The 72089-nt window shown below is 43.2% G+C and overlaps 3 protein-coding genes across 3 annotated transcripts in view; all 3 read right to left on the bottom strand.

Moving 5' to 3' along the window:
* The window catches only part of LOC107382109 (C-terminal Src kinase), a 65719-nt gene extending 56870 nt beyond the window's left edge, over positions 1 to 8849 (bottom strand). The window contains exon 1 of the mRNA XM_015954102.3: positions 8662 to 8849. The gene's annotated coding sequence lies outside the window, so the exon portion shown is untranslated. The remainder of the gene's footprint in view (positions 1 to 8661) is intronic.
* A 5159-nt stretch (positions 8850 to 14008) lies between these two features.
* LOC107382110 (enhancer of mRNA-decapping protein 3) lies at positions 14009 to 55791 on the bottom strand. Its single transcript, XM_015954103.3, has 7 exons — positions 55651 to 55791; positions 54926 to 55097; positions 48708 to 48907; positions 34785 to 35114; positions 18418 to 18571; positions 17922 to 18139; positions 14009 to 14823 (listed from the first exon to the last, which is right to left on the bottom strand). The coding sequence occupies exons 2-7, from the start codon at positions 55087 to 55089 to the stop codon at positions 14489 to 14491; spliced, it is 1401 nt and encodes a 466-aa protein (XP_015809589.1). The 5' UTR covers positions 55090 to 55097; positions 55651 to 55791; the 3' UTR covers positions 14009 to 14488.
* A 460-nt stretch (positions 55792 to 56251) lies between these two features.
* On the bottom strand, positions 56252 to 59490 carry cyp1a (cytochrome P450, family 1, subfamily A). The gene is made up of 7 exons (XM_015954104.3): positions 59394 to 59490; positions 58250 to 59121; positions 58041 to 58167; positions 57873 to 57962; positions 57610 to 57733; positions 57442 to 57528; positions 56252 to 57193 (listed from the first exon to the last, which is right to left on the bottom strand). Exons 2-7 carry the CDS (start codon positions 59087 to 59089, stop codon positions 56902 to 56904), a joined length of 1560 nt encoding a protein of 519 aa, XP_015809590.3. The 5' UTR covers positions 59090 to 59121; positions 59394 to 59490; the 3' UTR covers positions 56252 to 56901.
* Positions 59491 to 72089: the final 12599 nt, after the last annotated feature.

Here is a 72089-nt window from a genome sequence, read left to right as displayed (position 1 = left end):
GGAAAAGAAAAATTCGACATTAATGTCTACTATTTCAGAAACTATTTAAGGCTTCTTTGTTAAACCTTACTTGCGTCAGCATTCAGAACCCGTATTAGCATGGGATCAAATAAAAGGATTATGTTTTCGCTTGGTGAGCGGTTGATTAGACACCATACATTCCATAACTTTCATAAATATGACTCTGGTGCAAAAGTGTATTGATGTCAGTAACTCAACATAAATGGTGAAACTAAACTTTTTGAAGACTTTTGCACCCGATTCTCATTTTTCCAGTTTCCCCCATTTTCCAGCCGGATGGAAGAACGTCTGAGACAAGCTGCAGAACCCCAAAACACCTGGGGAGTCTGGGTTTATAAAGGAGGATGAGCAGAGGCACAAAGTCCAGACTGTGATCCACCAGACTGAAGTGAGCGGGAGAGAGAGAGTCTGTGATGGCGGAACAGAAAAAGATTTACTGAACAGGAAGAGAAAGTTGAAATCAAAGAGCAGAAAGTAAATGATTCTCAGAGTTCAGCCGGCTAAACATTTCTAAAACCAGGACGGCACCGGGCCTGCACAACCAGGACAGAGTGCCGGTTCAGAGCCGTGGCTGGCCCGTTTATAGAGAAAACTGCTGCTTTATTAGAACACGGTTAGATACCAAACCCCACGACCTTCCAGCAAAGCTAAAAACGGCCAGAGAAGATAAATAAGTGAATGGGTTCTACCCGAGTTCTCCAAACAGACACGAGAACGGTTTTTCAGCAGCAGAGAACCATCTGCTCCCGACCTCGTCTGCATGACTGCTCAGAGAGGAAGTATCGAGCACTTCTCTTCCTCATTAATTCAAATCAGCTCTTCCAAAACGTGCTGATGTCATCCAGGTGACTCGTCATTCAGGTAACCTCCAGTGAGTCCAGAAAACTTTCTAAAACGCAAAAATGTTAAGATTTCCTTCATATTGGAGGGATTTCCTGCAGGAAGACTCGAAGCTGAGGTACGCGTCTTTAAATCACCATTCAGCAGGTAAAGGGGATGCCCGTCTCGTCTCAACTGCTGCTGGACAGAGACGAGGACATCAGAGACGAGGACATCAGAGACGAGGACATCAGAGACGAGGACATCAGAGACGAGGACATCAGAGACGAGGACATCAGAGACGGTTAGAAAAATAAGGAGCACCAATAACGACTGTAGTCTGGTTTCTCCTCTCTTGATTTTCTTCCACTTTTACCCACAAATAACCAAAAACTCCACAGAAACAACAGAACTTTATTAACCAGGCTAAATAAACAACGGCTTCTGTCGGCACCACTCAGGTAGACTGGTGTTTAAACCAGGCTCAGGTGGAACTAATGACGGTTTCACACCTGGTGCTGGACCCGTTCAGCCCGAAGCAGACCGCCTTGGTGTGTGGGCCCAAAAACCAACCAGTCGAGCACGGAAAAATACAAGGCCACCTAGATGTGAACACTTTAAAAGCTACCCTGTCCGGCCTGTGCTGGCCCAGACGTTAAAGCGCCATAACGGGTCCTGAGTGGGACCAGAACACCCCACGACAACACCCATCCCATGCCTTCATGTTCACCAGATCCTGACCTGCCAGCTGAAATCCAGACTCTCAAGTGTTCAGTCTCTTCTGGTCCAGCTCTGGTGGTCCTGTGTGAATCACACAAACACCTGGTGTGGTCTTCTGCTGATGTCCAGTCTGAACAGTCTCTGTAACCCTAAAGATGGTTGGGGGTTCAAATCCCAGTAGATTAGACCAACCACATCATGATCTTAGGCCCTACACCCTGTCAGCTTAGTTTGAACTTCAGCAAGTCATCTAGATGCCTGCAGGTGCTCACCTGGAGCCATCTGATTGGCTGTTGAACAGGAGGCCCTAATGCAGGGACTGTATATCTACTTTAGTAGATCTGGAGACATCAGTTTGGGAAACAGACCTTCTCATTTAACCTCTAGACCCCAAACAGGAAACCCTGAAACAGAGTCACTCAGAAACCAGCTGAGACAATACCAACAAACCACCAAGTCCACCTCTACAGCCTGATCCACCTACTCGTCTCTAAAAGAGGAAGCAGGGCAGGTGCAGATCTACAGTCTATCTCACTTTCATGTTGCTCGTCCTACACAAGGGGACGGAGGCTGAAAGCATCTGAGCAGAGTGATGCTACAGCTGCGGCATGCATCCTCCATAACCTGGGATGTGGTCCTGCTTCTCTTACTCCCCTTTGGCTAGCTAAACATGCTCATTGTGTGGAGGTCAGTGAGGTCTTGGGTGAGCTCCAGACGTGTAATGAGAAGGTTCAGACAGGGGAGACACTTCTTCCCCGCTGAGTGCATAAGCCAGGCTCAAAGTCGACACAGAAGCACAGCTCAGCGCTCCTCGGGTTTAAGGATCGACCGGAACCTCCAGCTCGCCAAATCAACTCGTCACTAATTATAAAGAGTCCAACGTCCCCTCAAGCCCTCATCAAGCTGCTCCCAGGCTGGACTACTTCAGTCCAGCTGTCGCTTAGATGGGAGAGGGTTCTCAGCCATGAAGAAGCAGGGTTTTAAAAAGGAATTAGATGTTTTTACTGGCATAAACATCACAGCAGCAGCTTAGTGCAGCTCTCCTCCATCGTGAACATTCACAAAACCAAATCTGAATCCAAATCCTATTTATTTATAAAGCACTAATAGAAAATGTGTACAAAAACAAGTATAAACAACATAAATAATACAGTTGGCAGCAACCAAGAGTTGTAGTAAAAACCATCCACCTCAATTTATGTTCATAGGCAGCTCGTTCCACAACCTGGGACCGATCACCAACAAGACTCCTCTGCTCGGCTCTTGCGTGTCGTCAGGGGAACCACGGTCAGCTGACCGAAGAACCAAGGTTCAAGCTTTCTCAAGTTGCGTTTTCAGGGTTTCCTGCACCTTCAAGTGAATATTTACTGAACATAAAAATTTACTAAAAATTAAGGATGGACAATATATCGGCATGAATATCGGTATCGGCCGATGCAAGTCATTTTTTAACATTTCTGTATCGGTTTGATAAATAAAACCGGGCCGATATTAACAAACCGACATTTTTTCCATCTTGTCTCCATTTGTTTGCCTGTTTCTGAGGATGAGGGGGTGATGTGTAATTGTTTAGTCATGTGAAGAGTCATCTCAGAACCATAAATGTGTGTGTTGTGTACATAATATCGTCATTTCCGCTTTAATAATTTTCATTCTATACAAAATCTGCTGATTTTAGAAGCATTCATGTCAGTATATCGGTATCAGCAAATATCGGTTATCGGCCATAACAGTGAGATTAACTCATTCACTGCCACTGACGACTAAGGTCGTCATTTTCATGTTTCCACTGTGTGGGCGTCGGACGAGCCCCCGCACCATGAGAACAAACATTTCAGCTCTAAAGCCGATCTTCATCCACGTACGTCACATGTCACATGATCAGGAAGCAGAACATCCATGTGTTAGATCGTTTTGGGCCGCTGCTGTAAAAAAAGTGAGGCGCGAACCAGAAAAGCTTCTGCCGATCACAATTCAATAACAGATTATGAAAGAACGGATAACGCTCGAAACGCGCAGATTCTTCCTGATGTAAGAGGTAAGTCTCCGCTTTGTTTTGATTGTTTTTGCGTCGGCATCATCCTAGCACGCAACGTTCTGCGACTCTAAAAAAAACAGTAAAAACGCTGGCAGAGAATGGCTTTACCGATCAGGAAACGGCTGGCAAATTAATATCAGATATCGTATCGGCCCAAAAATTTCATATCGGTTCATCACTAGTAAAAATATATATTTTAAGAAATCAATAACTTTATTTTTCAAGCAGCCGTAAAAAAACAAACTTGTTCTTAATAAAACTGTAGAAATAACCATGAAAATCTAAAATCTGGAGCCATTTTCAGACGGCAGCATCTGCTCTCGTCTGCTTGGACCAGCCGTTAGCTACGAAGTTATCCAAGATTATAACATTTAGATAGAAACACTTCAATAAAGGCCTAAATATCCTTTAAATAGAAACAATCCAGTGTATCTGAAATGAGCTTCATCTAAAGAACTGTAGAAGAACCGAACCGAACCAAGAGCTAAACGTAGCCCTCGGCTAACACCTGAAGGTGTCATGGTGGACAGCCCAGCATTTGGACAGCACTTCGGCCATGACAGACACAGCATATGGATTCCTAACACGCTGCAGTGTGGTTCTCCAAATTCCTCTGAGGATAATGAATGCCAAGCCCCCACACCCCCGCCCACTCCAACAAGTCCTGGTCACAGACTCTGATGAAAACCCAAAGCTCTCATCAGCAACGGCAGCGGGACTCGGCTCCCACTTCACCAGCAGAGGGGGTTCCTCTTAAAGCTGCTTTGGTTTTTATTCTAATGATTAAAGATCATCACAAGAGCTGAGTCGAGAGCAGATCCAAGCTAATATTATCTCTGGTGACCAGATTTGTAACCTGTCAACAACCCGGACTAGGCCCAGTTCACGGCAGGACTTTAGTATCAGAAGATTTTCAAATCATGAGAAACAAAACATGGTAATAAAAAAAACCTCTTAGTTCTACAGTCCGTGGTGGCAAAAGCTACACATAAACCCCGTTTATAAACCAACATTCCCCGGTCTGATGAGGAATCTCGCAAAATCTCCCTGAATCAAACGTAACTTCAGAGTAAACGATCATGTGGTGGTGGAGGAGGAGACAGCACAGTTCCATCGCCCTGCTGTCTGGTTGGTTGGTTGAGCTCTGTATCAGACCGAGATGTTTCATAACGCTGGAGCAGTTCCAGACACTCTCAACACTCCACACACGTCAGGAGTGTGAGATAAAGTTATCTTTAGAGCCGTTGTGGTCATCTGGTGCATCCTTAAAGGTCTCCTTCCCACAGAATCCATATAATACTGGTGCATTTTAAATATGATTAGTCAAAATAGTCTTTTACTCTGAACTCATTCGCTGCCAGCCGTTTCCTGATAGATAAAGGGCTTCGCCGCCAGCGTTTCTCACCGTTTTTACTGTTTTTTTAAGAGTCACAAAACGTTGCGCGCTAGGATGATGTCGTTGCCAAAACAACCAAAACAAAGAGGAGACTCACCTCTTACATCAGGACGATTCCGCGCGTTTCGAGCTTTATTCGTTCTTTCATAAATTTGTTGTTGAATTGTGATCGGCAGAAGCTTTTCCGGTTCGCGCCTCACCGTTGTAGCGTCATGAATGTCCTGTTTTTGACCTAAAGGTCATGATCTGCTGCGTCTGCTCAAGCAGAGACATAAAGTCTCTGACAGGCTAATCTACATGAGATAGTGGCCAAGGTCTTTCATGCACTCTGCTCATCTGAACTGCTTCACCTTTGTTACCAAGCAAAGACAGGAACTATTCTGATAAACACATAATCAACAACTTTGTTAATTACCAATAATAATGTGAGCACAATGTTCAATCAGTCTGTGAAATGACAATGTTATTACTTGATATTATAATCCTGTGATCAGTAGTATTTTACAAGTTATTATAATCCTGGACATTTGCACTAGACACTGATGACACGTAATGCTGAAGTCACACGACACATTTCCGTTTGTCTGATCCAATCAGAACCTTCGTTTCTGGCTAGGCGTTGTTATCTGTGGTGTTTGTAGAAACCCTCTTTTGCATGTCGAGTTCTGATTCGCCAGTAAACCAAAATATGACAATTATAAAAACTATCCCACGCCACCTTTTCTTTAGTTCAAAGCGTTCTAGAGAAGTCTTGGACCGGCCATCCGGACTTCCTCTTCAGCTTATAGAACCTCGAAAAGCTGGATAAAATCTGTTGCAAGTTACACCGGACCGCAACGGTTCCTTCAGAATAAAAGCTGAACCTCACGACCCCTTCAGGGGTAAGGAACCCAGAGCCAGAGCCACACGCTTCCTGTCAGACCTGCCATGGCTTGTAAAGGTATGTACATTTCTACTTTTACCTGGAGTGACTGAGAAGTGAAACAACGCAGAAGCTGCTGGAACACAAAGCTTCTGGTCTATGTGAAGAATCATGAACAGCAACAACACATTCTGATGATACTTTTCTTATCAGGATGGTGCAAACACCTGTGCCTGGAACAACAGATATCTGTAGCCGAAATCTGATTTCTAACATCCAGGAGGAATGACGACAGAAAAGATTCATCATCTGTGGGGCGGCGGTAGCACAGGAGTGCTCACCCAATAATCGGCCTGTCAGATGGGAGTTTCTCAGTCTATCTTGGGGAGTACTCTTCCACCATTTTCACTGTTGGTTTTGGGGTTCCTCAAGGGTCTATATTTGGTCCATTTTCATTATACCTGCTTGCACCCCTTTTTCACTGTTTTGCTAACGATGTTCTGTTCAGACTGGTAAATGGTCTGTATTTGATATGGCACCTTATGTCCTAGAACTCCCCAAGGCGCATTACCACACACACACACACACACACACACACACACACACACACACACGAGCTACAATGTTGCCACAGCTGCCCTGGGGCACAAAGAGAGGCGACGCAGCTAAGCACCGTTTCCACCAGTCTCCCCAACCACCACCAGCAGGCAAGGTGGCTTAAGTGTCTTGCTCAAGGTCACAACAGCAGCATTCTCTGCCAGGAGCCTGGACTGATCCTACAACCCTTCGATTACCGGACAACCCACTCCACCTCCCGATGTACTGCTGCACCAAGGTGAACTGCATCAGAGATTACCATGTACTGCCCAGTCCGACCATAAAGAATAGAACAGCCTTTATTGTTGATGTATGGAGTGCCACTCCCTTTGGTGCAAAACGCTACAGAATATAAAAAAATTAATAAAATAATAATATAAATGTAAAATAAACAGTAATATGTACAAATACCTACAAAGCAGCAGCATTTATATTTTAGCAGCATCCGTTGCGTTCTGTGCAGGTCACCATTGTAAGCAGAATTTTAGCATATTGGGTGAACTCAATTAGCACATATAATCGTTATTGCACCTGATCAATATCGATCAGTATATGTGAGGTTCGGGTTACCAGGTTCATCTGTGTTTGTGGTCGTTTACTACAGTGAGAGCTCCGGGAAAGAAGCTATTCCTGAATCTGAATCTTGGTCATATTGGTGGTAATCTTGGGTCTGAGTTTTGATCCTCCCTTAATTGTTGGGATGATTTTCTTACAACTCCCACTCCTAGGTAAAGTTAAGCCCAGAGACAGTAATTCAGGTCTTAATCACATCTCACCTGGATTACTGTAAATCATTAGGTCTCTAGCACCACAGTGACAAGCTCCATCTATCTTCTGTCTTGGGTAGCAGAGATCCAGACGGGAAGCCCAAACATCCCACTCCCAGCTCCCTGTGGGGGATCCTCAGGCCAGAGAGAAGATACAATCCCTCCAGCAAGTTCTGGATCTTCCCAGAAGTCCTATCTCAGTGGGATAGGCATAGGAATCCTCTCGACGGACTCCTTGTGATGTGCAGAAGCAGCAGTTCCTACATCTAGAGCTAAACCTGGACACCCAGCTGCTTGGATCTGGATTCCTTTGTGCTTCTTTTATTCTATGAAATTGTTTTTCTTTTGCAATCTTTTCAAACAGATGGAATTTTATGTGTGCTATAAAAATAAACGTAGCTGATTTTTTAAAATAGCTCATTTCACAACAACGACAACAACGTTTTGCTGAAACTCAAACACTGAGTTTCAACTTGTTTCAGGAATTAATTGTGGATTTTAATTTCCTTTGATTGCTGCAAAAATTTGCATTTTTCCCATTTCACATAAACAATTAGAACAGGGGAGAATGAGTTGGACAAACAACTGGAAAGACGTTGCAGGTATTTCCTCATCACAGGTAAATAATTACAGTTTCCTGGCGTGGGCAGCTGTCAAGTTTCGTCTGAAGTTTTATTGGTTTTCCTGCTTTTGCCTGGGGGAGGTGTGATAAATACAACAGAGCTGGAGCGCTTTAACCTTTAGAATAAGTCATGGTAAATAATAAACAGCGGCCCTAAAAGCCAAAACAAGCACCACTAACAGGTTTTATTGTTTGAATCTCAGCCTGGTTCCTCCCAGTTTTCACCCTGAACGCTTCGGTCTCTTCCGACCGAGCTGCGTGGCTCTTTCTGTCACACAAACCTGATCTTTGCAACCTTTAACCGCATCGTGTCAGCCCAAAAGATGAGAAAAGGAAAACGCACCAGAACCAGATCATACTAATTTGTCCGACTATGGAACCAGAGCAGAGAAAATTGGGTGACGGCAGTGATTTGGGGGTAAAAACGTTAAAAAAGCTCCCACAACGTAAATTACAAACGCCAATCAGACAACAATCTAGCGGCTTTTTTATTTATTTGTGTTTATGCTGTTGTTTCGTTAAACCCAAGCGTACAACAGAGATAATTAAACTAGCTCAGCGATAATGGCTCTTATGACGTTACATTGAACTAGCTGCTAACGCTAACACTCCGCCAGGTTGAACGTTAGCTCGGAACAACGATGCCCGGTTCCGTTACCCTTTACATGTGTTAAAGAACAGAACCCGGAGCCCGAAAAGTGCCATAAACCCCACAAAAGACGTTCTCTGGTCCGGTGTGCTCTCCTGAACCTCCCCCTGGTAAACCACTGCAGCTGCAGCAAGAGACAAAATCATTCACTGCGCTTGTGAACAACTCACCCAAAGATGGGACCGAGTCGAGCAGAGGTGTTGCTGCGGATCAGCGCTGAAGGCCCATCGGGAGGTCTCCGCGGGTTTGGGACATCCAGCCTTGTGGTGGTGATATCGGACAATCCAAAACGTGGCTTTGCTTTGACGCTTGTCTGTTCTCAGGCTGCATATGTGTGTCTGTTTGCGTCTGGAAGGCCTGCTGCTGGAAGGAAATGGTCTCCGCTGAAGCTACGGGAGGCGCATGCGCACAGGAACGGTGGAGTCAATGGGTGTGGCTCGTGAGCGCCCTCTTGTGGCCAAGAGCATATACTGCGATTTGAAAGAGTAGCAAGAGGGTCTGCAAGCTGTGGCTCTGGAGCCACAAGTGGCACTCTCAATACCTTTGGCAAAAAAAAAATTACATTTAAATATAGATGCAGGTTAAAACAGTTTTTCATGGGATAACTGCAGCGAACGACACTAAAAGTACCAGTAATATATTTTTAGATCCATTCATGTCTTGAACAATTTCCTGCCAATAACATTGTCTAGAAAAAAGTATTCAGATTCTTTTTGCAAAAGTTTTATTTGATTTATTTTTAATTTAAAAACCTAACAATAGAAACAAAATGTATTTCCATAAATGACAACAAATCTAGTATCGATTTATGGTGATTTTCCATCACCTGTCCATTAATAATCCAGGGATCCCCAATCACAAGTGTATCATCATGACAACAACTTTCACCAGCACAAATCTGCAGGTCGTGGGAAGGGTCTGTTCTTCATGCAGGTTGGATGTTTTTTGTGTTGATAGACCCTGGTGATTTTTTTTTTCATAGCTCTTTTGTCTAATCAGTTTTAACTTTTTGCTCTACTAACTGGCACAGTAACCAGTAAAATAATAGGGTGCAAGTGCACCTTGTCAGATATCTGGCATAGACAACTAGTTAGGAAGGAGGAGTTTGCCCTCCTCCCTTAAAGTGACAATGTGTAGTTTTTACCATTAACCTCTGAAAATATCCAATGAAATGTTGTAGTAAATTACTTAAAAGATGCCCAGTTGTTGGAAAATATTGGCAGTTTCATAACATATAACCATAAAAATCTGTTCTAAAATACATGGAGCGGGTCCAAGTCTCTGGACAACTCCATATTAGATGCCATGTTTCGTTCTACGGAAGTCTGTGAGGACAAAATGCATTTACTGATTTGTAACAAATGGTTACAAAACTTTAACCATTAATAAACATTGTAGCATTACACTTTTACCTCTTCACTCATTGCCAGTGATGAAAGGGAATCTCTCTTTTTCTTGCTATTTTGCTGGAGGATGCACTCCCAGGATTTTTGACCTTAATGGCCATCCGTTGGTAAGGTCTTATTTGAACACAAAAATAATGTGCGATTGCAGTGATTTAGGTATGTACTGCCCCCTATCGCCAGGGAAAATACACAAGTCACTTCAAGGGAAGAGGTACAAGCTGCCATTTAACATTAGACGCAAACATCCACTTGTCCCTTAAAATCTTCACATCAGTAAGAATTCTGGTTGTAAACGGTAATGGACTGTATTTGATATAGCACCTTCTAGAGTCCTGGAACCCCCAAGGCGCTTTACAACACTATCAGTCATTCACCCATTCATACACTGGTGGGGATGAGCTACGATGTAGCCACAGCTGCCCGGGGCGCACTGATGGAGGCGAGGCTGCTGAGCACAGGCGCCACCGGTCCCTCCGAACACCACTAGCAGACAAGGGGGGTTAAGTGTCTTGCCCAAGGACACAACGACAGCGACAGACTGAGCGGGGCTCGAACCTGCAACTTTCCGATTCCGGGGCGAGCACTTAACTCCTGTGCTTAATCCTTTACCTGTAATCTTTCATACATTTATTTTTAGATTTCTCAGTAGTTTATCTTAGGATGTGTTTATTCCTTTTATATTTTTTTAATAAACGAGGATGTGAGGAGGTAGATGTGTGTGGACTGTGCTTGTGTTCATCCTTCTCTGCTCCTGTGCTCCAGATTTCCTCATGAAGAAGAAATAAAACTACCGGTAAGCAGAAAAAAAAATTCTTGACTCTCAATGTGTAACTAACCCTAAAATGACATCTTCTTTTGCTTGCATTTCATTTGGCACAACTTGCCTTTATTTATAATCAGTTTATCAACTTCCTGTTTGAATTAAATGCTTTTATTTTGAAGGGTCTATTTCCTGTTCTAACAGTTAACGCAAGCTAGTGTCACCTCGAACTTCAGCCAAAAATCGAGCAAGAAATTGCCTCTTTTTGCCCATCAGCCAAGGCCAACATTAGAAACCTAGGAGTTATTTTTGATCCAGCTTTAAGTTTCGACTCACACGTCAAAACCATCTCCTGCTCTTGTTTCTTTCAACTGAGAAACTTTTCAAAAGTCCGTAAACTGGTTTCTACTGCAGATCTGGAAAAAATAATCCATGCCTTTGTGTCATCACGCTTAGACTACTGTAACGCTCTTTTTACTGGTCTCAGCAAAACCTCCCTCTCACGCCTTCAAGCCATCCAAAATGCAGCAGCCAGACTCCTAACCAAATCCAGCAGACGAGCTCACATCACTCCAGTTTTACAGTCACTCCACTGGCTCCCGGTAGAATATAGAATACAGTTTAAAGTTTTAGTCCTGACCTATAGAGCTCTTAACAACCAGGCTCCAAGCTACCTATCTGAGCTTTTATCCCCACACACCACCTCTCTGAACCTTAGATCCACATCTGAAAACCTCCTGGCTGTTCCTCGAACCAGACTGAAAACCAAAGGGGACAGGGCCTTTCAGACTATTGCACCCAGACTTTGGAACAGTCTACCTTCAAATCTCCGTCTCTCTAACACTGTAGAGGTCTTTAAAAATCATCTAAAAACTCACCTTTTCATCCAGGTGTTCCCTCCTTAAATGTTTCAGAATGATGGCTTTGTTCGGGTTCACACCTTCACTTTGTTTATACTCATGATTTTATTTTCTACGTTTATCACTGCTATTGTTTTTCTGATGTTTTTTATTGGTTAGAGGTATTTGCCCTGATCTTTATCATGTTGTACAGCACTTTGTGATTTATATCTGTGAAAGGCGCTATATAAATAAACTTTTACTTATTTTACTTACTTACTTACTCTGTCCGTGTGCCCCGGGGCCGCTGTAGCATGCTGACACCGACCAACGTTCCCCTCTATCCAGGTCTACGGGCCGGGGGTCTCATTCGTAAAACATTGCGTAGAATCTTTACTAAAACCGTACTTAAGCTCAGCAAAAAAAAGTACTTACACCAAGTAGGTTTTTGACCTATCAAACATGGACTATGCACAGCTTCACGCAATCTACGTTTTATAAATACAAACTACCTATGAATGTGCTCAGGTGTTTCTGAATCACATCCCGCCCTCCAAACACCCACTTTCTGCCACAAATGGTCAATGCAAAGTGCCTTGTGGATCTCATGCACATACGTAAGCCGGCTCATTGCAGCAGTCCACCATTAACCATGGTGACCGCAGATCAAGGAAGTGCAATTTAACCGAAGCAGAAATGGAGGTACTTGTGGGTGCGACGGGAAAATGAAAGGAAGTGCTTTTGCAAAAAAATAAGAGAAAATTCACGGAGTGGCACAGCGTTGCTGAAGCCGTCAATGCTGTGAGTTCTTCAGAGAGATGTGTGGCGGATATAGAAAAAATGGTCCGATCTGAAGGTGGAGGCAAAAAAAAAGGATGTTTTGCCACCGCCAGTATGTCTGCCACTGGCGGAGGTCCTGGCACCTCTGATCTCCCACCGCTCGCCGTTAGGATCTCAGCAGTACTCGGACCGGCAAGCGTGCGTGGCATCGTGCCGGAGAAGGAGTGAGACACTGACCATGCAGAGGAGACGGGTAACGTTTAAGCCTTTTATTAATAAAGATCAAATGTGTCCGTCATTAAAATATAAAACAAAACCAAATCTCGTTTCCCTCAGTGACTCTGGACGAAGCGTCCAACGAGGCATCCCGGGCGGCTTGTTCTGTGTGCGCAGGAAGCGGTTCAAGTGATAATGCTGCTGGATTTCATAAGTGTATCCTTCTCAGCAGCAGCACTGCAGGTGCTCTCCATGTCCAACATGTGCGTAAGCCAACTTAACCTTACCCCCAAATTCCACTACCTCCGCTCCGCTGCGCTCCGCTCCGACACGAACGCAGGAGCAAAATCGGTCCCGTTCTAGTCAATCAGAGCAATTCCACTACTGCGGCCGTGCTCCGGCAGTGCGGCGCCGTGCGCCGCCCTCTGTTCCGGCGTCCGGCAAAAATAGAATCAATCCTATTTTCGCCGGACGCTGGAACACCTCTGCAGTCAATGGACAGAAATCACAACTGCCCAACAGGAAAAGGAGCAAGCACAACTTCCGTTTTTCACAATACATCGATAAACAAAAGGCGTTTTTTGTTTCATATGCACAGGTTTAACAACTTTTAACAACTATCAATGGCGGCTGAACTTTAAATGCACAAAAGTAAGCCATAAATACAGTTTCCACTATCAAAGTAGTCACACTTTGTTGATCCAAACACTGCTGATCTCTCAACACAAATGATGGGCAGATTAAACAGTTCATGCCGATGTTTCTCCCACACAACGGGTGTTTGGATCTAACTTCCACGTTTATTGCTCGGACTGTATCGCAAGATCTCGAAAATCCCGCGCATGCTTGTTTGCCCACCTCAGGTCTCCGCACCGGAGCGGAGCCGTTGTAGAGCGGGTACCAGTAAAAATTGAGTTCGGAAGCGAAGGCGGGGGCGGACCGGAACGGAGGTAGTGGAATTTGGGGGTCAGTCAACTTAAAGTTGCGCACATTTTCCCGCCAAGTTTTCTTTCATAAATCCCAAAGTTTGCGTGGAAAGTTGCTTACGCAGTTTTCCGACCCCGTTTTGTGCGTAAGCAAGCTTGATAAATGAGGCCCCTGATCTGTTGAACTTGATTTAAAATTAGGGGTAGACCGACCTGTCAGGCCAATATTTAATATTTTTTACATCAACATAACATAACATCAGGCAGGCGCATCCTCGGGCAGCCCGGTGCTGTTGCAGAATACCATTTAAATGTTTTTTACTTTCACTAATAACATCCACATAATACATACTCAAAATTAACTTTAATTAGGTGTTTGACTTGAACGCTGGGCAGTGCCCAAAGTTCAAAAACTAATTCAGCTTCAGAAATTTTGTGCATCAACTGATGTTTAGCATGAAAATAAGGTAGAAAACGTCTCGATATCGGCCGTCGGCTGACTGTGTCTCCTACATTTCAGCATCGGTATCGGCAATAGAAAAACAATATCGGTCAACCCCCTTTCTAAAACACTCTGGTTACAAATAAAATAATAAAAAAAGCATGTTTATTTAAAGTTTCTCTACATTCTAATAACAGAAGATGAATCTACAGTCTGTGTGCTCCACGTTTCTTAAGAAATGAAAAACAAAGAACATTTTAAGGAAAATCTGACTTGTTTCTATATTCAGCGTTTCAAACAGCACCAGCAGGGAAACTGAGCTACAAACAGGATTTAGATTTATCCACACGCTGTTCCTGAGAGGTCCCAATAAATAAATAAATAGATTTAGTGTGACGCTGCAGCACTTGACAGAAGCCCAGAGGAGCCAAATGCACTCAGATGAAATGACATCAGCAGAAACTGGGAAGGATTACTGGCTGTAACACCAGCTGACGGGTCGGAACTAAAGGAAACAGGAAGGACGTTGAGCTTCGGGAATGAAAGGTTTGAGATGGAGGAAACAAGTCTGGAATGTGTCGAAAGCCTCCGGAGTCCCAGTGTGTTCGTTTAGCCGCTCCGTTATTCCCTACGCTGGGTGCAGCGGAATAACAAATTTACATCCGAAGGGCGAGTGGTAGTTGATCCCGAGTTCTGAGTAAACCAGCCTGGGAATGCCGATGTCACACAGATAGAGTCTGCTCTCGTCCTCCGCCGCAGCGAGAGGGAGACCTAAAGACAGCGTCCACTTGGCCTCCACGGTCTGAGGACGCTCGCGGACCGGAGGGTCGATGCTGAGGACCGGAGCCCGGTTCCCGTTGGCCCAGTCAGCAGCTGACTGGTACCAGTTTTGATCCCTCAGCTGCGGGTTCTCGTGGCTGTCCAGGCAGTTAATGACCAGATCGACCGGACTCTCTGGAAGATCTGGGACACAAGTGGAGGAAAGACAGGAAACATTTTTTAAGGAACTTCAGGAAAGTGACGTCAAACCTGTTTTTGTTTTGTTCATCAGGACAAACAAACCGCTTACCAGCTCCTAAAAGGATTCAAACTCAAAAGATTCCAACAGTTAAGAAAAATAAAAAGTGAGTGCTGATCCAACCAAACCTCCTTCAGCAGCAGAAACTCTCTGCTGGATCTTCTGTGGTTCTGGAGGAGTTCTGGTCCTCTCTGAACCTCGATTCTTTTATAAATAATGATTAATGACCCACACCCGTACAGCGCCTTTCAGAGTCACCCCGGTTTCACACTGCAAGCATCAGCGGAACAGCAGCGGAGCGGCTCACTCGCAAACTTCAAAGCGGTCCTTTTCACACCGGGAGAGTCTTGGCCGCGGCACGGCTTCCTCGCTGCGCCTCGCGAGATTCTAAAATCCCTCGAGACTTCCGACACCTTCCTCATCGAGAGATCACAACCCCCGCGAGGAATCACACCGTTGCACATCTCGAAGGAAACTGGTGGTAAACAAAGCCGTTCGGTCACACGTGCTGACGTAAGTTATACATAACATCGCAACGTTGCATTTTATTTTGAAAATAACTGGGGACTTTACACTGAAACCGTGTGTGGTTTCCTGTCTCGAACTATGTGAACTGCGGAAATTGGCGTGTCCCAGAAGCGGCTCGTGGAAAAATAGAACTCGATCCTATCTTTAGCGGCGTGCCGCGCCACGTCGCGGCTGGTTTGAAACACTCCATAGACTATAACTGGATTCGATGTGAAGCGGTGCCGCTTTGCTGCCGTTCCGTTCCGCTGATGCTTGCCGTGTGAAATCGGGGTCAGAGGACTCCAAAGCACTTTACAGTGTAGAATGATGCTTCCATGCACACACTGGTGGTGATGAGCTACGATGTAGCCACAGCTGCTCTGGGGCGCACTGATAGAGGTGAGGCTGCCGAGCACAGGCGCCACCAATCCCTCCGACCACCACCAGCAGCAAGGCGGGTTAAGTGTCTTGCCCAAGGACACAACAGCAGAGCCAGGATGGAACCTGCAACCCTCTGATTGCTGGACAACTCGCTCTACCTCCCACGCTACTCCTGTTGCTGCTGTGTTTGGGTTGAGGATTGTGCTTTATGACTCGGTTCGGTCCAACCTTCAGCCGTCAGACAGATGGACCCACATTAGCGCCCAAACCATCAGCCCTCCACCGTCGTGCTGAAGGCTGGGATAAGCAGTTTGGTTGTGCTGCAGTGCATTGTGGGTAATCAGGTCTACACATTTTTTTCTTTTCTCCTTTTAAACACATTTTTAATCATTTCTGAAATCTTTTTATACTTTTTTTGTTTTTGTGAAGCGCCTTGTGATTTTTATCTTGAGAGACGCTACATAAGACCCTTCCTTCCTTCCTTCCTTCCTTCCTTCCTTCCTCCCTCCCTCCCTCCCTCCCTCCCTCCCTCCCTCCCTCCCTCCCTCCCTCCCTCCCTCCCTCCCTCCTTCCTTCCTTCCTTCCTTCCTTCCTTCCTTCCTTCCTTCCTTCCTTCCTTCCTTCCTTCCTTCCTTCCTTCCTTCCTTCCTTCCTTCCTTCCTTCCTTCCTTCCTTCCTTCCTTCCTTCCTTCCTTCCTTCCTTCCTTCCTTCCTTCCTTCCTTCCTTCCTTCCTTCCTTCCTTCCTTCCTTCCTTCCTTCCTTCCTTCCTTCCTTCCTTCCTTCCTTCCTTCCTTCCTTCCTTCCTTCCTTCCTTCCTTCCTTCCTTCCTTCCTTCCTTCCTTCCTTCCTTCCTTCCTTCCTTCCTTCCTTCCTTCCTTCCTTCCTTCCTTCCTTCCTTCCTTACTTACTTACTTACTTAACTTATATCAATCTCACAAGTCTTACTTCATTCAGCGCAGACTTTACTGACCTGAGCTGAGCCGCCATCTTGTTTTCAGAGGCGGTTCTTTCTTCCAAAAAGGGCCAAACACCTTCAGGCTGCTCATGTTTGACCTTTAACCTCTGCATGAACCTGGGAGGACTGGCAGCTGTCTCAAATTTTTTCAACTAGTGGATAATCACAATGATGACCCCTGTCCCTCCCCTAACTGAGGTCACTGCTGATGTCTTTATTCTCGTGGTTAACACACGCCCGTATGCTCCAGAGCAGAAATGACAAAGACACTCAGAAGAGTTTAAAACTCATCAGCAGCTCCTGGTTCACACCACTGCATTGCTTGTTTTAATCATTTATTTTTAATTGCTCTTGTGTTACATATTTATGCTGTTTTATTTATATAATCACATTTTATTGGATATTTTACTATCCGTATTAGCTCGTTATTTTACACGTCAGGTATTTTAATCCGTCCAGTGTTTCCTCTGGGGAGCCCTCTGCCTCAGGACCGGTGGTCGGTGGCGGCGGCTGGGGCGCTCCTTGGGTAGTGCCCAGGTAGTGGTGGGGGTTGCCACCCTCCCTCCCAGGGCGCCCTGGACTGGTGTCTTGGCTGCTGCTGTCGAGGCAGATGGCTCCCTTGGTGGCGTGTCTTTCATTAGCTGTCCAATCTGAGCTCAGCCTAGTGTTTACTGTGGTCTTTTAATGTATTATGTGGACGAGTGTGTGTGTGTGTGTGTGTGTGTGTGTGTGCGTGCCTGGGAATGGTTTGTGGATTGGGGGTGAAACTGTCACAGTTGTTTTAAGTCTGGGGAAAGGGAGGGCATGTGGGTTATACGGGTCATTTTAATCTGTTAAGCACTTAATGTTGCATCCTATGCATGAAAAGTGCTGTATCAATAAAGTTTGATTTGATTTAAATCCTCTGGAAGCAGCGAGGTGAACCTGGGTTTTTATTGTTGAATAAATAAATGACATGTTGGAGTTTGTTGTGAACGCATGAGGCTGGATTAGAGTCATTTTAGAACCTGTTACACATCTGATACTTGCGGTTTCATGTTCTGGTTTGTAAGGAGACGTGTAAAATAGTTTGACACCACTAGAGGGCAGCAGCTGCCTACAACAGAACAGGACTTGAACAGAAACTCCTGACTCAGAGTTTAAATTTGTATCAGTGACTGAAACCGGAGCAGAACCACCTAAAACTCGACAAGTCTCACCTCTGACGTCAGCCACCTGCAGACCACTCGTTCTGCCGTAAAGACACACCTCCCTGGTCAACACCTCCTCCATCCTGGCAAAGCTGGGCAGGAGCAAAATGACTTCCACCTCATGGTTGGCCAGGTGTCTGCCACAGCTGATGCCCTGGGCCCCCTGGATGTGCGGCCCACACAGGAGGACCACTGATGGCCTCTGGTGGGCGTTTTTTGGTGTGAGTCTGGATGCATCAGATACACAATAAAGTCACATCAGAGCTCAAAGACATGCTAAACAGGTAAAGCTGTGTGTGTAAGTGTGTGTGTGGTAATGCACACACACACTAAACAGGAGCCAAGTGGCCGGCGTTTCAGTATCCATGGATGATTTCCGGTGGAATGTCTGGGATGTTTGGCTCACTGTTGATGAACATTTTTCCTCTTCTTGTTTTACAAACCACTAACTTCCCGTTCACTCAGGCTTTTGCATAACAACCAAACCAAGATGGCTGCCCCTTACCTGTTGGGTCCACCGAGCAGCGAGAGAGCCATCTGGCTGGAACAAACGCCGATGGTCTCCAGCCGGCGCTCCGGACTCAGACCCCAGCGCTCGGCAGCCTCTAACAGACGCTTGTGCAGCCTGTAGGGAATGCTGGGAACCACCAGGCCTGAATCTGCAGAGAAAAAACAAAATGGAACCAGAACATTTACATTAAAAGAATTTCCCGCTGTTCTACAGTGCCTTTCTGCTTCCTGAACAGTCTTAGTTTGGAGAATGTACTGGACTGATGAGCTGACAGTGAACATGATGCAGAAGCTGAAGCAGAAAAAAACGCAAAACATTTCCCAGTGGCTGGTTTTAAGCCCCGCCCCCTCAATGAAATGTTTCTGGCCAAATAATAAAAAGAAAAAACTAGCTCAGGTTATTTTTCCTGATGTTCTTTTCCACACAGTCCTTACCTTTTATATTCTTGTGAAGTGTTTAGCCATAATTAATAATGAGATGTTTCAAAAACATCACGATGCTCAGGTGAGTGGGCGGGGCTTTCAGCCTCACAGTTCTGACTCTGGTTCCAAAAATACAAGCCGGCAGCACCCATATGTGGGAAACAAATTCCATAAAGAGTGGTCTTAGTGAAAACCTCCCATAATGCACTAATGCTGCTGCTAGCTTCCTGACCGGCACCAGAAAGCGGGAACTTATCACGCCCGTCTACATCTGCACTGGCTTCCAGTTTCTTTCAGAATCACGTTCAAGATACTTGTTTTTGTTTGTAAGTGTCTGCAGGGCTGTGCTCCAAACTATCTGTCTGACTTACTCACTCGATACAACCATCACATGCACTTAGGTCAACATAGCAAGATTTACTAGTCGTTCCCAGTGGCGGCTCCTCCATGGGGGGGCTGCTAAGGCGCTGCCCCACCCGTCTCACAGGAAGAGGAAGAAGTATCGCAAATTATAAAAACACTTTTAACACTACTGCACTGTCTTGTGATGCATTTCCTGTTCCTTTTTGGCTGCAGCGATCTCGACCATAGACCTAAGCCAAATGGCGCATGTGCGCAGTCCCCCCCCAATACAAAGAATAGGAGAGCCTTTGGGTGCAGGGGTACAGCGCCCATGAAGACACGCGCAGGAGACCGGCAGGGCAGAGTCTCAGCTCAGGTCAGGACAGAACCAGATATTCTCCACAGTTCACCGTTCTGTGATGCTGTAGAGCAGCTGAGGACACCTTCTGGAATTCTGTTATTATGAAGAACTGGAAAATATTGGAATGTGGCATCAGAGACTTTTGAACACACTCCATCATTATAAAAATGTGGATTTTTTTACTATAACATAGATTATTTTTACCTTAAACCAGCAAAAGTAAGACGGAGTTAATGCTTTTCACTTCATAAAATTAGCTTTGTTTGATTTTTATGCAGAATTTGCATATTTTGGTTAATATTAAGCACGTTTTTGGAACTATTTAGCTGTATGACGCATAACAATGGTGATTTGGCGTTCCCTGGTGGTGATATGTGGATAATTTTCAGACCTAATTATTAGAATTATGTAGCAGCATGAAGGTTCTCTGATTTGTGCCAAAGGTCACATTTGCCCAGCTGGGTCAAGCTGGGTCAAACAGTACTTTGAATCCACAGATTAAAGCCCAAGGAGCCACGATGTCTGCTCAAGATCATAACACCAGTATCTGCTGTTCCGTCCCAAGAAGGACACTTCAAGCCGCGATGATAATAATTAAATAATAATTAATAAACTTATGATTTTATTACTGTGTAAATAATCATTAATGCATGATCACTTGGTTCAGATATAAAGGTATTTTAATTACATGAAATGGATTATTATGCTTTGGGTATTATAATGATAATTATTATAATGATTAAAGATGTGTTCAGCAAAGAAGCCCTGAAACACTTGCGGCCCCCAGATGACCCCATCTTAGAACCACATGAAGGGTTTGTGCCTGTTCAACTTGGCTTTTGTGTGAATGACTGCTGTCAGCAGGACGTTCCTGAACTTTTCTGACCCAAAAGCCCTTCATCACCCTCCACAGGATTTTGACTTTTGGGCCGAGTGCTCTTTTTCCTGTGATTTCTCCTTCAGGTGTTGACCACCACAGCACGGAAGTGCCTGGGAAAACCAGTACCTCTAAGTTCAGTGATGACCACGAAGCCTCGGTGTTCGCTGCTGCACAACCACTTCTTTCTGTGTTGAGAGACCCACCTGACCCAGGAAAAGCGGGTGCTCGCAGCGATGCTCCGCCCGGAACCCAACCTGTCGCAAGGAGGGTGAGGGGTGGCACTGAGACTTCAGTTACAGCCCAGAACCTGTTTGTGGGAATGTCACCTACGAACAGGGGGGTCAAGGCTGATAACACCACTGACCTTACTACACTACAGCTGGCGCTGATGACCCCTGAACCTCAAGTGGGTGAACCACCTACCAAAGGGGGGGGGTCACATGCCACTCTGTATCTTTGCTGGCTAAACCTGGTATTTCTGATCGCATGTGTGCGTCGACCGGGAATCCTGCGATGGGCACATCTGCTCTGGGTTCTCGTAAGCCTGCACCTGCACCTGTCTTTGACCAAAAGGACTGTTGACTTCACTCTTCAGGACAGACTATGTTCCTCTTGCTAGCTACATGTCTGTGTCTGATTCTAAACAAGGCTGTGTTTTCTTTGAACCCACCCCTAACGCAACCTTTCGTGTCTGGGTCCTTTTCAGAGGTCCCACTTCCAAAACCACCAGATCTTTTGAGGTTCATCGATCACCTGCTGTTCCAGCTGAATCCTGGTGACCATGTGACTTTTCCTAGTGACTGGGCTCTCAAGAGCCTGAACAATGTTCCTGTTTTTTCTGCTTTCTCTGTTCCACAGACATGGCATAAGTTTGAGAAACCAGCAGGGGGCAGTAGGACTCCTCATGACCTGAGAGCCTCTCCTCATGACCTAAAGTTCGCTCCTATTTCTGATCACGCCAAAGTCGCCTCTGGTACGCTGATTAGCAACATTTTGCAGGTAAAATCAGGTCCTGACCCAACAACTAAACCACCCGCCCCGGTCGAGTTTCAAATCAGCATGAGCTCCACAGGTAACACAGCACCCACTTCCCTATAGGTCCGCAACACCAGATTCAAACCGCGCAAAGACCCGATCAATTTAGATACTGTCTCCACCAAAATAGCAATCCACCAGCCCGATTTGTGCCAAAAGGGGGGTGAACTCCTGCCCGCTAACACTGGCGTCTATGATTTTGGATCATGTTTGTTCTGTCGTGAGCGTATGTGTGCATGGACACGTTTGCAAATCTCACGCAGGCTTTGTGAATTCCGGCTGTGGACTGCTGTGGTTTCAATAATCAAGTGTTTTCAGAACATAACATTTAAATGTGGACTTCTCCACTACCGGATTGGTCGATCCAAATTCAATCAATTCTCTATTGGATCATTTTTAATAGTTTTGTTAACTTTTGAGGTTTATTCAGGTTAGCTGCCTTCAGCCAGTTATCCTGTTACTAACTCTCACATTTTAGGGACTACTAACTCTACTGATTTGCATTTCTATCTGTTTCATAGTGCTTTCCATAGGGTGATTACGTTTGAGCTTTAGGGATTAACTTGGTTAATTTCCCGTAAAGGGCTACAAGCCAATTTGCCCTTCATTCTTATAAAGCCTTTAATCGGTGCAGCTGATGATTTTCTCATATCAGTTAGGGTTTGATTTCTTTTATTTGTGTTCTATGCATCACTTTTTACATGACATGTAGACAGGGTGCAGCACATTTCTTCTGTAGATAATTCACAAAATGCTGTCACATAGTACATGAGGTACTCACAGGTAGGGCTGCTCGATTATGGCAAAAATAATAATCACGATTATGGTGACTGAAACTGAGATCACGATTATTTAGGACGATTTTTCAATTTATGTTGATTTTATTTGTTTTTAATTCAGTCATAAAATTGCTCAGGGCACAATCAGGACAAAAATAAGAAACAAGATGATCACTAAAATAACTCCTGATTCCCAGTATAATAAGACCAATATACTTACAGCTCATAGTCTATGACCCAAGGGCTATAGACCTTGGTTTAACTCATTTAAGTCTAACCAGTACAGACCCAAATACCAATATCTTGCAAATACTGACAGCAAGAATTATACAGTGGCATTTATAGCAAATAAATGCAAATAAATTGATGTTCATGTTGCGTAACATTTGAGTCGTGTCAAGGTGCTGTAGGAGAGTGCACTAGCACCGTGTCCTCAGACAGATTAGTTATTATTTATCAGCATGAGGAACTTATTTCTACCTTATTTATAAACTATTTATTTACAAGTCCATCAGTTAACGTAATAATTGTCCCAACCACAGCTGCACCCCCCACCCCCAACCCGGTCTCAGCAATCGGGGCAAGCTGCACGTGTGTTTAGTGCACCGCACACGCACATTTAGCGGCTCAGGAGTCCGCAGGTACGGTGTGTGTGTCACTCACTCAGGTTAATCCAACAAGGAGCCGGCTCTGAGAGCTGTTTCTTTAGCGACTGACACATCACTACATCATTCCCTTTCCTAATGTCCTGAAGAACGGTCCGGAGCGCAGGCGGAGTGTTTAGATAACCTGCAGGAAACGTCAACGACAGTTATCCAGAAAGTAGCTAAGGGCTACCAGAGATGTTTCTGAGGTGTTCGCTAGGTACTTTTAAGTTAAAAAGTCAAGAAGGGGGTCTGAAAAGCTGTTGGAAATAGCATCAAAGTCACTAAGTTGGCAACACTGTGGGAGGAGCGCTTCATTTGCAACTCAGGGCAGCGCAAGCGGGAGGAGCAAATAATCGGCTTGTTTTGTTTTTTATAATCGTTCAAAACTCAGATCGTAATCGTGATTAAAATTAGATTAATTGAGCAGCCCTAGTCTGAGGGACAGGTTTATGATTATTTTCTTTGATTTGCATCAAACGCAATCTTCGTGTGTATGCCTCACTTGCTGCTCTGCTCTTCTCATCATAACGCCAGTATCTGCTGTTCCGTCCCAAGAAGGACACTTCAAGCCACGATGATAATAATTAAATAATAATTAATAAACTTATGATTTTATTACTGTTAGAGCTAAAACCAGAGTGAACGTCGGCCCGGCTTCCACTAGTTTGAGGGAGCTAAAGGAAGCTACAAAATCTCAAGACTGATGGTGACCTGGCTTTGTTGCTACAGGACTTATAAGTAATATTTTTTGCCCAGCAGTGTGGATGTTTTTAATTTGTGGCTTTTGTTAGTAGTTGGCTTGTGCAGGGTATCTGCAGGTTTAAGGGAGCCAAATTTAAGACTTTTTAAGACCTTTTTTAAGGCCACTTTGACCAAATTTAAGCTATTTTTTAAATTAAATTTAAGCTATAATTTCCAGCTATTGCCTGGAACCGGTGTTGACCACGTCGTGAACGTGGGATTAGCCATCCAGTTACCATTAAACTTGCACTTCCCCATGGTGCAAGCTCCCACTAGCGTGCTCATCTAAAAATAGCCCCCTTTCACAACCAACCGAATGTGTACGGTTCCGCTTACGCCAATATCATACACAAAAAATGCTGAACTAACTAGAAATTCACGAAAATTTTATAGAAATAAAAGAATCTTGTTTATTGGGCCTTTGGTCATTTAAGACCTTTGGAAATTATTTAAGGATTATTTGTCATTCTTAAGGATTTTTAAGGCCTTAAATTTGGAAAAGCTAATTTAAGAGTTTTTAAGACTTTTTAAGGACCTGCAGATACCCTGCTTGTGTTAGTGTTAGCTTGTGATAGGTTTATGTAAGACAGCTGCAATTCCACTTTCAGCCAGTAGGAGGGAGAAGTGGGAAAATGTATTTAGTGTTGCTTTAAATGATACCAGAGTGATCCTTGTCTCGGCCGTGGGCCATACTGGATAAGAGTCATGTTGTAGGAGGATGCACAACCATCAGGTGTTATGGGGCAGTTCCTGCACAGCTGATACAAAGAAGGCAAACCGGTGATACGACACTGAATAAACAAAGTTTTTACACGGTTTCTGGCATGGTGAGAAAAATGACAGAAAAATAGCCTTTAAGGAGAATTTAAGAAAGCAACACTGTCTGTTCATATTACAAATGTGGGCAAATGTACTGAAATGCTTCATTATCTGTGTCAATACAAGAAATCAGCATATATGAAAGAAACGGACCCAATTTGGCTCCAAGAAAACAAACTCAACCTAATAGGAATCTGAGTTTTTACCCTCAACATCAAACCTAGACTGAAAACCTCTGACAGGAGGATATGTTGAATGTCTTCAGTGTGTTTTCTCTCTTCGGTGATCCACATTTGTTTGCAGAAACGTTTAAATCAGTCTGTTTCGGCCAGAGCTGCTCTCTTTTGTGTGCTTTCTGAATTACTGTGTTACATAAGAGCAAGTTGGCTTTTATCGCCGCACACACTGAAGTGTGTTCAAACCTTTAAAGAGCCGGTGCTAATCCTCTGCTGTCTGTTGCCTGGGGCACGTCAGGAGGGAAACACAAGCCAAGCTGTGGGAGCTGCAGGGAGGGAGTTTATTCGCCGCCGGTCTCTGACCCGAAGGCTGAGAGTTTGGACTCGTAGCGCAGATTCACACCTCACCCCGCACGAGGCTTACATCAAATCGCGTGTGCTGTCTAGACTCAGACATGAAACCAGAACAGGATCTCACACACACACACACACACACACACACACACACACACACACACACACACACACACACACACACACACATCACCTCACTTCCACCAGATAACAGCACATAAACACAAAGCCTCATGCTGACTAAACCCCCCTGCTTATCTCTGCTCCCCTCCCGTCGCCTTTATTGATACCACACAAAGGCTGCTAGCGTGTTTCGGTGGGCAGCAGAAATGTGGAACACGCCGATCCTCGTGTGAGCGATAAGCACAGGAAAGTCAACTGCTTGTTGTCACGCAAAGCGCTGCGTCGAGTGCCAGGCCCGAAGGAAGTGGGAGCTGCGCTAGTGCACCAGCTGCTTCTTACAACACCCCACCTGATGTTCTTCTGAGGTTGCCGCTACCAAAACTAACCCCATTCCACACACACGCCATCTCCTCCTCCTTCACACACTTTCAGTGATCTCTGCACGCACTCACTTTCGATGTGGTGTGAACCAAAAAAATAAAGCGACTCAGCAGTCAAGTGGCTCGACCGGGTGGCTGTGAGTAAGCAGAGACGCTAAAATAAACTAAGCTTGAAGCGATTCTTCAAGGGTGACAACTGATGGGAGCAGAAACTAATCAGGCTGTCATGATGTGAGCAGAGTTCATATGTAATAATCACACCTCGGAGACGGTTATTTCTCACAGACTCATTAGTAAATAAACATGGATCAAATGGAGAGGCTTTTCTCTCTATTGTTAATAAATTGTTTTCCAGGAAATATCTCGTTAATTTTAAATGACCTTCTAAGTGGCCTAGTGGTGTGCGTGGTCGACCTGGGACTGGGAGATCGGGGTTCGAATCCAGTCGGGTCCAGGGGCGTGTCCAGGGATTGGCCTGGGGTAGCACATGCCACCCTGGAATCTGACTGGCCACCCCAGGTGCCATCACAAATTTACCTCTAAATAGGCTTTTCACTGTCTACAAAAGGCTTGGGGGTAAAACAAAAAATCATAACCATTGGTGCCACCCATGCACAAAGTTGTGCCTCACCTGTGGCCCCCAGACTCTGGACCTCTCTCCCCCTGAGCCTGAGATCAGTGGACTCAGTGGTCTCCTTTAAAAAACAGCTGAAGACTCACTTGTTCAAGCTGGTTTTTGTATGACCTTCTTCACCTCTCTCTCTTTATTCTGCTCTCCCCATCTATTCCACCTTCCTCAGGATCCACTGATTTCCCTCTTTCCTGTTCACTCTCTCTCTCTTTCTTAACATTTTTTAAATCACAATTGTCTATTTTTGCTCATTTTAAATATATTTTTAACCATTTTCTAAATTCTTTTTTATATTTTTACATTTTTTCGTTTTTGTGAAGCGCCTCGTGATTTTTATCTTGAGAGGCGCTATAGAAATGATATTTTCTTCTTCTTCTGGGCCACCCCATTTTAAAAGATCTGGACACGCCACTGGTCGGGTCGTACCAAAGACTTTAAATATGAGACCCAAAGCTGCTCGACGCTCAGCTTTAAGGGCTTGGATTTGGGGGTTAAACCACCAAATAGTTCCCGAGCACAGCCACAGATGCAGCTCCCCGCTCCCCACAGGGATGGGTCACATGGAAAGATGTAATGTCACCAGTGTGTGATGATGACTATGGGAATTTAACTTTAGTTTTATGTTATGACAGAAATATGGCGGCGTATTTGGGCCACTCATGCAAACACGAAAGAGTCGTAATTTTGAGGAAACGAAACAAGGTAAATAAAATTTATTAAATGGTCTGTATGTGTATAGCACCTTTCTAAGATTCTGCAACCACCCAAGGCACGTCACAACATGCTCAGTCACACACACATTCACACGCTGGTGGTGATGAGCTACGATGTAGCCACAGCTGCCTTGGGGCGCACTGTTGGAAGCGAGACTGCCGAACACCGGCGTCACCGGTCCGTCCGATCACCTCCAGCAGGCAAGGCGGGTTAAGTCTCTTGCCCAAGGACACAAAGACATTCTCTGGAGGGAGCCAGGATCAATCCTGCAACGTTCCGATAACTGGATAACCCGCTCTACCTCCTGAGCTACGGCTGTCCGTAAAAGAAAATCGAAAAGTAAACCAGTGCTGGCACCAAGACCTACAATACCCATGATGCCTTATTTAAATAAACTGGTGACCGTACCTCCATAGATTTGAATAAAAAAGAGATTGTGGCTCATTATCTCTGACTCACAACCTGTAAATGACTTCTCAGAATCCCCAGCCGTTCCGGCTGTATAAAAATAACTACAAAAAAAAAAACAACCTATATTGTGGTTTTAAGTATGTTTGAGACTCTTATTGTGAAGGATTGGTGAAGGCTTAACAGTGCTGAATGAGTAGCCTTAAGCCTGATTTATGCTTCTCCGTCTGCGTCAGTGCGGAGACACGCAACGCCATTATCCGTCCTTGCGTAGGGATCCGGCAGGCACGCAAGTACGTACGGAGTCGAGCCCACTTTTTTAAACATCCGTCGAACGAGACGGATTACGCAAGCTTGTGATTGGTCAGGACGCCGCTGTTGTTTACAGCACCGCCATTGCAAAGAGAGCCGAGGATAACTAGCGGCAGACACGGAGAAGCTTGAAGAATACCTCGCGAAAAAACTCTAAAAATATGAACGTTTCATCCTACCGTGACTGGAGGAGTGAAAAGATGCACAGAAAGCGTTTTATTTGTGGACGGAAATGACAGGAAACGTGGGTTTAGAGGTGGGGAGCGCATGAAGCGGTGGGAGAATGAGAGACAAATATGTCCGTGTTAAAAGTCTCTTATATACACAAAAAACACAATATAAACACACCATCTTGGACCGATACATGACAGGATACCACAGAACAGCGCTACGTCCTCTGTTGTCCTGCCGGGGAATTGCTTTGCAACACTCCCCAGGAGACGAAGAAGTATGAGAGCAAAACGCTTCCGTCAGTCCGTGCGTGTCTGTCCCTTGCGGAGCTGACGGAGAAGCATAAACCAGGCTTTAAGCAGACACCTTGATTTCTTGTTAATGTTGACCCTTTTCTCTGGATTTTGACATTTTTTAAATGTTAAATGTCACAAAGACAGCCTCTGCATTAGACACAACGTTTTCATCTTTGTTCATTTAACTTATCTGGAGTTTTTGAGGGGCTGAATATTTTATATTCGCAAATTGAGTGAACAAAAATATCAGTGAATTTACTTCAGAGCTTTTATAAACTCCAGTAACCAGATACATTAGTTCTGCAGTTTCACGAGAGTCAAACAAGATAATGGCAGCACTGAACAGACTTCTATAATAAACAATGGACTTAGAAAATGACTCGACAGATCTCCCTGTTTTTCTTTCTGTGTTCTTCTATTGTTGGTCTATCTGTTTCCTGGCAGAGGTTCCAGGTCATTTTCTTCCTGCTGCGGAGGTGTTGTTTATGTAAGGTCGCACGGCGGCTCGCTAATTACAGAGCGCAGAAGATGGGGATTACCATGACAGCCCTGGGAAGCATATCCATCTGCACGGTGAGAAACCAAGGCTCTTCTGGTGCCAAGAGGCAGACAGGTGTTTCCACTGAAATCCACATCAGCAACACTTGTTGCAGGTAATATTTAGGCAGGTAAAACACGACTTGTTAAAAACAAAAGATAAATGTCACATCCGCATTTTCCACTTTCATATATATATATATTTTAATTAATCCGCATCCTCTTTGGTAAATATTTAAACTTAAAGCACTTTTGTTTGCAGACTGAATATCTTGCAGCTCCTATTTGGGGGATTTTCACTGATTCTGCTCGCATGCAACGCTCCACTGAGAACTACCCACAGGTTTCGGTTAGACGGGTTAAAACGCCGTGAGAGTGAAAGCTTTCATTACAGATGCTGTTCTTGGTTTAGATCAATTCTGTTTCCCCACGCTGGCATTGTCACCTGATAGCTTCAACTTAACCTCCTCAGTGCAGTGGGTGATGGTGGAGAGAGCTCCCATCGAGAGACGAGACCTTTATGGGTACTGGAAGGAGGAAAAGTGGTGATTTCCTATTTGTCTGTTACAGACTGGTTCAATAAGTTTTGCTCACAGCCAGAGTCAATGAGGGCCTGGAGTGAGAGAGAACCTTTGCGGCTTGTGAGCGTACAAGGCATTGAACACAGAGCCGAGGAGTTATACGAGTAATCGCCCACCAGTAGGCTCAGAGCTACTGGTGAGCTCTGCCTTTAAACAGAAACGGGCATTTGGTGACATAGTGACCCGGGGTTCCACAGCAGAGGCATGAACCAGACCTTAATCGGTGCCGTTTCTTCTCTGGGGTTAGGTGGGCTCGATCGATCTGCATTGGTTCCTCTGGGGTTCCACTGTCGGCCACCTGGCCACCTAATGATTTGAGCCGGACCTTGCTAGAACACAATCCAAGAACACCACCTGATAGTAAACAGCTAGCACTTTAGCTAACCGAAACTTTGGATTTGTATTAAACTGGATAAAACTGGTCATTTATTGTCAGTTTTACATTTACGGCTGCACTTTCAGCACAGCTTTGTCAGATATCAGTAGGGATGGGTACCGAATTCGGTACTATTTAAGGTACCAACCGAATTCCACAGTACCCACTGAGCACTGATTCACGTCATTTGAAACGGTGCCTCGTTTCGGTACCCGTCCTTCATAACGAGAACTTGCCTAGACAGCTGTGCATGCGCAAGAGCTTTATGTCGTCGGTCGCTGCGAGCCAGTTGTAAACAGAGCAGCATGGTAGAAAGAACGCACGCTAAAGCTTGGGTCCACTTCACTAAATGTGATGGGTAACTGGGTGATGATGAAACCAGCGACAACGATCTAAGTGAGACATCCTCATCTTAATCTGCTCCGGTAGGTAAATAAAATGTTTAAGATAACGTTAGCTTGATATGTTAGTATCCGTTTCGCTAATGGTGCGTTCACTTTCTCCTCGGAACTCCGAATTTCTGACTAGAAGAACATGAACGCGCTCTAAAGTTTGGCTTCACTTTACTAAATGCAACGGGTGATTGGGTGAAGATGAAACCAGCGACAACGATCTAAGTGTGAGGCATCGTCGTTTTAATCTGCTCCAGCAGCAAAATAAACTGTTTAAGATTACGTTAGCTTGATAAATTAGCTTCCATTGCCACCATTGTTATCAGCTAATGGTGCGTTCACTGAAGATGTTTGCTTCAGTTTAATTATCAGCTTATAAAACTACAAGGACGATGTTGAAATACAAACAGTTGTATGTTATTTATCGTGATATTTATCAAATATGGTTACATTCTGAGAAAAATATATATTTAATTATAAAAGAGAATTAAAATATTAAACACTCAAAAGTATCTAAAATTGGTACCGTTAAGTACCGGTATCGATTCCTAGGTACCGGGAATTGGTACCGAATCGATTCAAATGTCAAAGGTACCCATCCCTAGATATCAGTTGAATTTTTTTGCCTTGGACGGTCCAACTATGAGGCCATAACATTTATTGATTTATTTTTATTAATCCGGTAGATTTTTGGGGCCTTTTTTCTGAAAAGCTAGCATGTGCTGCCATAACCCTGAGGTTGGGCGGCCTTCTTGGATTTTGTGGTTTATGGGTTCGATCCCAACATTCTATTTTTATTTATTGAATAAAGCACCGATTTTAAAGACCTGTCGATACACAGCAGTGCATATTGGAATTCAAAGTCAAACAATTATATATAATTGAAAATAATCATCCACACCAGTATTAAAAACAAACAGATGCCCTTGAAGGAAAGCGCTACCACAGAAGTGAAAAACAGAAAATGAAATTATGTGTGTGTGTGTGTGTGTGTGTGTGTCGTAGCTTTCACAAATTACTTGTTTATTCTTTACCGGAGCTAACACGGTTAGCGCTGTGGCAGTCACGCTAACGGGACTCGCCTGCTGGAGTCCAGAGGTACCGGTGCGGTTCTAGATGGATTTATAGATGTAGGTTATTATTTTAGATCAAATCTATGTTAGTTAAAAATACGTCTAGGACACGGACATATGGCTCAGACCTTTAGCTGCAGCTGTAAACGCAATTTTCAGTTTTAATTAGGAACACGATAGTAAACAAAATACAGTGACTTACCATGCTAGCAACAGCAGCTACCTAGTATGACATGTGTGAGTGACGTATGCAAAACACAGTTCTTTGCTGCCTGGAGGAGAGAAATTAGATTTTCTGTAATATTTATGACTAAATTCTTTAACAAAACGAAAAACTGAACCCAGTTCATATTTATATAGATGGTAAAGTGTAGTTATACTGTATTTCTACAATTTTAATGTCGAGTCTGGCCAATACCTTTAAAGAACCATTAAAATAATAATAATAATAATAATAAAGAACCGTTAATGATGAGCTTTTTAATCCAGCCATGGGACATTTAAATGCCACTGCATTATGGCCATTAAAACAAAAGGCCTTGATTTGTTCATTCATGCTTGGTTTCTTCATTGAGTTCACTGGAAAATATTTAGTCAGTCAGTACAAAAATGTTCTGCTTCTCTCACACTCTGGACTTTCTGTAACCTTTGCTTCTCCTATGTGTGTATTAACTAGTTATGTAACCAACATGGCTTGACTTAGCGTGACAAAGGACATCATTTCTGTTAAATGACACCACAAGGCAGTGTGGGAAATCAAAAGTAAACAGTAGCCAGTACATTACACCCCTCCTTCTTCTACTCCTTCTCCTTTGACCTTTGTAAATGATGTGTTGAACTGTTTTTCAGCAGACCCTGATTTAGTCCTTCAAACATCCAATCAAATCCATTGCTTAGAGTTCAACTGGGACCATGACAGCTGTGAGAACATGGTTGCAGGAAGCTATGGAGAACACCATCCCAACAGGGTGGCAATGTCCCAGAACCTTTGATCCATCTATCTGAGATTATCACCTACAGATCCAACAAGCCCCAACACATCGGAACATGGAGGGCCGGTATGGGTCAACCCTGACTAAGCTCTATATATCTTTCATGCAGACTGATGCTCAGGCATCCGCTGGCCTACACCAACTAATGCAACCACACAACCCCACTTACCACTGGAGCCCTCCGTGTCTAGTTGCAGCTTAAAATTGGAAGTGGGCACCGGCACTCAGGGTGAGGCTGAGAGATCCCCCTGCCAGGTGCCGTTGAGTGTGCTCACCCCCAAGGCACTAGTGTGCATTTGCGTGGAATGTCTCTGGTGGAAGTGTTTGATGTGCAAATTAAAATTGGGGCACAAGCCGCCATGGGACTGCGGAAATTCGAAACATACCTGCACCCCCTGACTTACCCAGACCACAAAGCACTATGTGCATGTTTGTGTTTTGATGTGAAGGAGCAGGAATAGGAAAATGTCTGACAATGGGGAGGAATGGCCCCTCCAGGGAGCCAGCTCCCCCACTGGCCCAATTAGGCACTCCGTTTCCAAAATCCACCCAGGGCATGGGGACCCCAGCCCATCTAGCCAGGGCCCAAAGCAGCAGCATCGCAGAACCCCATGGAGTCAGAGGCCACTAACCCAGACCAACACCAGCACAGTATCTACTCCCATCCCCACATTTGATCAATTCTCCGACATCCCCCTCCCCCATGATGGAACAGAAGAGTTCCTGCCAGTCCAAGAGGAACCAAGGTCCACCAAAGGCCCCTGAGCCAGGGCCAGGCAGCGCTGCATGCTGCCGCACTCTTGCCGGCAGCATACAAGCCAGGACACAATCCCCCAGGCTCAGCCCAGATCCCCATCCAGGGACGACTGCTCCTACACTCCTAGCCACCATGCCCTCACTCAGACCCACCCAGGGGTAATACAGCTATCAGACCGCAACCTGTGGCCACCATCATGACTTCCCAAGGCCCCAGACATGGCCACCAGATGTCCACCCACCAAGGCACGCCACCCAAGTACCACCAGAGTGGGTCAGCAGCTCCCCAGACCCAGAACCCCTCCAGTCTAAATGTTTTTCTTATAATTTTTCTTTCTGTTTCCCTGAAATTAAACTGAGAGGAATTTAAGATGAAATGATTGAAAAATCAGTGAGCGACCTGAGAGCGAGCCTCCACGGCTCAGGTGGGAAATCCTAGAAATTTCTTGCACATTTCACAAATTTTTATTAACTCAAAAAGGCTGTTCACCATTTTTAAGGCTCTTATGTTAATGATTATAAAGGGCTGCATGGTAAGCAACGCTTTTTAAAAGTTTCTTTAGAGATATGAGTTAAATCGTCTAGTTACCGATAACTACAGGTATGCACAGAAACAAAAGTTGTCCACTAGATGGGGCTGTCACATGTGTTGAGTCACATTTTTACATGACTCAAGGTGGTACAGCTTCTTAAAGGGACATGAATGTTCCCAACCTACACACCTTTTCATGTTTTTCCCGTCAAATTTATTGACATAGAAAAACGATCTCGATAAAAGTCAAAAATTTCGATAACGATAAATGTTTTATTTATTGCCCAGCACTATATTGTGCTCAACTAGATTTATTAAATTCAGTCTGCATTAAAGCTATTATCTAATTTTGACCACCTCAAAAGGACTGATCGTGGTTCTATCACCTGCAGAAGGATGAGTTCAGGGAACAATTACCTCATCTTGTCTGCACAAGAGAAAATCACGTAACGGACTGGGACAGCACACGGATCATAAACACAGAACAACAAAAATGCAAAAGATGGATTAAGAAAGCAATAGAAATAAGGAGACGTGGACCCAGGACCATGAACAGAGACGATGGAGTTTACACATTGGACTTTGTCATCGGCGAGGAGGGCGCGGGCAGTAGAGGGCGACATCATACTAAGCTTCCCGCAGATAAATGGAGAAGAAAGAAACGCCAACAACCTCGGCAGGGCACTGAGGAAGGCTACAACGTTAGCTGAAACTGGTCAGAAAAATATAGGTAAAAACAAATCTTGTACAACGCAACAAAGGAAGGATTACACAGAACGACGTACAAAGGTGTTCCAAAAAAACAAAAAGAAAGAGGTTCTCCTGGACTTTAGAAGAAGTTGTTAAATTAAAAACTACATTTTTCTACTCAGACTGAGTTGAGATGGTGGGAAATCACAGGAAAAGTATGTTCAGCTAGAAAAAGCCACACTCTGTTTATGTCATCTTCTAAAGAAGCTTTAGAAAGAGAGTTATGGAATGATCTGGATTCCCTACAGCAGATGGACCATGCACAACTCACTGAACATACTGGACAGCTTCTGCACAGCAATTAAGCAATAAGTTATTGTGCATGATTTATTTTCAAATTTTGTGATCAATAATCTGCAGCAGACAACTTAAAAACTTTTCTACTGTAGTTTCTCATCATTAAAACACGAGCTGGACTCGACTGGTTTTATTAACCCGACGTTCCTCTTGGACAAAGCAGTTTCAGGCACGGTGGAAAAAAACCTCCTCTGTGTGCTGGTGGAAAAAACCTCCTCTGTGTGCTCACAGATAAACCCTTACACCATCATATTGACTCCAGGAGGACATGTAAGCTGAGAGAAACAGTCTGAGTGGTGGAAATGTTCCAGTCATGAGAAAACGGCATCTGTGAATGGAGCTTCTGTTGGTAAACGAGAGGAACTCTGATCCTGCTGTGACACCATCCTATCAAAACTATCAACCTGTTTCATATTTTTATCAAAACTTTATCAGAAACATAACGTATATAAAGCCAATCTGGTAAACGTGTGTGTATTCTCACCAGTACAGTACTCTTTCCCCCCGCTCTGAGGCACAGTTATCTGTCTGTATATGACCGGCTTGGCCTGCAGGATGTTTTCGTCATGGCGATAGGACTGTGCTTTCTGCTCCACCTGAGTGCTGTGATGCTGATCTCTGTGGTCGCTGATTCCATCGATCTGGGAGAAGACGGCGGCCTTGTCGAACAGAGCCAAATTCCCCTCAAAGTCAAAGTCAGTGTCCAGGTTCTCGTTGGTCCCATCGCCGAAGCACTCGTCATCCTTGGACCGCACTGGTCCTCTGGTCCTCACACCATTCCTCCTCTCCGCCATGCCTCTGCTGTTTGATGCACCTGCAGGAAACAAGCACAGATAAAGTCTGCTGACTCATTTTCTTTCATTATTTTCTTCATGTTGCATTTTAATGGCTGTTGTGGTCATATTAATTATTAATTATCCTTCAGTTTGACAAAAAAAATGTAATCTGTGATAGACTAAATGCAGTTGCCAAACTTACAGAGAATCATAGCTCTGAGCCATCTATTCGCTTAGTCCTCAGCAGCAATGACTTCATGGGATTTTTTACAAGTAAAATTAATTCTATTAGAAACAAAATCTTTAGCATCCTCCCTAATGCGATTTCTTCTTCCTCAGTAAGTGAGGCAGCATCAGAGGTGACTGGAGAACCTCATCTGTGTTTGAACCGTTTTGATCCAGTTGAGCTTTCAGTTATCAAAAATATTAGCTTCATCTAAACCTTCAACTTGCATTTTGGATCCAATCCCAACCAAATTATTTAAAGATGCATTTCCTTTGGTTACTGCCCCCATTCTAGATATAATCAATCTATCATTAGTAAATGGATATGTACCACAGGATTTTAAGGTTGCTGTAATCAAACCTTCACTTAAGAAGCCTTCTCTGGATCCAGATGACCCAATGAATTATAGACCAATATCTAACCTTCCATTTTTATCCAAAGTCCTGGAGAAAATAGTGGCCATCCAAGTATGTGAACACTAATGCTCTGTTTGAGGAATTTCAGTCTGGTTTTAGAGAGTATCACAGTACTGAAACTGCATTAGTGAGAGTTACAAATGATATTCTCATGGCCTCAGATAAGAATCTTGTGTCTGTTCTAGTCTTGTTAGATCTCAGTGCTGCCTCTGACACAGTTGATCACAATGTTCTTTTAGAAAGACTTGAACATGTTGTAGGGATCAAAGGAACAGCGTTAGGCTGGTTTAAATCCTACCTGTCTGACAGATTTCATTTTGTAAATGTACATGACAAATCTTCATACTCCAGGGTTACTTGTGGAGTGCCACAGGGTTCAGTGCTTGGACCAATTATTTTTACTATATATATGCTTCCAATTGGTAAAATCATTAGACAGCATGGGATAAACGTCCACTGTTATGCTGACGATACTCAGTTATATTTATCCATTAACCCTGATGAATCTAATCGGTTAGGTAGATTACAGGCTTGTCTTGAGGACATAAAAAATTGGATGACTCAAAACTTTCTGCTTTTAAATAAAGACAAGACGGAAGTTCCCATCTTTGGACCAGAAATCCAGAAAAGCAAACTACTTAGTCAATCACCTGACCTGAACGGCAGTAAATTAATCTCCGAGAACAAAGTAAGAAACCTTGGTGTTATCTTTGACCAGGACATACCATTCAAATCCCACGTTAAACAGGTTTGTAGGATTTCATTTTTCCACCTTCGGAATATTGCGAAGATTAGAAGCATACTTTTCAGGAGTGATGCTGAAAAACTAGTTCATGCATTTATTACATCAAGACTGGATTACTGTAATTCATTACTCTCAGGAAGTCCACAGAATGTAGTTAAAAGTCTTCAGCTTGTCCAAAATGCTGCAGCTAGAGTTCTGATGAGAATTAAAAAGAGAGATCATATCTCTCCTGTCTTAGCTTCCCTACATCGGCTACCTGTTAAATTCAAAATAGATTTTAAGATCCTTCTTCTCACACAAAAAGCTCTTAATAATCAAGCTCCATCATACATCAGTAACCTGATTGTTCCATATGTTCCCAACCGAGCACTTCACTCTCAGATTGCAGGTTTACTGGTGATTCCCTGAATATCGAAAAAATAGGATGGGAGGCAGATCTTTTAGCTATCAGGCTCCTCTCTTGTGAAACCAGCTCCCAGTTTTAGTCTGTGAGGCAGAGACCCTGTCTACATTTAAGAATAGGCTTAGAACATTTTTATTTGATAGGGCCTATGGTTAAAATCTGATGTTAGCCTAAATCTGGACAAGCGGGGGAGTAGAGGGAGGTGGAGTGTACAGTCGGTAAAGACGGCTCTCCCTTGCCCTGCCTCCAACATGCCTCCATTTAAAAGGCTAGGTTATCCAGAGTTATCTCTGTAGTTATGCTGCTATAGGCTTAGACTGCTGGAGGACACACTGACAACTTTCCACACTCGACTACTTTCTTCTACAATCTGCTCTTTAACTGTATTATTTCCTGCTATTTCAGCTGTTAACTTTATTTTTTCTCTAAGTGTTTTTCTCCCCAGAAGAAGCTACAACGATGTTGTGCTGAGCTGTGGTGGCCTCATGGAGGGCGCCATCGGCTTGAACACTGTTGCTAACCATTTAATCATTCTACCTCTCCTGATTATAACATTTTACTCTCTTTGACGTTGAATGTGCTACTACTAGTTTACCCATTTAATTATAGATTCACAAGAATAAATACAATAAAGTTTATCTCTCACCAAATAGAATATTTACTAAGAAATCACAATGTAACCATAGACACACTACTTGGTATATATGTTTTTGTGTGTGCGTGTGTGTGTGTGTGTGTGTCTGCTCTGTCTTCTCGATCCCCAGTGAGTCATGGAGGATGGCTGCTTATACTGAGCCAGGATCCTCTGGAGGTTTCTTCCTGTTAAAAGGGAGTTTTCCTCTCCACTGTCGCTAAATGCTTGCTTAGTATGAGGATTGCTTTAAAGACTATGACACTAGTCAGTGACTTGATGCAATTTGCTGGGTTCCTTATATAGGAAACATTATTTCTGATTGGCTTAATGAATTGACCTGAATTGGAATGTTTACTATGTGACGTGCCTTGAGACGACTCTTGTCGTGATTTCGTGCTTAATAAATAAACTTGAATTGAATTGAATTGAATCCCAACAGTCAACTTATGGGACCAAGAGGACCGTGACTAAGACGATGTTAAAAATAGATCAGGCCAATTCCTGCTCTGACCTGCTGGTGGCAATTAGAAGAAAAAGAAGTTTGCGGCTCTCAAGATAAAAATCACAAGGTCTTAGACCTCTGTAAGAAGCCGTGAGAGAACTCTGGAGGAGTTGCAGGTAAAATTAGACTAAATTGCAAACAAATTAAGATATGAAGCACTTTCTGACTAAAATACATAAAAAACTATCCAAAAGTCACAATTCATTTGCAATCTTGTTATACACCAATAGAACGTGTGTAGAATTGTGGCCTGTTCAAATGAAATGTGAATCCAACAGAAAACCTGCAGAATGTTTCTAACTGGTTGCCAACAGTCACATCCCAGTGAGATTCTGGTTTTTTGCTCCCGTCATAAATACAATTCCAGTTCATAATTCTACAAATTGTAGAACTTTCCACAATGAATGTACTGTGAAAGAACCCTGCAGTAATGTTTAACCTCATGGATGGTGATAAACCAACAAGGCTTCACATGCAATGGTCGACTGAGCGGCACTTGATAAAGTTTACATAAATCTGAGCACAAACAAAAAACAAAATGAACCAAGAGCAGAAAAAAGAAGAGAAAACTGGAAAAACCTGGCCTTCAACTCCAACCATGAGCAGCTCTCACGCTAACCGGGAGAAAGAGAGGCTCAGTCTCACGCTACTGTCACTGTGACAGCTAAGGTGCTCCGGCCTCTCTCACGCAAGACACTGAGAAACTACAGGTGCACATCTAGAGCTGCAAACGCTCAGGTAGTTTTACACTTGTCTGAATATGACAACAATGGAACAACAACAGCTGGACTCAGTGTCAACAGTAAACAAATGCAAAACAGTAAGACTGATGCATCAAATTCTCCGTAAAACGGAGAAAGCTCAGCAGTGCAGAGTTCCTGCACTCACCTGTGAGAACGGGGACAGAAGCTAGTGTCCTGATTTCCACCAGCTGACTTAGCAAGGAAGTGTTTTGTCATGCTATGAATCAAAATGTGAATGAACTGGGCAGAGCTCCAAGTAAAACAGCCTAATGAATAAAAGCAACAGTAGGCAGACAGTGATTTGACTTCAAACAAACCTGCTGCCACCACAAATTTGTACAACTACCGAGGGGTTGTGATCAAATGTCCCTGCAGCACACATCAGAAACTAATAGAGAAACAGACTGCCAAGCCAGTTTATGAGCTACTGCTTATTAAATAGCTGATGATTAATCGCTCGCTCGTCTATGCTCTTCATCACACTTTTCCATAGTCGTGTTCCACATCTACAACATTTTATATCTTTAGACCCTGGAGAACGATGCTAATCAGTGATTAGGAATAAGAATGAGACAATCAATCAACCACGAACCACAGGAGAGAATAATTTGATGCAATGTGCAACAGTAAGTGACTCACATCCATTAAAGTGTCAATCAAAGCCAGAAGAAATGACTGGATTTGATGAAAATGGTCCATTTGATATAGCGCCTTCTAGAGTCCTGAAACCCCCCAAGGTGCTTTACAACACAATTACTCATTCACACACTGGTGGGGATGAGCTACACTGTAGCCACAGCTGTCCTCGGGGAGCACTGATAGAGGTGAGGCTGTCATACACAGGCACCACCGGTCTCTCCGACCATCACCAGCAGGCAAGGTGGGTTAAGTGTCTTGCCCAAGGACACAACGACAGCGACAAACTGAGTGGGGCTCGAACCCGCAACCTTCCGATTACAGGGTGAGCACTTAGCTCCTGTGCCACCGTCGCCCAATGGTGTTGTTTGTTTGTTCATGTGTGTGTGTGTGTGTGTGTGTGTGTGTGTGTGTGTGTGTGTGTGTGTGTGTGTGTGTGTGTGTGTGTGTGTGTGTGTGTGTGTGTGTGTGTGTGTGTGTGTGTGTGTGTGTGTGTGTGTGTGTGTGTGTGTGTGTAACACAGTGCATGAGGTTGTGTGAGCTATACAATTTGCACAAATTTTAATGAGACTTTTAGAAATTATTGGATGAACCCTACAGAAGACATGCAGTGTCACCAGAACATGATTTTATTTAGAAACTGAATTTTTGACACAGACATTTTATTCTATGAAATTATGTATTTTAGTTTTTGAACGTCTTAAACAAGTTTAACAACAGAATTTCAAATGAAAAAAATTCAACATAAAAAATTGTACCATCAGAAATTCAACAACCGCGGTGACCCCTGTGGGTGACCCCTGGTGGCCCAAGCCAAAGTAATCGTTACTCGATCGAGTTGAGTGGGTTTTAGCAAATCAAATTACACCTCTATGATCACGGGACTTCAGTGAGACGTCTTCTCACTACTGTTGAACTTTGATGAAATTCTGTTGTTGAATATTTTCTGCTTTATTTAAGTTGAAAAATCTCAAATACATAAATTGACAGAATAACAATTCAATGCCATAAATCAGGGTATCTGCAGGTTTAAGGGAGCCACATTTAAGACTTTTTAAGACCTTTTTTAAGGCAACTTTGACCAAATTTAAGCTATTTTTTAAATTAAATTTGAGCTATAATTTCCAGCTATTCCCTGGAACAGGTGCTAACCACGCCGTGAATGTGGGATTAGCCATCCAGTTACCATTAATGTTGCCATGTCTTCCCCATGGCGCAAACTCCCACTAGCGTGCTCATCTAAAAATAGCCCCCTTTCACAACCAACTGAATGTATATGTTCCGCTTACGCCAGTATCATACACAAAAAATGCCAAACTAACTAGAAATTCACGAAAATTTTATAGAAATAAAAGAATCCTGTTTATTGGGTCTTTGGTAATTTAAGACCTTTGGAAACTATTTAAGGATTATTTGTCACTTTTAAGGATTTTTAAGGCCTTAAATTTGGAAAAGCTAATTTAAGACTTTTTAAGACTTTTTAAGGACCTGCAGATACCCTGATAAATTCAATGTCTACAAAGAGTCATTCTGGTGAGACTTTTCTTCCAAAGAACTTCTAGGTGATTAACTTTTGGAGTTGATCGGATTCCAGATGGTTGCCACAGCTGATCAAAAATCAGTCGATTTTACTAATTGAGTGGCAATGAGATTTGTTTCTTTTTGTAGATTTGACTAAATGACAATTTTAAAGGTCTGGGATGAAACGCTGCAGGCACAAGGAACACTCGGGCATTTATCTAGGGATGAACGATATATCAGCATCAATATCATTATCGGTCAAGTTAGCTATTTTTCAACATATCGTCATCAATCTTACGAGTAAAACTGGGCCAACATTAACAACCAATATATTACAAAGCTAAGAGCCAGAAAAAAATAGCTGTGTTTTAGACTGAACCTGACTGGAACAACTCAGGCCAGATGACAAAGACACATCCAATGATATCGTGAGATCTCGTTGTTCCGTGACAATGGAGGCACTAAAAAGTGCTGCCACCTAGCAGGTGGCGTTTGAATAACACCACAAAAGAAACAGAAAAAGTTAGCATGTAAATCCTTAATAGAAAATGTTTACAGTGCTTTTAAATATGGATTCAGTATTGATATTTTCTTACATCCCTCCTAGGGCAGGGCGATACGGCCTAAAATCAATATCACCATATATTAAGGATTTCACTTCGATAACGATAAATGGAAGATAACTACAGGTATGCGCAGAAACCAAAGTTGTCCACTAGATGGGGCTGTCACATGTATTACGTCGAGTCACGTTTTTAATGACTCAAGGTGGCACCGCTTTTTAACGGGACATGAACGTTGCCAACCTATTGGTTTATTGACATGGGAAATATTATCTCGATAAGAGTTCGAAATTTCGATAACAATAAATTTTCGATTTATTGCCCAGCCCTAATTCCTCCCTACTAATATTAATGTAATATTGGTAAATAGCGATTATCGGATACAACAGCTCCATTTAGGGATGTTCCAATCAGTGTTTTTGTTCCTGATCCGAGATATTTGATTTTAGGAATCTGTCGATACGGAGTCCCGATCTGATCCTTGAGAAATGCAATTCAGAAAAACGGAGAACACACCAAATTGTCCTTCTAAGTTTTTTTTTTTTAAATCATTTATGCATTTCTTTCTTTCTGTTTGTGTCTTTTCTTTAGTTTATCTGCCATAAAACATCACCCTGTCAGGAAGTACATTATGTTTTTATGTTTTTATTTATTTAGCAGACGCTTTTATCCAAAGCAACTTACAATTTATAACCTATAGGGCATGTTGTGATCTGTGGGGGAAACCAGAGTACCCGGAGGAAACCCACGCATGCATGGGGAGAACACGCAACTCCACGCAGAAAGGCCACAGCCGAGCCGAGTTTCGAACCTGCAACCTTCGTGCTGCGAGGCAACAGTGCTAACCACTGCGCCACCATGCAGCCCAAGAAATGTGTTAACATTAACAATCAATATAAAAGTAGCACATCGTTTACTCAACGTATGGCTGTTTTTAGCTTTGTACGTTCCTGTGACAGGGGTGGTACGGCACAAGACGGTCAGCAGCAGGGTCACCCTTTCTACAGATCACCTGTAGTACTGCCGCGCCGTTAAAGTTAGGAAGAGTAGGGAGATCATACTGGGACTCAAGGCTGCAAAACGTTCGTTTGCGAACACAGACTCTTGTCCAGTGTGATAAATATTCTGTTATCTTGGTATTTTTGTTGTCCGTAGACAGTTTCTTGTTTTTAATGTATCTGTAAAGTGTCGGCTGGCTTATCAAATAGTTGCAGCAAACCGAGCAGGGTCTGTTTTTTAAGGTGGCGCATCAGATTCGTAGTGTTGAACGCAGCACTACCTTTTCCACCACGTTAAATGCCCAGTTAGCCCACATTACACGTGTCTAATACACTCCCTTTGCAGTTCGTTTTAAAATACATCCAAATTACTGACATTTTCTCTCTCTTAAGGTGACAGGCATGCTCTGCATTAGCCTGTTAGCCAACGGCTACATGTTTAATGGAACTTTAACTCTGTGGTGTCTGAATTCATGATCTACCTTAAATTGTGGGACTTTACGGCGTTGTCTGTGAAGTAAAGAACTCCGATGTAGAGGAACTTGTTGAATTTTAAACTAAGCCATTGTTATTTCGTTTGAAAATCTCTTTTTCAGGATAAATTTAAAAAGTAATGTTTGTTGTTGTGGTTAAAGCTGATCTATTCTAACCATCCCGATCCGTTGAAAAGCATCAAAGCATCACTGGCTATGTTAATATCGGATATCGATATCGGCCCACGTTTTCATATTGGTACATCCCTACCTTTAACCTATATCAAGTTTACAAATTTTTGCTGCTGATAAAATAAAGAAATATTTTTGTTTTGGACATGGCTACCTGATGGGATCTGGATATTGTTGGTATAACTCACCTTTGAGCTCACATCTGTTTTCTCCCGAGTCGTACGTGTGTGTAAAAAGGTGCGACTCGGCCTTCCTGATTGGATCAGTTTAAAACAGCCTTTCCTGCAGGCAGCAGGAAGCGTGCTTGGGCAGCTCTGTGGTCTCAGCAGGAATAAAGCAAGTTCACTTTCACATTAAGGATCAGCAAACAATGGAGAGGTCAGAGGACAGAGCGCTGGGTAATACACATCGTGTAATACTCTGCAAAAGTTTTCATTCCTATTATGTTACATTTATATATAAAATCAGAAGAAGTCCCACATTTTTGTGTAACTGTGTGTGTGTGTGTCTCTGTGTGTGTGTGTGCTATCTCTGAGATTAATGTTGAAAAACCCAAGCTGGGGACCAAACAATGAGCCCCCCCCCCCCAAAAAAAAAGAAAATTCCCATAGCGTGCTAAAGGCTTGTACCACAGTTCCTCTTTACAGTATGTGTGTGACTAAAATCAATAAACATTCCCCCTCCCTCTCCATGTCTGCTCCTTAGGCCAGGTTTTCGTGCCTCTGTGCCCTCCTGTCCTCGTTCACCCTGCCCTCACTCCTGACCCACACAGGAAACCGACACCCCCTCCCGACAGGAAGCTGTGCTGTTCCAGTGTGCTCAGAACGCCAGAGTGATATCAATTGGGGAAGCAATGTTTACATTTTGAGTTTTTATTTTAATCTCTAGCTCTCAGGCTGGTGGCCAGGGAGGTAATGCCCAAATTACACAGGGCCAACGTGCTGAGTGGATTGGGCAGGGTTGATGCTTTCACACGCAATGCTAAGCTCCCAAACAGCTTCCGCCCACAATGACAGGAAGAAGGGGGTTGATGCTTACACAAGATCACGGATTCTAGGAATGGTTTCTGAACGTCGGCCACTGATCTGTGGGAGTGGGATCAGAGTTTAGCAGCTGACTGCTGATGATACCCGATGAAGCATGAGCAGAAACGTAAACGCAGAATTAGTAGTTTCAAATTGAGATTAGCTTATATTTAAACATTGCAAACCTATAGTTGTTTGGTCTTAATAGAAAAAAGTCATCTCCCTAGACATCACAAGCTCTCACCGTGTGCAACGAGACTCTTGGCAAACCCACGATTGGGTTATACTAAAGACTTTAAAATGGGACCCAATCCCCACTTGACACTCAGCATTAGGGGTTCAACTGGGGGGTTAACCCACCAAATAGCTCCGTGGTTCGGCTGTGTCTGCAGACCACCGCTCCCCCAGGGGATGGGTCAAATGTGGAGAACAAATTTCACACACCAGTGTGACAACTAATGGGACTTAAACGCTTTAACTTAACTTAATGTTTCGTTGGACCGCCTTTAGCTTTGATCACAACACACATTCACAGTGGCGTTGTTTCGATAAGCTTCGGCAACGTCACCAGATTTATCTCCATCCAGTGTTGCATTAATGTTTCACCAAGATCTTGCACTGATGATGGTGAGTCTGACCGCTGCACAAAGCCTTCTCCAGCACATCCCACAGATGGGGTTAAGGTCTGGACTCTGTGGTGGCCGATCCATATGTGAAAATGACGTCTCATGCTCCCTGAACCACTCTCTCACTATCTGAGCCCGATGAATCCTGGCATTGTAATCTTGGAATGTGGCCGTGCCATCAGGGAAGATGGAAGATGGAATAACCTGGTCATTCAGGATATTCAGGTAGTCAGCTGACCTCATTCTTGGAGCACATCCTGTTGCTGAACCTAGACCTGACCACCTGCAGCAAGCCCAGATCACAGCACTGCCCCCACAGGCGTGTACAGTAGGCATGATGGGTGCATCCCTTCATCTGCCTCTCTTCTTACCCTGATGCGCCATCACTCTGGAACAGAGTCCATCTGGACTCATCAGACCACATGACCTTCTTCCACTGCTCCAGAGTCCAATCTTTATGCTCCCTTGAAGTTGAAGCCTTTTTTCCAGTTTGCCTCACTGATGAGGTGTTTTCTTACGGCTACACAGCTGTTCAGTCCCAGTCCCTTGAGTTCCCTTCACACTGTACGTGTGGGAATGCTCTTACTTTCACTATTAAAAATAGCCCTGAGTTCTACTGTTGTTTCTCCTCTTTTTGATTTCACCAAAAGTTTAAGTGATCGTCGGTCACGATCACTCAGGATTTTTTTCTGGCCACATTTCTTCCTCAAAGACGATGGGTCCCAACTATCCTTCCAGTTTTAATAATGCGTTGGACAGTTCTTAACCCACTTTTAGTCGTTTCGATGTTTTCTCTGCTTGATGCCAATGATCTGACCCTTCTCACACAGACGAACATCTTTTCCACGACCACCACACACGTCTTTCCACATGGTTGTTTCATTCATTGCACCAGCTGGGTTAAATAACTTGTTGCACCTTAAAGATAATCGCCCTGCAGTAATTATCCAATAGGAGGCTCCTACCCATTTATTTACTTAAATCCAGGTGGAGACTTTGTTTTTGGCCGGGCAATGTAGTGAACAAACACTTGTGATGGTATTACAGTTCTCCCTTTTTAAAAGAACATGGATCACAAAGCAGCCATCTTGTTTATGCAGATAGTTGGAGGGAAGTAAAAAAGTCGAATAGCTAATGATTAAATCAAATACCACGACAGAAAACTAGTCCAAACTTCCTTACACTGCAAAGTTCAAAGTGCAACATAAACACTAACACTAGACTCACAATGGCATGATGTTTTGGCTGCAGCCAATGAGCAGGGCTGCATTCCTAACAGGCAGTCATTTGTTTAGACTGCTAGGGAAACTGCTAACATTTGAGTTTACTGTGTAATTAACCAAAATATGCCTCAACTGTGACAAAAATACATTATCACTACATCTACCCACTGACCAAAGCAGAGATAGGTTGTGTTGTGTGATCTGAGGGCACAACGGCTCTGCCTCCCCAGGAATGTAATTGATTTTAGAAAAGCTTTAAAGACAAAGTTCTTTCAAGGAAAACATTAACCAAAACCTCAAATCGCAATAGAAATTATTTATATCCAATGCATTAAAAATGACACTAGAACAGGCAGAAATCTGACTGACGACTTATTTAGCAAACTTGGGTCAGACCCAAATGTGGACGTTCAGACATTTGTTCCAGTAACACCGAAAGTCTCGACCAATGGAAAGTCATCAGATTTCTGAAACTCTATTTTTAACAGATTTTAATTCTATGTAGAAGACAAACGTTTTATTGTTGTTTTGGAGGCCGTTCCTATTACACACCGACAGACTGAGGGACTTTTTTAGTCATTCTTCATCATCGGTCTTCTGGGATTATTGTAATAATGGCTTATTGTGACACGTTTAGCTAAAACATTTCCTTCACTTGAACAATACCTAGTTCAGGTTCTGTAACAAAGGAGGACTGTAACACCATCACAGGTAAATTCCAGACAATTATGTTTGTCTGAGCATGCAGAACTATGGGCACACACTGACAGGCGCCACCGGTCCCTCCGACCACCACCAGCAGACAAGGTGGACTGAGTGTCTTGCCCAAGGACACAATGACAGCGACAGACTGAGCGGGGCAAGAACCTGCAACCTTCCGATAACGGGGCAAGCACTTAACTCCTGTGCTACCGTTGCACAGTTATAAATGAAATAATATTTTAATTACTACAATACAATATTATATTATTACATATGCAAATTTAACCCTTTGATGCATGAATAATGAAATCTTCATCCTTGATTTTTTTAAACAATTTTTTTCATTCATCTTCAGGTGTGAATGAAACAAATTTCATATTTACATATTTTTGTAACATTTAATTTACACAGTTTATTACATGTCCACCTCAGTGGACAGCGTGCATTCTGAACATGAAATATGTTGGCTTGACTTACTGAAGTCCAAATGGAGGGGCTCAAATGCAATAAAGTCTTCAACAGCTGTGCTTAATAGCAAAAATAAATGAATAACAATTTTGAGTACCTGTCCACTGTAGTGACCATTATGCATCAAAGGGTTAATGGAAAAGAAAAGAGTGCAGGAAAAAAAATCTATAATGCTCATAAATTTTTTATTTATTTTTTGTTGTATTAAGGTCAAGGTCAACTTTATTGATATATATATAGCACATTTGCAGTCACGCAGGCCACCCCAAAGTGCTGAACAAAGGTAAAAATAAATAAATAAATAAATAAAAATAAACACAAGAACAAATTGCAGTTAAAATCAAGGTTAAAATTTGTAAAAATTAAATTTATGCTAAGAGTTTAAGATAAAAACGCAAGTTAAAGAAAAGTTACTCAAGTCAACCTGCATTAACTCATTCGCTGCCAGCGTTTCTCACCGTTTACACTGTTTTTTTAAGAGTGACAGAACGTTGCGTGCTAGGATGATGTCGATGCCAAAACAACCAAAACAAAGCGGAGACTCAACTCCTTCATCAGGAAGAATCCGCGCGTGTCGAGCGTTATCCGTTCTTCCATAATCCGTTGTTGAATTGTGATCAGCAGAAGCTTTTCCGGTTCGCGCCTCACTTTTTTTACGGCATCGACCCAAAACGATCTCCTAACACATGGATGTTCTGCTTCCTGATCACGTGACGTGTGACGTACGCGGATGAAGATCGGCTTTAGAGCTGAGATGTTTGTTCTCACGGTGCGGGGGCTCGTCCGACGCCCACACAGAAAAAAAAATATGAAAATGACGACTTTAGTCGTCAGTGGCAGTGAGCGAGTTAAAAGCCAGATCAAACAAGTATGTTTGTGTGGTTCTTAGATTCACAAGAAGGTTGTTCCACAGCCTCGGACCAGCCAGAGGGAAAGCCCTGTCTCCCCGAGTTTTTAAGCATGTTTCTGGGACAAGTAAAAAAGACCGAGAGCTAGATCTCACGTTTCTAACGGGCGTGTAGTGTATAATGTTATACATTTCTTTGTCGATGCACCACTGCTGCAAATTGAATTTCCCAGAGGAATCTTCCTGAGGGATTCATAAAGCTCTAAATGAACTTGATCTAGGATCTGAAATATCACTTATTCCTTTATAATTGTCTGTTTGTGGAAAAACAAGCAATCAAACATCTGGTGTCTGCTAGCGGTTGAGTTTTTCTCAGAGGGAACTCTGAGGTGATTCCCAGTGATGTGACTGGTTAGTGCTTTTACTTTCCAGTCACATCCTGCCCTTTTGCCCCTGTAGGCTTCACACAGGAATTCTTTTATTCAACCTCTGACCGAGCAGAAATATGTCAACTGTATTTACATTTATTTGTGTCATCTCTAATTAGCTAATTATTAGAAAGGTATAAACGGAGCATCTTCCTTATTTTACAATAACGACCCATTAGGAACAGTCAAACTATTAGGTTACTATAGTTTCTGATACGTGAACGGCAGAGTACTAGGCATCAGTTCTTCTATTTGCTCACCTCTGTGTGGGATGGAGATGGGGGCGGAGCTAGAAGGAAACCTGCTGTTTGCTGCATGAGTCTGAGTTGTTCTGTTACTCTGGACCTGCTGTCCTCCAGAGACAGAGCTGGGTTCTGCTGGGTTCCCCTCTCCAGAGCCGGCTTTGCTGGGGGCTCTATTATGAATATCTAGGAACTTTAATTCCTTGATATCCATGGCACTGGAAGAAAAAGAAAAACACTGATCTAAATTTATTTTTTTTATGTGACAAGTCATGCATTTAATTCACATTGTCATCAAGTATTTTTCAAAATAATTCAAAAATTAACAACTAAATCCGGCACTGAAGCCACTCACACTAAAACGTGTCTTTATTTTTTCAACTAAACATTCTTTCCTTAAAGGTTTTTTTGATTTATGGCCAAAAACTGATGTTTCTCCAAAACGAAGCACGAAGGTCTGGCCCCGTAGCAACTCCTGTCAGGACAAATTTGTGCAACCTCATTCTGATCAGAGGTAAAGTTCGTTGACACCAACAGCTGCCAGAGCTTTCTGGAAGTCCTACATCAAAGTTTCTGGGTTCCTAAAGACTACTGTTATGTAAAACTATGCGTATCAAGGTTGTGGTGTCTGGTGTCAAAACAAACACTAAACATTCTAGTTTATTGGTCAATTTGAATTCAACTGAAATGGTTTTGTTTTATTTTGCACTGGGCCACAACGTTCATGTATGTCATTAACCAGGGGTTAGACTTTACGGAAACTGTTCATCTACAACTCATTATGTTATAATAGTTGGTGTAGCTACAGCAGCCACAGTAGGGCTTACACACACCAGCTCTCCAGTCACACAACTCTTTATTTCAACTCTGCTCGAGCTCATATGTACTCAGCGCCTCATTCGCTGAACATCGCAGGCTTCTGCTCACAATCTGGGATCTTCTTCTGACTCCTCAAGTTTTTAAGCACACAGGAGCACCGACTACTGATGTGCGCCGGCTGCATAGAAGCGTGCTCCCGCTTTTCCGACTGCTCCATCCTCCTCCACAGATCCATTCGGCCCAGCACAGCGCCATGCATCCCCACAGGCTCGCCTGTCAACAGCGGGAGGAGGCGTAACACCCACTCCTTGGGCAGCCACTGGCAGCCAGCTCAAAAATGTCCAAAAACGCCTCTGGATCACCTTCAGATGACATCCAGTGAAGGGTAATGGAGGGAGAGGGTCCAGTCGTGGGTCCAGCAGCAGCCGTACAGACTCGGGTGGCGAAGAGTTGGAGGACAGAGGTTTACTGCTTCGCCCGGGCCTGCAGTAGCTCCAACTGACAAAAACAGTGTTTACTCCTGGTGTAACTGGGCAAGATGAGCCATCCGTTGGCCGAGTGCCACCACGGGTTGATGCTGTTGTCCACTGGGCTGCTGCATCCTGCAGCAGGGGGCTGTCGGCGTGTCACTGAACACTGCATCTCTAGCCGTCATCAGAGATCGCCGGTGTTGGTGGCGTCACTTCCTTTTATCCATAAACAGCAGAGGACGGTGTCGCCCTCTACTGCCCGCGCCCTCCTTGCACCGTCCCATGCGTGATCCAATATAGACACTCCATCGTCTCTGTTCATGGTTTTGTGCTCCACGTCTCTTTATTTCTTTCGCTTCCTTGATCCCTCTTTTGTATTATTGTTGTTCTGTGTTTATGATCCGTGTGCTGTCCCCGGCCATTAAGACGGTTTTCCCTTGTGCAGTGGTCTGTTACGGCTGATTTCCTAATTGTACTTTCTGCTCCTTGTGTGTCTTCGACTTGTTTTCTTCTCTTTGATGTTCTATTTTTTGTGTTTGAGTCGGTGACCTTTTTCTTCTATGTATGTTTATATGCTGAGTTTGCATGGTATTTCGTATATGACTCCACATATTTTATCTGTTGTTAAATATCGTCCTCTGCTGTCCGCGAAAGTGACGCCACCAACACCGGCGATCTCTGACTGGGTATCTGCAGGTTTACGGGAGCTAAATTTAAGACTTTTTAAGACCTTTTTAAAGACCACTTTGACCAAATTTAAGCTGTTTTTTAAAATTAAATTGAAGCTATGATTTCCAGCTATTGCCTGGAACGTCGCGAACGTGGGATTAGCCATCCAGTTACCATTAAACTTGCACTTTCCCATGGCGCAAGCTCCCACTAGCTTAACCAGCTAATGTGCTCATCTAAAAATAGCCCCCTTTCACTGAATGTATACGGTTCCACTTACGCCAACATCGTACACAAAAAAATGCTGAACAGTTTATTAGATGACAGCAGACTGCGAAGTAACTTCAGTAATAATCAAACCAGTAACATAAAGACTTTGCTCAGATATTTATAAGAGAAAAAAGAAGCCTAGAACAATATTTGTATTTAACTTAGATCCTCTGCAGAACAAGTTTCCTGTTCGAGGGTTGCCGTAGCAATTTAATTTCTTTATACAGCGTAAAATCACGTCAAAAGAAAATAGGCCTCTGAGTATTAATAAAGTAAATAAATCTGCATAACGAGTGGTAATAGGGATGCAACGATACCACTACTTTCCAAACCAATACAATACTGATACTTGGATCTGAGTACTCGCCGATACCGATACTTCTACCACACAAAATAATGCAATGAATTGGAATCCGGGTTTTCTATTCTTCTCTGCTTTCAACAGGAAAAGGCTGTGAGGTAGATAAAAAAGCAGAGGTGGAAAGAGTACTAAAACTTCCTACTTAAAGGGACTTTACGGAGTTTTGAATTTTTATGCTTGCGATTGCCCCCTCTGGCCAAAAGCGTAACGGCAGCTTCAATAGGAGTCTTGTGCACGAGGCGTGCATGCTGTACGTGCACACTCAACGAAAATAACAGCTGAGACGAAGCTCTGTGAAGCTGATGGGGATCAGCTTCACAGAACTCTGAGAGCTGACAGTCCCTTGTGTGTGCGTGCGTGTGTGTGTGTGTGTGTGTGTGTGTGTGTGTGTGTGTGTGTGCGCGTGCATGCGTGTGTGTGCGTGTGTGTGTGTGGCCCGAAGGACAGAGGACAGGAGAACGCACAGCTAATTAATTAAATAATTTGGTTCTGTACCTTTCTCTTCAGCACAGCCGACAAAGGTTTATGATGGGTCAGTCCTCCTGCATGCTCAGATCATTCCCTTCCCTTGCTTGAAAATTTGTTCCAAAATGAAAGTTGAACCCACATCTTTTTTATCTGTGAATTCAATGCAGTTTGGCGAGTCTCAAATAAAAATTTGGGCATCTTACTATAAAAAAACATACCATTAATGTAAAAAAGAAACTCTAAAAAAACAGTGTTCTCACCCAGAATCGAACCCGGGTGTCCTGCACGAGAGTCCGACGTCTAACTAGATGAGTTAAACCACCACTGACGTCTTTGGTATCTGTAATATTTATATCCTTGATTACAGCTAAAACAACGTTCAAAGAACAGTTTGGAGCGAAAATGGCTATTTTGTTGCTAATTTGCAGGAAATATCGAGAAGAAAGTAGCTAAGGGTCCTCAGAAATGTAGCTAGGTTCATCACTACGCGTTAGGAACAGCGACAAGTCGCTGAGTTGGCACTACCACACTCTCTGCTGCTAAAGCTACAGATAGCAAATTCTACGGGCGATGCCTGAGCGTGAACGCGCATGAAGCAGCCTGCTCGACCCGAGCGTCTCTTTTTCTGTGATTTTACAGAAAAACAGGCAATCACCGTAAAAAGCCTATAAGCCACGCCCACTTTTTAATCATTTTCGAAATATAGCTTAAGGTTCCGATGATAAACATATCTGCCAAGTTCTGTGGAAATCCATGAAGCCGTTTTGCTGAAACAAACTTTTTGACTCTTTAGCGCCCCCTATTGATGAATCCAAACAAAATTTGGTAGATAGGGCTTACCGCTCATACTTTGTAAGGGTCTAGAGTCTCATTGTTTTATCTTGAAAAATGGTGGAGATATCATCAATTAGGACATGTGTTAGCTAGCGCACTGAATTTGACATGGTGTCATTAGCCCAAATTTCAATAATTCCACAGTTTTCTTCATCACAATGACTTAGCTTAGTCCGTAGATGATATGTACAAAGGTTGAAGTTGATTCGACAAAAAATGACGGATTGGTGTTTAAAACTAAGTTTTGTATCTTTTGCGATCTAGCAAAAAATCTAGTTAGGCAGAAATGGGCGTGGCCAATACAAAAAACATGCAGAATCATCCAAGGATCGTGTACACATAAAGTTTTTGACTGTAGGACCTACGGATTGGGAGATGGTAGGTGAAACGTATTCACCTCCGCAATAGCACCACCTGGGTGACTCTGGGTCCAAATTTTCGAATCTGAGTAGCGGTCAGGATTTTCTATCAGACTGCCATGTCAGATTTTTCCTGGCACTTTCAGGCTCCTGCGCCCATACAGTATTAGCGGAGAAGAAGAATAATGAAAAATCCGTAGAAAAACAATAGGGTTCCCTGCCCGTTGGGCTTGGAACCCTAAATATTAGGTGAACAGAAATGACAAGTTAGAGCGAAGCCACTTTCAGGCAACTGCATTGGTATTGGTTAACTTTTACAGATGCCAATACTGGCATCGTTATGACATATCATCAAAACATTAAAAGATGTTACTCTAATAATGGAGGTGGTAAAGAAAAAGTTAAATTTGTTTACCTTAGACTAATTAACCAAGGTGAGCTGCCTGAACGCTTGTTAGGATCACCTGGATGTTTTTTTTAACTCCCAAAACCGCTTAGAACACCGAACGCTGATAATGTCGGCCGTAGCAGCACCACGTAAATATTAAACAACCAGATGCTTCACAGCTCGCTGGATCTGTCACCTTTGGTCTTTAGCCTGGTGCGCTGCACAACCAGTAGGCTTTGATCACTGGACCTCAGGGACCTGCTGGGGGGGGGGGGTGCAGCGACTGAGAAGATCACCAATGTATGATGGTTCTTGTCCATGCAAGGCCCTAAAAATCATAACCAAGATCTTGAAACACTGATTGCAACAAGTCACTGACTTGTAGTGTCAGAAACTTCGCCGCAGTCCCCATGTTAAAAAAAGCAAAGAGGAAGACTCCCTTTTAACGGGAAGACACCTCCAACAGAACCTGGACCTGCATGAGCAGCTGTCTATCACAACTCACTGGGGTATGAGAAGGCAGCGCACACACACACACACACACACACACACACACACACGCACGCACGCACGCACACACACACACGCACGCACGCACGCACACGTGCGGCGCATAACATTACCTCTGGATCTGAAGTCACTGACAGACTTGGGGCTTTTCACAAAAAAAAACTGAAGAACTGGTTGAAAGAACAACACCACTGTGAACATTGAAATTTAATCTGAATATGTAGCTTTTAGATATATTAATGTCATTTTATGTATTTTATTAGTGTAACTTGCAACCGCACTGTATTTATATATCTATTATTTTAATTCCGTTTAGATATAAATGCCTAACCAGGGACAAGGGCTGTAAATTAGCCTCAGGCCAGAAGCCTTATGTATACTGCATCTGTTGCTTATGGTGATAATGTTTTGTGGTACAGTCCCTGTAAAAATAAAGCACAATAAAATACAACAGTTATGTTTATTTATTTGGCAGACGCTTTTATCCAAAGCGACGTACAATTGTTAACCTTTATTAGGGCATGTTATGATCTGTGGGGGAAACTGGAGTACCTGTAGGAAACCCACCCATGCATGGGGAGAACACGCAACTCCACGCAGAAAGGTTGCAGCCGAGTTTCAAACCTGCAACCTTTCTTGCTGCAAGGCAACAGTGCCACCACGCAGCTTATACCTTACCTTAGTTATAACAAGTAGTGTTTCTGCACACACTTCACACTCTTGTCCTCCTGTTTTGCAACAACTACTGTGTGTATCCTCAAGCAAATGTTAAGAATTTTATTTATTTCACAATTAACATATTTCCTTGAGGTATCTTGATATAATTTTGAGACTATTTCACCCAACTACCAACTAAATGTGTGAGATGTAACCCAAACAAATACAGTTTATCCACATTTAGTTTTAAAACTCTCACATTTAAAGCGGCAGCATGTTTTATGTATTTTTCAAGGAATGATTTGCCTTTAATTTCTAAAACGACCAGATTTGGTTGTATGTGCACTTTATGAATGACTGTAACTAAAGTCCCAGTTAAGGTGGGTGTGCCAGAAGACAGCAGTGGTTGCAACCATCTCCTTAATTGTTACCTGAACGTGACCTCAGGAACAGGACACCTGACTCCATTGTGGTAAGGTTGTTTTAGAGAGATAGTTTGACCGGTCCGATCTACAGACGACACCTCTCCCTGGTAAACTCCCAGCGTTGCTCCACAGTTTATAGAGACCACACTGCCCAACCAGTCTGCCGCCATTCTTCTCGCTGCAAGTCAAAAACGGACAGTAGTCATGCCAAGGGCTCTGAGGACCTGGAAGGCACTTCGGCTACCATTAAAGATTCACATTTAATGTTTATTTCTGACAATGTGATATAAGGTGACAGTCTAATGCCGTTTTGTATTTTGGGGATGGAAAAAACGTTAAGTCGATTATATGTTTTCCGGTGGTCAAAAATCAGACAAATTACTGAAAAAATAAGAAAACCGAACTGACACCTCTTCTTTCACGTTACTTTAAGGCTACATGATCGTGATTTACTGAAGTTTAATTGTGTATTAGCAGGTTTTGGTTTGTGTAGAGAGAAATGTAGGCAGGTTTGAGTCAGAGTAGTTACCACGTGGAGCTAACGGAACGTAAACATGTTAATGTGCCATGGCAGTGTCCAAATAAATCAATGAAATGAAGAAATTTCGTTAAAAAACTAGCATGAAGCCGCGTCAGCTAGCTTAACGGCTAATATTAGCTTCGTCTTCGTAGTTTGACTTAAGACAAACAGACTGCTGCCTACAAGAGTCTGGGGTGTTTAAATACTCAACCAAATCGTTTCCGCTTCACAATAAACCGATTAGCCTCGTAAAAAAAAAACAGAAATAGGCCACTAAAGCCAACAAAAACCAGAGCCGTTGTGATCGCTCGTGTTGACGCTGACGTCACTTCCGTTTTGTCCCACGCTGGTTTGTTGTGATTTTATGTTTTTCCTCTTGCGCGTGTGAAGTGACGCTGTGAAATCCGTAAAAGTCGTTTTGGGAGTTAATTTCCCTTCCAGTTAATTTAAATGTTTTCATGTTGTCTTCAAACTAAAATGTTTGTCAGACACCGATTTTTTTTTCAGTTTACCGGTAAACCTGTTGATGCTGGAACCTCATAATCTCTCTTCATGAATATTTATTTTTTTATTTCATTAAAATTAACAAAAGAAAGGAGGACATTTGTCTAAGTGCCGAAAATCTCACTTAAAACAGGATCTTTGCTAAATTGTCATTTACGCACATGAAGAAAAATCTGGAAAAGGTCTAAGAAAAACCTTGAAAGTCATTCAAAAAATCCAAAGGATTTTTCTGTTAATGCCACTGTAAACGTCTAAAATAAAGTCTCAGTCCTGCGCCTGCAAGGGGATTTCAACTAAAGCAAAGTTTGTGAGGATACAGCATTTTATTCTTTATTTATTTAGATAAAATTACAATTTTTTTATAATGCACCTTTACATTTTGTACAATAACTCGTATATCAAGAACATAATTATGCAACTTTCAAATATTCTTCCAAAAACCGTATAACTGCATTAATTTTCAAATAAAAAAGTTCACCTCAAACATAAACACACGCTTGAATTGTAAAAATGACCTGTAAAATATAAAGAGCTGTTGATGCACATGCATGATCACATTCTGGGACAAAACTGCTTCAATAGTGACATCTACAGTATAACAAAAGGAAAATGATTAGCTTATGACTGTGCATGACATCACACTTTAGATTCTGCTGTAGATCACAGCGTCCTTCATACATTAATGCCCATCCAGTCACACTGGATCTTCTAAAACATCTCTTGTGCAGAAATGCTGCTTTGCAAGCTAAACAAACAAAACAACTGTAGATGCCTTTTACAATTTGCACTGAGCATGTTTTCTACGTTTGCCTCAACGCCGTTAGCTCTAGACGCAGAAGCCACCCAGTGCATTACATTTGTAGAAAAGTACTTCTTTCACCGACTTTTAACATGACTCTACAGCGTCTCAGTCAGTGTAAACGACCTCCAGAGTTTCACATACTGGTTCTAGATAGCTTCACTGCTTGGCCCTCAGCGTGACTCCCAGATGGCAGCGTTTGTGCTTCATCGTGAGGCCGTATTCAGGGGTCAGGTCCAGGGGTTCTCCAGGTAATGTGTAGAAGTGCAGCTTCTGGATGATGATGGCCAAGAACAGAAAAGTTTCATTTCGCGCGATAACCTCGCCGATGCATCGCCGTCTTCCCAAACCAAAAACAAGCACCTTCTCTCCGTCGACCTTATTGACCTCAGTACCGTTGGCGCTAAGGAAACGGTCTGGGTTAAAAGAGGATGGATTGTCCCACAGCTCACTGAAGGAAGAAAATTAAGTAGATTTGAAAACATTTGTAAAGTCCCATTTTTTTTCTTGAAGTAATACATACCACCAACCACCTATCGTTGCATTATTAAATTGAGATTATCTTGGGTTAGAGTTAAAAGGGTGGAGTTAAAGTGTACAAAACTGTGTGTATGATCCAACCCTAACCCCGATTTCATCTTATCAAGTGATTTGTGATCCAGTTTTCCAAGAGACAGAAACAAAATCATAAATACTTACGGGTCGTGGTTTATTTTCCACTGATTGATGAAGACACATGTGTCTTTGGGAATGAAGAAGCCGTTAAGAGACGTGTCTTTGGTTGTGCTATAAAGAAGGATTGACGAGTAATTATGCTTTCTCATTTTGCATAACTGCTGCTTTTAAGGTAAATGTGACAAAACTCACCAGTGTGGGATTGTGAAGGGCAAATAGGAAGAATGACGGAACAGCTCCAGTATGAAGGCCTCCAACAGCGGCAGGTTGTTTCTGTCAGAAAGCTTGGGAGTACGATCCAGACCAATTTTTTCCTCTGAAAATGCCAAGAGATAATTGATGAATACAGAGCAAGATAAAGACTGTACCCTTCTTTAGTCAACAGTTAAAGAGCCGGAGTGGATTTTTACTTTAAGGAGGGAACATGAAGGTCATGAAAAAGCTGCTGTACTTACTGATTTCTTCAAAAAGCCTCTGCTCTATCTCCGGATAAGCCACCAAATACATCACAGACCATGACAGACCAGTTGATATGGTGTCAAAACCTGGAAAAAAAACCTTAGTTAGGAAGGAAAACAAAACATGGCGGAATCAATTAAAGACTGAAAGAGAGTCCAACCTACCGGCTCCAAACAGATCGTTGACAATTCCTACAACCTTCTCATCCGACATCTGGATGTTTGAGTTCTCATCCAGCTTCCTGTCCTCACAGTGCTCAATGAGGGAGTCTGTGATGTCTCGGATGTTGTCCTGAAACCACAACAATGGGCCATTTTAATAATTCTAGCGTAAAAGACACAAAACTACATTTGTGAGAAGGTTTGTGGAGTACCTTGTCGAAGGTGCTGTAGTGGTCACTGACGATCTTTTGAACAAAGTTTTGGAAGCGATTGTTGATTTCAATAAACTTGGTCATCTGCTTGTTAGGCAGGTATTGGAGGATAGGGATGAAGTCTGCCGGGTTACCATTTCCTGTTACCCGAACAAAATCTTCAGCGAGGTTCACTAAGCCGACCAGCTCCTGGTCATGGTGGTCGTAGCGTCGGCCGAAGCACATGCCACAGATCACGTTGGCCACAGAGACAACGATGTAGCGGAAAGGGTCGAATCTTCCGTCAGTCGTCATCACAGTGTCGAGCTCCTTGATCAGGTGCTCGGACTCTTTGCAGATGTGCTCCTCCAGCACACAGGAGTACTCTGGAGTCTTGCCCTCCAGGGTGGAGAACGAACGCAGGGCGCTGTAGGCCAGCTTTCTGCGAGCTCGCCAAACTCCAGCCTGATCCGTGCTGAAGGCCAGACTCTTTCCATTGTTGATGAAGCGAAAGCTGTACAGGTCGGGCCTGCCGGAGAAGTCGTCCCCTTGTTTGGTGAGAGCCTGCTTGACAGTTTCATAACCACTCAGAACAACAACAGGACGGGTGCCGATCTGGATCTGGAAAACATCTCCGAATTTCTTGCTCAGTTCAGTGAGACTCAGGTGAGGGTTGCTGCCAAGCTCCAGCAAATTCCCAATGATAGGAAGCGATTTAGGACCGGGGAGCCGACAGAGCCCCTCAGGAATCTCTCTGCGTGCATGCTTCAGGGTCAGGTAGACCAAACACACCGTCGTCAGGGCGATCAGAGCCTCAAATACCGACACGGCTCCGATGAAGGGCAGTATCATTAATGCCATGGTTAGATCTGTGCTCCTGTTTTCTGCTCAACCTGTGAATTAAATAGGAAGGGCCATTAGATCACTGTTGGCAGAGAGAGGAAAAGGTGTTGTGCAACAAACTGAATGTTCTGATAAGTTGGACCTAACTGAGAGCTGCACCATGTGGGCTCTGAACTGCGCATACATGAAATGAAATGCTGTTTATGAATGAGTAATAACTGATTTTCTAATTTCTGGCTAATTGCACGAGCAAATAACTAATTAAAATTCAGAATATTCTTTTAAAATGCTGAATAACTGATGATAATAATGATTTTCTTACCTTTGTTTGGACGTAAAATAAAAAAGTTTTGATCCAAATGTTTCCTGTTGGGTTCAAAAAAGTAGAACAGGCTGTTTTGAGAAATAGCCGTGTCTTGATTTTAAAACGGAGAGTGGACTCTTATAGAGCGCTGCGCGTTCTGATTGGCTGGAGGTGGCATGACGTCACACCCTCCACCTCCCCGTCTCCTCTCCACCTCTCTGTTATGAATGAAGATTTTTTTTTATTTTATCTCTAAGGTGCGTGTGTGCGGTATCTCAGCGTTACACCATCTCCATAAAGTCATTATCAGTTTATGAACATCTGAGGCGCGGAACCGTCAGCGCATTCCACGAGGTTCTCATCGTGCTCTGCGTGCACGCGCACGTTTATTTTCATGCAAAAACGCGAGATCTTAATTAAAAGCATTAAATGAATTTTAGATTTCCCCCCCCCCCTCCGTCTGCGTGTGCGCACTTTGCATGCTTGTGCGCAAGTATTTGCTGACGCATGCCTTTATTCAACCTGATGTGCGGATTTCTACGGAGTTTCCCTCCAGCGCGTCCGAATGGTAGGATCTGGATGGATTGTTGGAGATTTTTGCACAAGAATGTGAGACGTGCCAACTTAGGGGTAACGTCAGAGTCTTTAACAGTTTGGGTTTCATTGTGAGCGTTCTGTAAAAGCAGCCAGGTGTCGTCGCGTGCCTGCAGCCTCCGCAGCAGTTAAAGATTGACCAATTGCGTGAGAGCGCAGGGATCAAACCTCCGCTTGTGGAGGATGCTGGAGGGGGGGGGGGGGGGGGGCAGATGAGTTAATCACCGATCGTTTCTGTCCTCTTTCAACTTTTTATCATCGACTTCTCTCCCTAGAAAAGGCGCCGTTTTGATAAATTACAGCTTTTATTAAAAGTCCCAATTCTCTTCAGGAGAATGGATCAGTCACGTGACCTTCAGAGACAGGTTAAGGTTGCGGACAAAAGATTCTGTAAAATCACAGCCTGACTTCAAGAACAGCTCTGCTAACGGATTCATGGGTGTAATTGTGAGTTGTAAAATGTTTCTCAAGATGAGGCTTTATTATTTTCATTGTTAAAAAAACTGTTTTTGCATTAAACTGTAAATAAAGTGATTTCTTAAGTTATTTTCAATCTTCTGTGGGAATGAATGACTCCCCTGAAAATGCAGGTTTCTTCGTCCTGTTAACTTACATTTATTTTTATGTTCATGTTTGCCCGGTTTCGTTTAGGCAAATAGAAACACTTAAATATTTTTATTTTAGGCTGAAGGTGATTTTCCTACAAAAAGCAAAAATTAAACCGTAAAATCTTCTGGTTTTATCCACCAAAAAGGACCATTTTATTAGTGAATTGTGTTCATGCCAAGTGTTCAAAAAGTTTGACTTAATATAAAAATGACTGCAGACGTTTAGGATAAAAATCCTCAAGTTTCTTCATACAAAAGCAAAAATGCTTTTTTCCTTTTCCAGTAGCCTATGGAGGTTTAGGGTAGGCTACCGATTAATTCATTATTTCGGTCAGGCGCACGCCACTCACAAACTAATATTTCATTTTAAGCAAACAAATAAAGCCCCATCAGGCTAAGCTTGTAGTATTTGTGGTTTTATTTTGACCCCGCAGGTCCCTGTGCTGTCCCTCAGGCGCTCTGTTGACGCCAGGACTGTTCCTCCGTGCGCCGCCGCCGCCGCGCCGCGCCGCGTCCCTCCGGGGCTGCAGCAGGTTGGTTGCGTGAGAAGTGGAGCTGGCGTCCGAGGGGAGGGTCTCAGTCTTCTGGACAATCCTAAAATCTGCTTGCTTAAGTCACGCGAAGGCTGCAGCCTTCTGGAAAAGACACAAAGGTTTTAAAGTCGCAGAACAAAGAGAGAAAGACTCCGGTGTTAGCTCTGCCCTCCCTGCCCGCACGAAGGTGCACATATTTGCGCGCTATAGCTTCTGTAAATGCGCAGATCCTGGGGCTTTGGAGTCATGCAATCTGCCACTCAGGCTTCAGTCGCTGCAGTCATGCAACGGCTTGAAGCCGGATTGTGCAGCCACACAGGCGGAGACCCAACAGGGGTCCAAACAAGTCACGGAAGCAGGAACCAGGTGACCTAACAGGTCACATGGTAGATAGACAGACAAATGATAGATAGATAGACAGACAAATGATAGATAGATAGACAGACAAATGATAGATAGATAGATAGATAGATAGATAGATAGATAGATAGATAGATAGATAGATAGATAGATAGATGATAGATAGATAGATAGATAGATAGATAGATAGATAGATAGATAGATAGATAGATGATAGATGATAGATAGATAGATAGATAGATAGATAGATAGATAGATAGATAGATAGATAGATAGATAGATAGATAGATAGATGATAGATAGATAGATAGATAGATGATAGATAGATAGATAGATAGATAGATAGATAGATAGATAGATAGATGATAGATAGATAGATAGATAGATAGATAGATAGATGATAGATAGATAGATAGATAGATAGATAGATAGATAGATAGATAGATAGATAGATAGATAGATAGATAGATAGATAGATCGATAGATAGATAGATAGATCGATAGATAGTAGATAGATAGATAGTAGATAGATAGATAAATGTTTTAAACTGATGAAATCAACCAATAAAGTAAAAAAAACATTTTAAACAAGATTTTGTATCTCTACTCAGTTATAATATTCACTTTTAGTTTTTCCATAAATAGTTTTTCTTTTCTTTCCAGAAACAACAAAATTGTTATTCCTGGAGTTTATCTTAAGACGCCAGACCAAATGTTTTGAAACACAAAGTGGGTTCCTGATTTCTCCAAACTAAGATTTTAATACTTGACATTTTGAGGTGAGTCATAAAATGTAAAATTTTCACTTAAGGTAAAAGGTGCAACATGTAAGAGTAAAGCAAGAATGTAAACTTGCAGTCAGATGTGGGTACCGCAGTCCACTTCCTGTTCTGCGAGATCAGAAGACACATGACAAGCAAAGATGAGTAAGTTAGTAAGTAGATAAATACATTGTCATGTCTTGTGTCAGCGCTCTTGGGTGTTTTACAGTAGGAAGCACACTTATAATGGTAGTATGTCTCTGGCATCTGAGGAAGTGTGTGTTTTTTTTGCTCTCTTGCTCTTTTAGTTCTGAACGACTCAAGTAAAATGCCACGATTCACTCATTATTCACTTCGCACACACGTTTCCCTGTAACATTGAGTTTTTGGTGGTAATAGAAAAAGCTCAAATATTTTTACTGCTGACTGTTTCTAATTGACTGTTAGCATTGTTAGCTCAACGTTAGCCTCTAGCCTACTTTATGCAATATTAGAGTAAAACAAAAGGATGCTGTGGTATGCACCTTCAGTTCTTTAGGTTCTGTAGGTTTTTTGCTGGCCGGTGTTGAATTACAAATGCCGGTGCTGCAGTGTTTAATTAGCACAGACTCAACAAACAGGCTCATATGTGATGAACAAAGACTTGGTCCCTCTTTTTTTTTTTGAAAGGTCAAAAACTGACAACCCCCCAGCTGGCTTACAATGAAATTTGTTTTAAGGGCTTCTTCCATAAGACACACCATAGCAGCATGGCGATGACGGAACATTGCAGCATTTGTGCCGCCAAGCTGAATCTACCTACATCTATTTCTCACCTTCTGCCGCGGGGTGTGCCACAGGGCTCGGTCCTTGGGCCGCTTCTTTTTTCAAAATACCTTTTACCCATGAGCACAATTTTTAGCTTGCATGGTATCAGCTACAACATTTATGCAGATGACTGCCAAATATATGTGGCTTTACATAAGAACAATGTGGACTCTGGTAACATGGCATGTCTAGAAGACGTAAAGGGTTGGCAAGCTGCCAGTTACCTCAGACTAAATGAGTTTATATCTGAGGCCATGGTTTTAACCCTCGACATCCCTCTGGCTCCCAGTCTGATCTCGATCTAGTTTTTAATCTCAAACTGGATGTGCTACAAATCGCGGGGAGAGCAAACATTTATCTATGCTGCCCCCCAGCTTTGGAATGCACTGCCTCTTGGTGTGAGGCACGCTCCCTCTCTGGTGGTTTTTAAATCTCGTTTAAAGACTCACTTCTAAGGATTGGCTTTTAGTTTGTAATTTGTTTAATTGCCTTTGTTTTAATGTTATATGTGTTTTAATTGGTTTATTTTGGTTTGCTGGTTTTAACTTTCTCCATCGGCCAGTGAAGCACTTTGGTCAGCTCTCGTTCTGGATTTTTAATGTGCTCTATGAATAAAATGATGATGATGATGACTATAAATGACTCCCTGATGCTGCCTCCACTTAGGCAAATTGCTGCCTTTGTTTTATTAAAGAGAATAATGCAACATTCCTTCCAACATGATTTGGACATTAGATTGTTTTGTGATTATTTCATTGTAAAATCCTTACATATTGCTCCTTTAAATGAAATGAAGTGTTTATAAAATTTTAGCCAAAGAAAGGCATATGGTTGCTCAGTGGTACCTAAAGATGGATGAAGCTTCTCTGCCTTTTTCTCTTGGTATTTTTAGGAGCCTCCATCTTGTACTTTTGTAACCAGATTTTGAGAACTTGTGTGAGAGAAAGCCACGCCAACTTACCTGAACCCAATGTGGTCACAAAATGTGTCACATATCTAATATAAGCTAATAAATATTTGAAAATGTACATGCTTGAGAATCAACATTATATCAGATGTGTTTGGAATGATTTCATCAGAAATGTGCAACATTTATTAGACAAAAGGGGCGGAGCCTGAATCGTATACCACAACCAACCAATGGGAGACAGTGTGCTGTCTTTTCACTTCAGCCTCATGGTTTTCTCTATATATTAAACATGTGAGGATTCAGTAGTGACTAACATATATAAAAAATTTTTTTCATTGATCCATTTACAGATTTCTTTACATTCCATCCTCATTTAATTCAATTCAGTTCAAGTTAATTTATAAAGTGCCAATCACGACGAGTCGTCTCAAGGCACTTCACATAGTAAACATTCAATACAGGTCAGTTCATTAAGCCAGTCAGTAAAAAGTTTCCTATATAAGGAACCCAGCAGGTTGCATCGAGTCACTGACTAGTGTCAGAGTCTTTACAGCAATCCTCATACTAAGCAAGCATTTAGCGACAGTGGAGAGGAAAATTCCTTTTAACAGGAAGAAACCTCCAGAGGATCCTGGCTCAGTATAAGCAGCCATCCTCCACGACTCACTGGGGATGGAGAAGACACACACACACACACACACACACACACACACACACACACACACACACACACACACACACACACACACACACACACACACACACACACACACACACACACACACACACACACACACACACACACACACACACACACACACACACACACACACACACACACACACACACACACACCAAGTAGTGTTTCTATGGTTACATTGTGATTTCTTAGTAAATATTCTATTTAGTGAGAGATAAACTTTATTGCATTTATCCTAGTGAATCTATAATTAAACAGGTAAACTAGTAGTAGCACATTCAATGTCAAAGAAAGTTAAGTGTTATTATCAGGAGAGGGAGAATGTTTACAGTTTTTTTCGATAGCTAAAACTCAAAAAGCAAAAATGAGGCACAATTTTCACAACCTCTACTTCTGTTCCCAATCGCTTGACTCAATTTATCACTGCTTAAGATTTCCTTATCAAATTAGAACTCTGATTTTCCACCTTTACACTCTGATGTCAATTTCACATTACCTTGCTGTCAAAACACAGCACACAATTTTCAGGTTTACACACACTTTCCACATAAATTCTCGATCAACAACACACAAATATTCAAATCTCTAAACTCTCGGGTCTGGCGAGCAATTTGCAACCAGGGACTGCAGTATAAAAGTAAGTTTCCACAAGGCTACCCTTGGTTTTCCATTTTATGCCTTCCACCTTATTCCCCCTTCCTCAATCCCACTGAGGAGTTTTTCTCAGCCTGGAGGTAGAAGGTGTACGAAAGGAATCCACAGAGCAAGGTCCCATTGCTTCAAGCCATGGAGGAGGCTTGTAGTGATGTGGCCTTTGAGGCCTGTCAGGGCTTCATGAGGCACTCGAGGCGGTACTTCCAGCGCTGTTTGGACCAGGAGGACATCGCCTGTGATGTTGATGAGGCCCTCTGGCCAGAGACCGGCGGCGTGATGCCCCATGATTATGCCTCGTGATTATGCTTGTGGGGGGGGGTTAGGGTTTTGTCTCAAAATTTGTGTGATGTCTAATGTTTGTCTCAGAGAAAAGTGGGCCCTGTCATACATTCAGTGTGTAATTCATTGTGTTCCCTTTTGACGATTGTGTTTTCAGTTTTGCTCTTCGGTGTTCCTTCCATGCTTGGTAGTGTTCACCCGCTACTTGTGTTTAAGCAATGAATGGTATGTGTGTGTCACGTGAAAATGTGGCTGTGTTTACCAAATGAAAACACGTGTTCCATTTTGGGAACATGTTACGATATGTGGTGGCAGGGTTTTGTTGCAAAGGGAAGCCACGGTTTAGGAATTTGTGTGTTATGTTTGGGGTTTTGTGTGTGCAGTTTTGAAAGAAACGTACAGTTTTGAAAAACGCGTTTTAGCAATCGAGAAAAACTGTAAGTGATTAGCAGCAGTGTGCTAGACGATGGCCCCCTCCACGAGGCCACCACAGCTCAGCAGAACATCGTTGTAGCTTCTTCTGGGGAGGAAAACACAGAGAAAAAATAAAATTAACACCTGAAATAGCAAGAAATAAAACAGTTAAAGAGCAGATTGTAGAAGAAAATAGTAGAGTGTGGAAAGTGGTCAGTGTGTCCTCCAGCAGTCTAAGCCTATAGCAGAATAACTACAGAGATAACTCTGGATAACCTAGCCGTTTAGATGGAGGCATGCCGGAGGCAGGGCAAGGGAGAGCCGTCTTCACCGACTGTACACTCCACCTCCCTCTACTCCCCCACTTGTCCAGATGTAGGCTAACATCAGATTTTAACCATAGGCCCTATCAAATAAAAATGTTTTAAGCCTAGTCTTAAAAGTAGACAGGGTCTCTGCCTCACGGACTAAAGCTGGGAGCTGGTTCCACAAGAGAGGAGCCTGATAGCTAAAAGATCTGCCTCCCATCCTAATTTTAGATATTCTGGGAGCCACCAGTAAACCTGCAGTCTGAGAGCGAAGTGCTCTGTTAGGAACATATAGATTTGCAACCATCAAGCTTTATTTCCCAGGATTTGGAAACGTTTTTTGTAAACAGGTAGAGGAGCAGTAGGGTTTGAACCAGACTGTGCATCAAGAAGCTGAAATAATCTACAAATTCATGAAAAAATAAATGATTTGAAGTGTTTAAAAACGTCTGCAGAGGGTGATCAGTGTGGAGACAGGTAAATGTCCTCAGTTCCTGACACTGACCTGAAGATTTCTGGTGCTGGTTCAGAGAAAACAGAGCAGAAAATTCCTGGCAACACCTTTCGCCTGCAGTCGTACCTCTCGAAGAATTCGTGGACATAAAAGCAGGTGTGATGACTGAGAAGTTAGCCTACTCACGCAAAGGCTGTGTTTCTCTCCCACACGCAAGTACACACACACACGCGCGTGTACACACACACACACACACACACACACACACACACACACACACACACACACACACACACACACACACACACACACACACAGACAGACAGACAGACACACACACACACACACACACACACACACACACACACACACACACACAGGCATGCTCATGCACACACATGCGCACATGCACGCATGCACACACACACACACACACACACAAGCAAGCAAGCACACACACATGCACACGCACGTACACACACACACACACATGCACACACACAGGCACGCTCATACACACACATGCCCACACATGCGCGCACGCACGCACACACACACACGCAAGCATAAGCACATGCACACACACACATACGCACACAAACACATGCACACACACAGGCACGCTCATACACACACATGCGCACATGCCCACACATGCGCGCACGCACGCACACACACACACAAGTAAGAAAGCACACACACACGCACGCACAAGCAAGCAAGCACACACACACACACGTACATGCACACACATAACAACTCACACACACAGACACACGCACACACACACACATACACACACAAGCACGCGTGCCCACACACACACACACACACACACACGCACACACACACACGCACACACACACACACACACACACACACACACACACACACACACACACACACACACACACACACACACACACACACACACACACACACACACACACACACACACACACACACACATTCTGCTCTTATGAGTGAGCTGTTTGAATGGTTTGTAGCCAGACTCTACAGGGTGGCTTGCTAGGCTACATTTCAGTTGCTTGAATCCCAGATCCTGATCCGTCAGTCATGATCCACATCTCCGGGCCACAGGTGAGGGTTGGAGCACAGATGCCTCAGTGGACACAAGACTTCCTCCAGGTCCATCAAAAACACTTGTGGAGAATCAAACTCCCAACTTTGCAACAGTGAGTATATCTGATCTGCTGTTCCACGGCCAAACTGCAATAGCCCTGTCATCAGTTGCCAGAGACACAAAAAATGAAACATGAAGCAAAAGACAAAGAAAATCAAAGTTTTATTCAAACGAGTAAGGGTATTTGATGTTGCACATTCCCAGATGACCTCAGCCTCACATGTAAAACCTGGCTAAGAGTCCTTCTGCAGATTTAAAAGCTAAATCTCTGTGTGACATAAATAAAATGTCACAGTTAGTCTGCTGTGAAGGAGAACAATAGTTCTGCCCGCAGGACGTTTCTGAGCAGCCTCCCAGCCTTGCGTGTGCCCCATCGAGCAAACTCTAATAGGATTACTTTACGCGGCAGGTCATGACACCTCACATGAATGCTGCCATGACCTAATACAAATTCACAGCATATTCCCAATGCAGCTTCGTGCACAGTAACCGTCTGAAGGACAAACTCACCTCCTTGTTTTATTGGGTAAAATGTTGCAGGTGACGGGATTAAAGTCCCGACTTGAAGGCTCACATTTTACCGTTTGTTGGACTGGAATGTTTTTATTTCATCAGGTTGTTGTTGTTGTTGCTGGTTTTAACTTTTTAATACTTAAATCCTCCACTCTGTGTGTTGCTTCATTTAAAGCAGGGGTCACCAGCCTGGTGCCTGCAGGCATCATGTTGCCCCAAGGACCAAAGAACGGAGCCTCAAGGCATTTTTCCAAAGAGCACAAGTCTAACATAAAAAAAAACATTACAATATGTTTATTATGGATGCAAGTTTATAATTCCTATCTATTCCAGTTCCAAGGTAAGTATTGTATTGACCTGGTAGCCCTTTGCATGGCTCAGTACCCATGAAGTTGCTCTCAGCTTCACAAAGGTTGGTGACCCCTGATTTAAAGAAATCTCCACACGTTGTTTTTTAAAATAGTTATTTTACAATATTGTCTGCATGTTGGTAACTAGTTTTTGTCCATTTTTGTCAGATTGTAACACATCTCATGCACCACAGAATGGATTGTAACCAAATTCTCAGAAAATAATCAGTGGATGAATGTTTACAACGGTTTAACCTTCACAGCCAATCCAAATCAAGATGGCCGCCACAGCTGACTGACACAAACAAACACAAAAAGTCTGTCAGTTTGACTCAGACGTGGCAAAAGTACTCACATTCATTTCTCAGGTAGAAATACAGAAGCTAGAATTTATTAATGGTCCTGTAAAAGATGGAGTATCAATTCAAGCCTTTTACCTGAGTAAAAGTAAAAAAGAATTGGTTTTAAAACGACTTCAAGTCAAGTTCACTGAGACACCATTTTTGTCTTATTACTAGTGATGCACCAAAATGAAATTTTTGGGCTGATACCGATATCCGATATTAAGATCACTGTAATGGCCGATAACCGATATTTGTCGATACCGACATGCTGACATTAATGCTTCTAAAATCAGCAGATTTTGTATAGGATGAAAACGATTCAAGCTGAATTTACATTATGATGTACACACAACACACACATTTACAGTTCTGAGATGATTTCATTCACTGTTACAGGCAAACAAATGGAGACGAGATGGAAAAGATATCGGTTGTTAAAATCGGTCCAGTTTTATTTATCGAACCGATACCGACATGTTAAAAAATGACTAACATCGGCTGATACCGATATTGATGCCGATATATTGTCCATCCCTACTTGTTATATTGAAACATGATCAGTCACTCTGAGATTAACATGCAGGTTGAACGTGAAAATTGTCTACTACCCCGATCTCCCGAGTTAGCCACCAACAGAACCCGGATGGGGAACCTTTCGGATAAGAAAAGCCTGACAGTCACACTAAAAATTAGCATTCATGGACTCGGCCACTGGCTCACGATGAGGAAGGCTGCTGTCGGTTTAGCATCCAGCAAACAGCAGAGAACGTCTCGGCTAGTAGAAGCTAACCGTTAGCATTAGCAACTCAACCACACAGCAAACTCCTCCAGGCTTGTGTCATTTGTGGAGATAAAACATCAACGTTGCAGAGCAAACAGTCAGCGATAGTGTCGAGTTGCTGTTAGCCAATCAGAGGAGAGATGTCCAAACACCAGGTAATAAGACTCAAAAACCTGCCATTTGAAGCTCAGCTGTGATGTGTGTTGATGCCAAAGCTGTTTCTAACTAGCGTTGTTCCTGAGCCAAAGCCATCTTTGTAGTTTTTCTTTGTTGCAGCGCTAGTGCAAAGCCCGCCAATAGGTGTTGATGTTGAGCCCGCCCAACAAACACAAAGAGCTGTGATCGACTAGACACAAAACTGCTTGGTCCAACAGTTGACCTGCTGAGGCTGCAAATGTGCGTGGCTGGACCGACCTGCAGAGTGAAATCTTTCTGCTGCTGCAGGTGGTCTAGATTTCTCGGCTAGCACACTGGTGGTGATTAGCTGCCCTGGGGTGCAACGACAGAAGCGAGGCTGCTGAGCACAGGTAACCCCTCCCCGGTCATTCCGACCACCAACTGCAGGAAAAGAGTGTGAAGTGCCCTGCTCAAGGACACAATGCCTGTCACAGGACGCAAACCTGCAACCCTCCAGCTACAAGGCGGGACCTTAAAACCTCAGCCTTTGCCGCCCATCAAACTTTATATAAAAATGGGGTCAAACTGCCGTACATTTGAAAATGAGTGTAAAGTTTTAATGGCGGTATTGAAATTGATCAAATAACCACCACTACACCACTCCAGCCATTAGTGTTGCCTCACACACACACACACACACACACACACACACACACACACACACACACACACACACACACACACACACACACACACACACACACACACACACACACACACACACACACACACACACACACACACACACACACACACACACACACACACACACTTGCTGCTACATTTAATCTATAAAATGCGTTCAAATTTTCTAAACTCAGTCTGAAAGTTTCGATCTGAAGCCTTCAAACTTTTAACTTCTAACAGAGTTGGTGAAGTCGTTGCTCCTTTTGGGCTGACTGATGAGACTTGAGCAAAGGTTTGAGCCTGAGCTGCAGACGCTAAAGAGGAGCTGATGTTTGGGGTGAACACAAGAGGATGTAACAGTAGAGTCACCTTCGCACGCAACCCTTTCAACACAAACACGATGGGTTAGTCGACACGTATATATGTCGATGGTCGACACACATAACTCATACATGTGCATAGCTGTGTGTGTGTGTGTGTGTCGGGAACTTATTTGATTCCTTTCCCTAACAAGTGTGAAAACCAGATTAGTAACTGAGCCGATGACTTCCCCTCCCTACCGTTCCCCGCTGCCCTCCTCCTTCACGCCGCGACCTTACAGCAGAAACAATAGTTGCGTGCAGAAATATCTCGGTCATCTATCTTTCTGTCACGTCTCCCTCTGAAGCCGCGCACGAAGGTGTCATGACTGAGAGCAGTTAGGAGGGAGAGACTGCAGAAAGGACTGAGATAGCATTTCTGAGAAGAGTCATGACCCTTATTTAAAGGGAAAATACAGAAACAAACAGTCAAAGCTGGCAAATGCACGCGAGCCAGGAAACCAAAATAAGAGCGAATCTGTCGTTTTCTCTCAGCGGATGAGCTTTCATCATCTCAGATCGGCTCAATAAAAACTCCATATCAGCTTTAACCTCACATGAGACGTGGATAAAAGCCAAAAGGTCATCGTATCTTTAGAAAAGTCTTTTTAATGACGCCCATGAAAAAAGCCTGAAACGTTATTCCGACTGATCTGTTGTTGGTTGGGGTTGTTTTCACACTGGGGGGAGGGGGGGGGGGGGGGGGGGGGGGGGAAGACAAACAAGAAACATGCAGGTCAGTGAGGAATAGTGTGCCGCGACTTTGGGTTGCAGGACAACTCATTGACTAAAATGTGAGTCTCACAGCAAGCTGGACGGTCCACGACTCAGCTGCTCTGATCTCTGCGAAGTTGGAGTGTTTTGGGAGGTTTTGTTCGCACAGAATGTTAACCTGCCAAATGATGATGTCACTCTCTGAGGTGTACTTTTAGTCAAGTAGAGGTTTATTGTGGTGACCCTGATGAGCTGCTAGTGGTTACCATGGTGACCCTAACAAGCCAGTTGCATAGGTTTTAACATTTATTTGATGCTGGTTT

Source organism: Nothobranchius furzeri, chromosome 9 (genome assembly GCF_043380555.1).
Source record: "Nothobranchius furzeri strain GRZ-AD chromosome 9, NfurGRZ-RIMD1, whole genome shotgun sequence".
Classification (NCBI taxonomy): domain Eukaryota; kingdom Metazoa; phylum Chordata; class Actinopteri; order Cyprinodontiformes; family Nothobranchiidae; genus Nothobranchius; species Nothobranchius furzeri.
Note: the sequence above shows the minus strand (reverse complement) of the source record. Positions and strands in the feature narration are given on the sequence as shown.

Bases quoted from the DNA above. Each gene is read 5' to 3' on its own strand.
- LOC107382110 (XM_015954103.3), bottom strand. From the start codon at position 55,089: ATGGCGGCAGACTGGTTGGGCAGTGTGGTCTCTATAAACTGTGGAGCA. The intron at 48,908-54,925 runs GTAACAATTAAG...TTTTTCTTCCAG, and splicing joins GTTCCTGAGGTCACGTTCAG to TGCCATGGATATCAAGGAAT. The intron at 14,824-17,921 runs GTGAGACTTGTC...CTTGTGTCCCAG, and splicing joins GCAGGTGGCTGACGTCAGAG to ATCTTCCAGAGAGTCCGGTC.
- cyp1a (XM_015954104.3), bottom strand. From the start codon at position 59,089: ATGGCATTAATGATACTGCCCTTCATCGGAGCCGTGTCGGTATTTGAG. The intron at 58,168-58,249 runs GTACTCCACAAA...TTGTGGTTTCAG, and splicing joins ACTACAGCACCTTCGACAAG to GACAACATCCGAGACATCAC. The intron at 57,529-57,609 runs GTGAGTTTTGTC...CCTTCTTTATAG, and splicing joins CCCTTCACAATCCCACACTG to CACAACCAAAGACACGTCTC.